Source organism: Pleurodeles waltl, chromosome 5 (assembly GCF_031143425.1).
Source record: "Pleurodeles waltl isolate 20211129_DDA chromosome 5, aPleWal1.hap1.20221129, whole genome shotgun sequence".
NCBI classification, from domain to species: Eukaryota; Metazoa; Chordata; class Amphibia; order Caudata; family Salamandridae; genus Pleurodeles; species Pleurodeles waltl.
Genome location: NC_090444.1, coordinates 1,564,964,502 through 1,565,036,590, shown reverse-complemented (window position 1 = coordinate 1,565,036,590; position 72,089 = coordinate 1,564,964,502).

Below are 72,089 nucleotides of genomic sequence, written 5' to 3'. Positions count from 1 at the left end.
GTTGAACAGGGCAAAGCACCGCTGAACAGGTCAGAGACCGCCATGGCAAAGCACCGGGAGCCTGATGCAGTCTGGGCACCATTCCCCCTCCAGAACCAGTGGACACCTGCATCCACTCCGTCTGTCCTTAACAGGATGAAGCACTCTGGGCACCAGTCGCCCTCCAGAACCAGTGGAGACTGTTATCCACTTGAGAGACTGTGGCTTTGCACTCCCCAGGATGTAACAGTGAGAAACCCACCCCCTGTAGAGACTTGAGAGACTGTGGCTTTGCACTCCCCAGGATGTAACAATGAGCAACCCACCTATTGTAGAGACTTGAGAGACTGTGGCTTTGCACTCCCCAGGATGTAACAGTGGGCAAACTACCCACTGTAGAGACTTGAGAGACTGTGGCTTTGCACTCCCCAGGATGTAACGGTGGGCAAACCACCCACTGTCGAGACTTGAGAGACTGTGGCTTTTCACTCCCCAGGATACATCAATGGGCATGGAGCCCCGTCGTGGATCTGGCGTGGTGCTGTAATCTGGCTGAGGTGCCCCCCTTCCCTTCCCCCTTCGGTGGCTGTTGTATTTCTATCTGATGCCCCTGCAGTGTTCTCTCCGTTTGTGGACAGGTATCTAGTGTGGGCCTCGCCCATGCATTTTTGGACCAGTGGTGCACGGACATTGATATGTGCATACCTGCACTACTTCTCGTAATGTATATAATTTTGATTGTGTATATATATCTGTATATATTTGGAACTGTATTTTGATACATTACAATGTTTGGACTGATTTCCATTTGTCTTTGCATTCTTGTTGTGGGTTGTTACTGTGATGTTTGGAAATGCATTTTTGTGTGTGTTGTAATGTGCAAGGGTGGGGGTGTTGCGTATGTGTCCCCCTGACTTTTGCCTCCCCCCTCCCCTATGTCGTAGGTGCAGTACTCACCGTTGTCTTCGGCGCCGCCGTTGCTGGTGTTCGTAGATGAGCAGGAAGACAAGGGCAGGGAGTATTTGTAATTCCGGCTCCATGGTGTCCTCCTTCCTCATGGAGTGTGTTGAGGTGAGCGTTTTCTCCATTGCAAAAGCTGTTTCCTCTGTGTTTTTATCCACAGTGAATCCACCCCGGAAAAGGTGGCGGATTGGCGGGTTGTGATACTGTGGGCGGTACATTGTCTTCCGCCTGTCTGTTGGCGGTGACCGCCGCGCTGCTTGTCTGTACCGCTGTGGGGGGCGGTGTGTTAAAGTGGCTGTCTATGTTGGCGGTTTCCGCCACAGTCATAATTCCCTTTTTTTGTCTGCCGGCCTGTTTGCGGTATTACCGCACCTTTAACACCGTCCGCCAGGGTTGTAATGACCCCCTAGGACTCTTACTATACCCAGCCACAATGTGTTCTCTGCTGTTATGTCCATTCTCCTTCTAATCAGCCATTCACCTGTACTCACCTGAGGGAGTCTCAACTATATAGTGTGTGGGTAGGCCAGGCAATGACATGACTGCTAAGGCCAGGAGGCACTGGGACTCTCACTACACTCAGCCACAACTGTGTGCTCTGCTACTATGATCATTTTCGCTCTAATCAGCCATTCATCTATACTCACCTGTATAGTGTGTGGGTATGACATGCAATGACAGGACTGCTAAGACCAGGAGGCACTGAGACTCTCACTACACTCAGCCCCAACTGTGTCCTCTGTTACTGTGATGATTCTCCCTCTAATCAGTCATTCAATTGCACTCACCTGACAGGAGGCCAACAATACAGGGGGTTATTACAACTTTGGAGGAGGTGTTAATCCGTCCCAAAAGTGACGGTAAAATGACAGATATACCACCAGCCGTATTACGAGTTCCATAGGATATAATGGACTCGTAATACGGCTGGTGGTTTATCCGTCACTTTACCGTCACTTTTGGGACTGATTAACACCTCCTCCAAAGTTGTAATAACCCCCACAGTGTATGGAATACAGGGAGGGAAATGGTTAGTACTCATAGTAGGATCCCTTGCTCACACTCCAAGCAAGAGTGCACAGTACACCTGCTTAAATACCTTTACCTGGAAACACACTCATGACGTGTACACACCTGGAAGAGTCAAATTGTGAAACTGCTTGTAGTCCAGGGAATCACATGACTGCCGAGGCCAGGAGGGTCTGTCTACCCAATCCAATTACCCAGTCCATTCTTCATATGGTCAAATTTCCCTATTGGTATTCCCCAAAGGATGGACAATGTGAACTGTGAGTTGTGATAAGAACAATTTCTGAATAAAGTCAAGGAGAACCAGGCCATCCAACCACAAACACCAGGCCACTGTATATATGCTATTATGCTACAGTCCCTAAACCCACAGTGAAGGTTATACACCTGGGAGGCACAAGGATACAGGTCATGGTACACCCTGTGATATGTTAACACACCCAGACCCAGATCCATCTAGACCTGAGATGAAAATAGTGTAGACAGGAAGGACATTGGGGGTAATTACAACCCTGGCGGACGGTATTAAAGCGGCGGTAAGACCGCCAACAGGCTGGCGGTCTTTTTGTCAGTATTATGACCATGGCGGTTACCGCCATGACCATCCGCCGCTTTCCCGTTCCGCCCGCTGGGCTGGAGACCTGGGTCTCCAGCCCGGCTGCCGTGACAATACCGCCGCCGGTATTGTGACCCGGCTTACCGCCGTGGATATCCAGCGGTAGGAACCGCCATGAAATCCATGGCGGTAAGCAGTATCAGTGCCAGAGAATCCCTTCCCTGGCACTGATAGGGGTCTCATACCCACCCCCACCCCCACCCCGACTCCCTCCCCTACTCCCCCCACCACCCCTGCCACCCCCCAAAGGTGGCAGGGCCCCCCTCCCCACCTCGACCCCCAACATAACATCACTGACACACACCTGACACGCACGCAGGCACCACCAACACACATACACACACCGATATACATGCCAACATCCACACACACACTCAGACACGTACACCCACATTCACACATTCACGCACACATCCATACAGACATCCATACAGACATACATACAGACATACATACAGACATACATGCACACATTTCCGAAACACGCATCACCCCCGCAAGCATACACGCACTCACACCCCCCCCCTACATACACAGATGCACAGCCCCATGCACCCACACAACACACAACACCCCCGACACCCCTCCCCTAACGGACGATCGACTTACCTGTTCCGTCGATCCTCCGGGAGGGGACGGGAGCCATGGGGGCAGCTCCGCCAACACCACACCGCCAACAGAACACCGCCGCACAGAATCACATGACGTGATTAGCTCGGCGGTGTTCTGTTGGCGTGGCGGTGGAGGTGGAGCAACCTCCACTTCCCCACCGCCCGCAAGTATGGCTGTTGGCGGCTCTCCGTCGGAAAAACGACGGAGGGCAGCCAACGGTCATAATACGCTGCGCGGCAAACCGCCACTACTGGCGGTCTTCCGCACGGCGGTCCCTCGGCGGTCTTCTTAAAAGACCGCTGAGGTTGTAATGACCACCATTGTCTTGAAAGAACTTCTTACACAGATCAAAGGCCCCAATATGTGTCTGTTGTATGGCATTAGTTGCAGTCACATCCACAATACACTGACCACAGAATGAAAACTATCACTTATCATTCAAGCTTCTGGCAATGTCTGCATGACAAACAAATAGCTTTCAAGATGACTCAAACAACATCCTGCCCAGGCCATTTCCTGCCTGCACTGCTGGTAAGACATGAGTCTGTTACCATCCCTCCAACAGCTAAGGATTCCAGACAGTCTGAAGCTAGGTCACTGGACTAGAATTTGTATGTGGCTGCAATGCCAGCTCACTACAAATGACAATTTGTGTACCTATCCTATAAGGGAAATCAGCAAATACAATATGAACATGGCCTAAGCCCAATGTCACTGTCAACTATTGGAGGTAGATGTCACAATACAACCACTAACATTGTCTATCCATAGCAATAGGTTGTGTTGCCACTGCAACTGGAACTGCAACTACCAACACCACAGAGGAGACTGCCACCACCCCCATGGACGAAGCACTCAGTGACACAAACACTCCTGGACAGCTGGACATTGAGGATGGTTCTGGCCCATCTGAGAAACTAGGCCAGATGACACTGCTAAGCCAGACTACATTGACTCCTCCCAGCCATGTAGCCTCAACATCACAGGCATCCAGTCGCACCCTAACCTGCATCCCTACAACATCTTGTGCCCGAGTAAAGTTTCCTGAGTCACAGCCTCCCAATCCTGAAAATGATGGACCTAGAACCAGTGGAGGGGGCAGGCTGCACCAAGGGTGCAGGCTCTTGGGTGTAGGGTGCTTTGGAGGGATGGTGTGGCCCATTGGCAAGATGATGTTGGTGATACCCCTGGTAAGGACACCGTCAGCCAGGTTATGGGTGCCTACCAATTTTTCCACGGTGTGATGGGCCAGGTACTGACTGAACTCTGGGAAATCAAAGCGCTAGAGAGGGATTCCCATTGTGAGAAGCAGGAACAGTGGAAGGACTGCAATTCCAACACGGCCTCCCTAACAGGGATGCTGAGGGGACATTAACAGTACCCTGAGCAGGGATAGGCAACAACATCACACCCCTTCCTTTGGCACATCAAAACCAGGCCCTTCATCGATGCCAGCCGCTGGAAGGGAGGCCCTGCCAGGGGAAGCACCCAACCTTAGACACTCCTGTCTCTGTAGTTACTGAGACCTCCGCAAGCAAGGACATCCTGTAAAGCATCCAAGAAGTGCGAGAGTCAAGACACCAACCACTGCCAGCAGGGACCACTTCCTGATATCACTTCTTTGTGTGCCACAGACTCAGACTGTTAACTGTTCCTTAAACACTTTCCACATTTCACACCAGTAGGGCACTGGACTCTGGACCCCAAATGTTGTGGCCTCTACTCTACTGATTGTATCCACATGACTTTTCCCTTTACCTAGGTATCACTATCCATTTTTGTTAAAATGTAAATAAACAACCCCCCACTAAAACACTGCCTACTACCTCTCTTTTTTATGTGTCTGTAATGTTGAAAGCTAAACACATGTAATGTACACATGCTTAAGACATTGGAAGACAATGGATTGAGGAAGATGTTTCAGGTACTGTCATGCTGAGGATGACTAGCAACACAATGCCACAGGTGTGTGGTCACGTCAAACATTTTCTTGTACTGTATTGCACATAAGGTGCAAAGAATGGCTTCATAGTCAAAGTCAATAAGGTCCCAACCATGTGGAGTCAGGCCAGATATCCTATTACTAACGTGCACCAGACCACACCTGAAAGGGCCTGTAGGTCCTTGTCCCAGGCAAAGAGTATGAGATTTTGTCTCCAGTTTGACCCTTATCACATACCAAAACCAGGCCTGCCTACTTAACATGTGCCATGACACAGATAGAGGGCACTACAACTGCCTGAGCCCAGGCCCTTCCCATAATAATGGACAAGCACCTGGTGGAATGTCACAAACCTGTTTCAGTGTTGTGGCACAGGCACGCTGGCCTGCAATGAGGAAACACATTGACAGCCACGGACAGGTCATATAGGATCAATGTTATCAGAATGTGAAGGTAGAAGGAAAGGATTGTACAGGATGACATGTTACAAGACCACATGATCACACACATGAGACCACTGGATCAACACACTTCGGCAAACAGGTCTATTGTGTAGCTTATATCCCTTCCCTCCCACTGTCCAAGCTGCCTGGGCATAGGACTCATACACCCCAAATCTGAATCAATCACTACCTGGATCAATCCATGTCTACTTCACATGTCTGACTAGCATCTGTAGAAGTGTGTATTATAATATTTCTGTGACACAGAGACCCACACTCCCTGAAGTAGCAGGTGCCTGCATCTGTATCTGCACATGTCCACACATTAACAGGCTTGACTCTCTATGTGCTCAACATGTCATTCCCTTCCTTGTGGTCCAATTGCAATGGGTCAGTCAGTAAACTGGCTGTGACCTGTAGGGACTGGATGCAGTGGGTGATATTCAAAGTTAGTGGATGTTTGTGTGCATTGTTTGCTGAGTGGTTTACTTGTCATTTGTCACTTTGTGTAATATGTTCCATAGTGTTACTGCTCAATATCATGTTGCTAGCTCATGTCCCACAAAGGTCACAGTTGGCCTACCTAGTCAGTGCAGGACCTGAGCTGGGGAGTGTGAAGGGCACCCTATTGAGGACTGTTTGCAGTCATGTCCCTGTGAATAATGACTGTGATGTGCCACAGGTGGACAGGATCGTCAAAACAGGATGCTAATAGCTTGGTGCCATGACATATATGTTACTCAGCCATTTTGTATGGGACTTGTAGACATAATATTCTGTTTTGTATTTTGCATCCATACAGGTCAACGCCCATCAGAAGAAGAGGATCTGAAGAGCCATTGCCAAGATGTTGCAGACCCTGGGGGTCCACAGCCAGCAGACTGCTAACTGTCAGGAGATGTGGGAGGACTTGAGATGCTGGGCTTGGAAGATCGTAGAGGCCCCGCTGGGGCTTTCCTCCCAACAAGGACATGATGCCAGTCGGATGATGACCCCCCATGGCCCGCATTTTGGCAGTAGCATACCTGGACTTCAATGGCGTTTGAGGGCAGCACAGCAGCCACAATGGGGTGAGTACAAGGCAAATTGATGCTTGACCCTTTGCCAGATTATTGAGTGAGGACTGACTGCTCCCCCTGACAATCTGGGATGTGTCATGTCTCACAGATATCTGGGATCCAATTTGTGTAGATGGGCCATGTGTTTCTAACTGGTGTGCTAATCCTTTTGGAACTGGCACCTAGGACTAAATTGTGGGGAACTGTCAGTTCAATCGCACAGCAGATAGCACATATGGCTGTGTTTAGTGCACAAATATTCTGTTTTACCTACTCTGGTGGGTGTTAGTGTTCACCAACAGATCATTCCTTCCACATGTCACAGTACAAAGGTAGGTAGGATGTGGCTCACTGTCACATCTGCCACCCATGGGCAGGCTTTCTCCATTGTATGATGGGTATTGGTACCTCACAGCAGTCTGTGATGCATGGCTGCCCATCATACATGTGACATAACTTAGATGGCTAAATCTTGGCAACTGTAGCAAACTACTTTCCCTTGGTAAGTGGGGAATGTGCATTGTCATGGGTGATGTGTCATCACTGTAGCCAACATTCATTGTGCTGATGTGGCTGCATGTGCTCCATTCCCACTAGGATACATATCTATCCATTTGATGTGGGAATGTGCTAGCCATGCAAATGGGATGATGTCTGGAATCTTTCACTTATATATGCATGGGGTCCTGTTGTCTTACTGGTACATCTGCAATGGTTGTCCATTTACTGTGATGCTCCAGACAGGATTGTGTCACCATCATATGTCATCTGACAGATACATTCGTGCATCACAGTATGTCATTAGCCATGTGTAACTGCAGTTGCTATGAGGGGCATGACAGGTAGGGCCAGGGTGTGGATCCACTTCATGATCATTTGTACTTTTGATGTGGAATGATGGTTGTAGATGCACAACACATGTGTGATGATTGGGGATTGTTCCCTGACTGTTGGGATGCATCATGGATTGGCTTGCAGTGATGTTCGCACCACATGTGTTTGGGGTCAGAAATGTATCCATAGACAGATACATTGCTTGCCATGTCTGAGATGTAGGTAGTGATATTGCTTCTCCTTGAACAACAAGTTGGGGTCCTTCTGTTAGTGATTGCAAGGTCTGCGTCACACCTTCCTGCACAGTCCAGTTGTCTATTACAAACACACTCAGATGTACACATGGAAATAGATGTGAGCCATTGGTGGGGGTTATCCTGGGCCTTACAGGATCATTCTTGTATGTCTTCCGGAGACATCGCTGCATAAGGTTTAGGACCTGACTTCATTATTGTTCCTTTCAACACCACATGTGGGGCACATCTGAGTGACCTTGCTACTACCTCCTTGATTCATTTTTGGCAGGTGTCACTTGTAGAGCTGTACATTGTTGGGATGTGTCTATAGTGACATGAATGTTTCCATGCCACTTACTCCAGGTATGGTACATCTGTGCCAGTGTTGTCTGCATTTCCTTAGCATCATCAGTTTTTGTTGGTGTATTATGTCAGTGCATTTCAGATGTTTGCATAGGTTTGGCTCTGTGTGATTGGTAGGGTACCTTACAATGGCATCCAATTGCTGTATGCGGAACAGATTTGGGGTGGAGTAGTCACCTAGTTGTGGTATAGTTAGTGCGATAGCTAGAATTCATCCCTGTTAATGTAGTTGTCTGAGACCAAGATTTTCTCATGTGTCACTTTTGTAATTCCAGATGGCATGCATGGTTTTGTATTGGCACACAATGGTGGCACTTTTCTGGCACTTCATGCAAGAGGCCACTTAACATGATAGTATGTTTTCATGTCCACGTTATGACCCAACTTCACTTTCTTTTGGCAGCATCAGCACCAGCAGGTAAAGGAGATGGGGCCGAGCAGAGTGGGAAAGCATCTGGTCATGGGACCTTGGGTCAAGACACCACTGACACAGAGGCACCCAGTGGCCTGAGGGCAAGGGGAGTGCCATGGGGGAGACTGGATCTGCATCATCATCCTCAGATTCCTCCTCCAGTGGCCACTCCCTAGTGGTGGCAGAGCCAAAGGGGACTCCCCCAATACCATCCTTGTATGCCACCTCCCGTTCTATCACCACACTCCCTCTTACTCCTCACCCTAGAGGGTAGCCCTCTCCTTTGCCTCAGGCACCTCGGCCCCAGACACCTCAGCCCCAGCCCCTTATGCCCCTGCTGCCCTCAGTGAGGAGGCTAGTGACCTCCTGAGGTCGATCTCTGTCGGTCAGTCCACCACTGTCAATGCCATCCAGGGACTGGCAATCCAAGTCCAGAAGAGCAACGTGTTCCTGGAGGGCATTCACAGTGCAATGGTTGGACTACAGAGAACTTTTCAGGCTCTGGCCTCCAAAATGACGGCAGCTAGTCACCCCTTGTCTTCCACCTTCCCTCTACCTTCCTCTTTCCAGTCCGAATCCCCATTTCCTGACCTACCCAAACCAGACAGACAGACTTGCATGCATCCACCTCAACAGACCAGGGTAGCACACACAAACACAAGCACCACAAGACACACCGGCACACCCACAAACAACATCCACCCACAGACACAGCAATAGTCATGACTTGCCCTGACACCCCTGACTCCAAGCATCACACACACGACATCTTGCATACCTACAGACTCCACCACAACAGTCACTGATACAGTAACCACACCCCTCCTACCCACATACACCACCCCAGCAGACCCTCAGACATCCACCCAGTCACCATACCTGCACAAACCACAAACACAGGCACACCTATGTGCGGCACACCCACCATACCTGCAGTCACCACCCCAACAGACACCTACCCACCCATCACAGCATCCCGCACCTCCTCACCCCTCAGACCAAGACACATAAACACCCTCACCCACTCACCCAACTGACACCCACCACAAACAAGCATACCTCCCACAAGCACGCTCCCAAGACATCCACTTTTGCACATCAGAAAGCCACTCCCTCAACCTCCACATCCCAACACCCTTCTGATTCCCATCCATCTAAGAAGCTTTTCCTTTGTGGGCTTGACCTTGCCCCTGTTTGCCCCCGTGACACACCCAGAAGGACCTGGACCCTCTCCAATCCAAGGCCACCCCTTCCACCTCCAAGGCTTCTCCTGCCCCCCTGCAAGTACCCATGCCCCTCCCCACACCATGAAAAAGCCTACCCTTCCCCAGAGGGATCACTCCTCCCTAGCCAAAACCCAAACCCCCCTCCGCCACCCTCCCAGAAAATCCTTGAGATACCTGCCTGCCTCATTGATGCCTCATTGGTGGAGGTTATGGCAGTCAAGAGTCAAGTAGGGGCCCAACACTCTGCCTTTTGGGCAACATGCTTGGACTGGCCATAAGGCTTTTGACTTGATTTCAAATAATACATTTCAATAAACCCAACCAGTTGTTAGTTTGTTGGGTGCACCTTTGTCCTGCATTTCCTTCCCTAACTTTCTTTTGTTCCTGACTGACATTGGCTGTGTGCCTGTAATTATGTGTGTTTGGCCTGCTTGCTGCTCCATGTGGTGATTTTTGCAGTATGTGAGTTTGTGTGCAGTGCTTTTGTCTCCCAAGGGATGGGTCTGTTGTGTGAAGGATATGTGTGTGTAGATGCAATGTTGGTGTCATGGCATTGTGTTGTGTTTGTTGTGGTATGTGTTCCTTTTGGTGTTGTGTGATGTGGGCATGTATGTGTAGGACTTATCCCCCTGATATGGCTATTGTCTACAAATGGTGTGTATGTTCTTGAGTTTTGTCAGTGCAGACATGGAGTGTGTTGAGTTGTGATAGTTTGCTTTCTCTTTGAGTGTACATGTATCCATTTAGATGTGGGACCCTTGCAGCTGGTGGTGTAGGGGTATGTCCCATGAAGTGTGAGTTATGTGTGCTTTGTTGACTTGCTCTTCCCCATTGTTTGCCTGTGTGTTACAATTGATTTTAATATTGCTTGTCCCTGAGAACCAATTAAGGCTAATTCCTGTGTGCATGTTGTTTGAGGTCCTGTTGAACATGATACGTTTCCCAGTGCAGGCTCCTTCCATGTGTGGTCCTGATGCTCCCATCCCAGCTGTGCATGTGTTGTTGTCATGGTGCACTTTGTCTCTTTTGTCCATTTGCCTCTCTGTGTATTGTGCATGGCATTGTGCTTCTATTGTGCTATGTGTGTGTGATGTGTGTGTCCATTTCAGAGTTGTTTGATGGTGGTGTTATGTGTGTTCATGGCACATGAATGTATATGTGTGTTGCATGTGTGGACAGTCCCTGGCCAGTGTTGGGTGTGAGTGTGTGGAATGTATTTGTATATTTTCAATAGCTATGTGGTTGTTGTTGTGTGTGTGTGAATGTTGTGTGGCCTTCAGAGTCCCTGAGCCTGTGCTGTGTAGCCATGTGCAAATGTGTAATGTTGCCATGCAGTGTGTGTGTAGTGGCTTAAGTGTGCGTGTTGTGAATGTGTGGGTGTCCGTGTTGCAGTATATGAGTATGTGTGTGTGGCGTATTAGAGGTATAGCTGCTGCCCATGGCGTCCCCCCTTTAATGTGTTTGCCTGTGCAGTGTGCTGTTTTTAAAGGGATGATGTTACAGGTAGGTGTGTGTACCTACGGTTGCTGTCATCCACGTCGATATTTATTTTTTGTCTTTTGGCAAGCAGGAGCAGCGGCATGACGTTTGCGAAGGGATCCATGGCAGCTCCGGATGTGTATGGCTGTCTGGAGGTGAGTGTCTCTCTTTATGCTGTCTGTTCCGGCGAGCTTGTAGGTGATGATTGGACCGCCACTGTCACATTGGCGGTGTGCAACCTTATAATTGGTCTGGCACAAACATGGTCTGAGCCGGCCTGTTTGTGCTTCCAGGAGGCCGCAGCAGTTTGTTTTGCCTGGCGGTGGCAGCGGACCGCTGGCGGTCTTCTATTTGTTCGGTCCTCAGACCGCCAAACTAGTAATCAACCTCTTATTCTTCAACATAAAAATGATCTCAGGGAATCCATTTAAAATTATTTACACATGCTGTCTTATGTATATTAACTTTGAAACAATGCTCAAGGTACAAGTTACCGGTCTGGCAGCATCTTGGCTTGCCAGTGAAACATGTAATCCCTTTGCTATTTCTTATATAGTTCTTCATCTATACTCTTCATGTGTTACCTAAGTGTATTGAAATTCAAAGTTCATGTAAAAACGTAAGCGCCATCTTTAAGCTATTAGATCCATATACTGTAAGGCTATGTTCATGGTACATCTTATATTTAATCCATGTTCTCACAAGGTTTATTTCATGTCATACCTTTTATTTGCATTATCCAAGTAATGAAATCATTATCTTATCACTAATAAAAAATTCTCAATGAAACCCTCATTTTGACTGGATCATAACATACTACAGTGTTCTTAATAAGTGCAATGTTCCAATGATGACTTTTACGGCTAACAGTTCTCATTTTCAAACATTGTCTCAAATTCTTTTTCAGATTTTTTTATTTCAAATTTAAGATATTGATACATCGCATCAAAATGGGCATCCCTCTCATAACCACACTGATTAGTGGCGCCATCTTTAGCCTTACACTACATGGTTCTGATAGCTTAAAGATGGCGCTCACGTTTTTATGTGAACTTTGAAAATCAATACACTTGTGTAACAGCTGAAGAGTGTAGATGAAGGGCTATATAAGAAATACAAACACACATCTACGGCATCCATTTTAGGACACCTTCATTCCTCACTCCTCACTCCTCATCCCTACTTCTCATCCATCATCCCTACTTCTCATCCATGATACATCATCCTTACTTTTTATCCATCATCCCAGCTTCTCTTCCATAATCTCTACTTCTCATCCATCATTCATCGTCCCTACTTCTCAACCATCATCCCTACTTCTCATCCATCATATTCCATCCCTACTTCTCTTCCATCACCCCTACTTTTCATCCCTGCATTTCATCCCTGTTTCTCATCCATCATCCTTACTTCTCATCCATCATCCCTGCTTCTCGTGAATCATACATCATCCCTACTTCTCATCCATCATCCCTACTTCTCATCCATCATCCCTGCGTCTCTTCCATCATCCCTACCTCTCATCTCTCATCTTTGCTACTTATCCCTACTTCTCTTCCATCATCCCTACTTCTCTTCCATCATTCCTACTTCTCATCCCTCATCCCTGCTTCTCATCCATACTTCTCATCCAACTTCCATCAGTCCTACTTCTTAGACTTCATCCATCATCCATGCTCCTCGTCCATCATCCATACTCCTCATTCCTCATCCTCAGTCATACCAACACATTTCCAATTTTGTTAAACACACTTTCACACTGATTGGTTGGCAACAGCCAATCAGAGTTATGAGATAGGCCTGCATTCTATTTCACTGAAATACAGCATTTTCATTGCATGTGTTGGGTGAAGGCTGAGGAGAGGAAAGGAAATGCACCTGTGTGTTTGTTTTCAATGGCTGCACAACATTTCATTTTATTTAACTTAGTGTTTTTCTGTTTGCATGGCCCTCTGCAGAAAGCTCTACTGGTTTGGGAAATACAAAGAGCCCACAGCTTGGGCTAAAAATCAGCTCTTGGAGAAAGGGTTATACAGTTCATCTACAGCTCAATGAAAACCTTGATTGCCTTTTATTCATGTTGTGTGCTTAGAATAGAATGACATATCTGAATTATGTATTTGTTTGAAATGTATTTTACTCAAGATGAGAAATATTGCACTATAATGAACATGAAAGAACAATGTTTTATATGTAAGTTATTCAGAAAAATGTTTTTACATTAATATTAGTAGTTCTTATATTAAAGAAAGTGAGAAAATATCAGTGTTTTCGAATACAGGAAACATTATGGATTGTATTTTTGCTTTGAGTTTAGGAAACAGTACATGGACCTTAGTCATGTGTGATTAATTGTATAGCAGAATCTGATAAAATAACAATAGTTTTTAATTCAGTAAACAATATATGGATTGTACTCTTTCTTTGAATCAAGGAAAACGTGCATTGATTGCAATTCTGTCTGATTCATGTTATGGCGGTAGGGCACGTGGTCACATGGAGTAGAGTAAATGAATCTTAATAATTTTTGCTCAAGGACATTGTGGTTAAGTTTGATCATCATGGACATTTTTTATTTATGTTTGTTATACACCTTTTTATGCTGGGGTTGGTGCTTATGTGTGTATTTTATTATTTTATAGGCTCTGATGAAGTTTCGTGGTAGGAACAAAACATGTTGGCTCCGTCTGCTAGAAATGGAATATAAAAAAGGAGAATGGTATGAAAATTGCAGAAGTTTTTTTTCAATGAACCAGTGTTCTTTATGTGGTGATGGTGTGTAGCAAAGTGAAATCAGATTAATATGTGATAAGTCCTGGGATCTCCTTCGCTGACTGATTCTTTGAAATTACAGTTGGCAGCACTCACAACCAGAGGACTGGGTCCATAGGTTTGGTTAACATAACAAATTTTGAACTGACCTGTGCAGCTTGTTTTGCTCACAACTGATGTTCTGAAAACATTAGATATATTTTTTACTAAACATTTTTATAAAATATTTACATGCTTAGTTTTTATATTTTGATACATACTGTAAATGGATGAACCTCATTATGTAAGTACTTTTTAATTTTCACTTTAACTTTTGTACATTTTTTTAATTTTTTGTAAGATTAAAGGGATGGCTAGATAGTTTGACCATACCAGTGAAATGGGCATGCAGATTTCAATTTTCACCAATTAGTAAACACAGGGCAGATAATATGACCCAATCTGTGTGTGGAAGTAGATACTAGCTATCAGAGCTGTGGACTCTCTACATCCCAACTGATTGTTGTTGCTATCTTCCAGTTAACATCATCGAAATGAACACTAAAATCACCCAGCACAAACAAATTAGAATAGTGCACAGCTAGCAGGGATTATATATCCGCTAGTGAGGTAGAAAAACTAGACAGCAGCTTCGGTGGACAATAGATGAGGGCTCCCAACACAACAAAGTTGTTTGAGAGGGTCAGGGAGAAAAAGACGACTTCACATCCATCAATGAGGAGGTCAGAGAGAACATTTGAGGCCTCTCTTGAAGATTATAGCAACCCCCTCTCTGTGATAGTCGATCTTGTCTGACTATAGAGTAACCTTGCAGAATGGCCTGAAGTATAACTGTGTCTACCCTGACATCCTCAATGAAGTCATGCATTTCAAACTTAGTATTGATCAGCAACCGACAATTAAGAGAAAATAATTTAAAGGGGGTCATGAACTAGTACTGCAATTCTAGTTGTAGCTGTAGTGATTGTGGGTGTAGGGACTGAAAAACTACAGTGGCCGTACACAGAGTCCAACTTTCTCAGGTTCAGAAACCCACTGCAGGATTTGAGCAGTGCAGGGCACCGGCCTGTAAAATCATCTTTGGTGTAAGCAATGGGTACTGACCTGAAATGACCAGGGGCTACATGTAAGTACATTTTGTGACTCGCTAATTGGTCCAGCACAATTTGCGTTTGTGCAAAAAGCAAAATGGTATGTTCCAATGCCATTTCGGAGTCCCAAATAGCGATGCAACTAATTACTGAATCGCAACAATTTGCGACTCGAGATTGTGACTCGTAATTAAGAAATCGCAATTTGCAAGTTGCAAACAGCATGTGCAAGGCTGTCGTAAATTGCGAATAGTTGCAAAAAGCCCGTTTTGCACACCCAGATTTGCGCTGATTCCAAACAGGTGGTAACCAGAACCAAAGTATAAAAGCAGACCCAGAAGGCATCTGGGTTTCTCAAAATGGCTGCACTCTATGTGATTGCATGGAGGAGGAGAGTCCAGGCTGCCCAGCAGAGGTGGAGGAGCCAGGGACAGGAGATGATACAGAACCAGGCAGACCATATTTCAACAAACTGAGGAGGAAATATATGACGAATGCAGACTGAGCAGCACACTTATCTTAGAGATAATTGAACTGCTGAAATATCAGCTAGAACGCCAGACCTTGCGCATCTGCTCCATCCCCACACATGTGTAAATGCTCTGCTCACTGCACCTCTTGGCCTCGGGTAGTTACCAGGGGGTGATTGTAGTTGCTGGTGGGGTGTCCCAAAGTTCCCTGTCATAATTTTTTAGACGGTTCATAGATGCCTTACTCGCACACATGTCCAGATACATATGCCTACCCAGGAATGAGGAGGAAATGCACAACACCAAATTGGACTTCTACAGAATTGCAAAATTTCCCCATGTGAATGGCTTCCAAACTTTTTTATGCTGCTCCCCCCCAGTCGAAAAATAAGAATCATTGTGCCCCCCTCATAATGTTTCACATTTATTTGATAAAGATGGCAATGTTTAAATATGTCTAGACCTATTTAAACATTGCAGTTAAGTGCTGTTACCTTTTTAAAAATGCAATAACATGCTTCTGCTTAAAACAAAGGTCTGTTATCTGTATAATGCTCCTTTTGGCTAGAGTCTGGCGACCCCCCTGGGATCAGTTGAGGCCCACCCCCCAGTTTGAAGACCTCTGTATTAGGTTGTGTGGACGGGACACATGTACCCATTTGCCCACCTGCAAATATGGAATATGAGTTCTGCAATAGGAAATGTACTCACTCACTCAACATCCAGGTGGTATGTCATGCCCATGATGTCATATCTGATATAGTGGCAACTTTTCCAGGGAGCACACATGATGAGTACATATTCAGGCACAGTGGGATACACCAACACCTAGAACGTGAGGAGTTTGGTGAAGGATATTTATTAGATATTGTGTAGTGCACACCGATGTCATGAATACATGTTACTGCATAACCATGTGAAGCCATGCTCATATCTGCTGTTTTTGTTCCACAGGTGACAGTGCATATGCTCTGAGGTCATGGATACTCACCCCATATCTAACACCTGCCAATCAGAATGAGAGGCACTACAACATTGGACATCGGCGCACCAGAACCGTCATTGAGAGGACATTTGGCATGTTAAAGTCACATTTTTGATGCCTGCACAAAAGTGGAGGGGCACTCCAGTATGCCCCAGAGACTGCATGCAAGATTGTGGCGACATGTGCCATCCTACATAACATAGCAACCAGACGTGGGCTACATCTCACTGTAGATGACACAGATTCGGAGGATCAGGAGCAAGAGCCACCACAACAAAAGCCTGGGGATGGCAGCATCGCACTGGAGGGCAGACAGAGACGGGACCACATTGCAACTCACTACTTTAGCAGGTACGTGGCAACCGTTACAGCACTCACAAATGTAAGACACACATAGCCAGGTTGTGCAACAAAAAATGTTCCTTTAATGTCAGGAGTGTAGTATTGAACTGTTGACGTTTAGGTAGCAGTAAAAATTTAAAATTTAATAGCATCTGACACATTAACATCATGTGCCTCTGGTGAATCCCAGGTAAGCAACATCACACCCTCCTGCGGCTACGCCCACCATGACCCGTTCCTGGTTGGTCCCCTGATGTCTGGCAGGCACTGCTACTCTACAGGATGTGTGCCTCTGAGGCAGAAATGCTGCTCACGCTTGAGATGTCCTCACTGTCCTGAGCGGTCTCACCAATACCCCTTGCTGCCTGAGAGGTCTGTATGAGGTCCACTGCATGACTGATGCGCCCTAGTCCCCTTGCCACATCTCTGGCAAAATGGCCGAGTTCCACCTATAGCATAACAGTGCACCTTGACAAGCAGTTAGTTGTGGTTGTGAGGCGGCCAATGGACTGACTGAGCTGGTCCAAACGGGCAGCAGTGTTGCGCTCTATGCCCCTTGCATGGGTCCGATCCGCTACCATTTCCCTACACAGGTCATTGATGGCGATGGTGAGGTTTACCATGTTGTAGTTCATGTTTGTAAATTGCGTGTCAACATTGGCAAATGCCTGTGTGAGGGTCTGTTGCAGTCTGTTCAGGTTCCGGTTCATCAACCGCATTTGTTTATTTTGCAGGCGGTGACTCCTCAGTAGGGATGCATCCAGTCCAAGGAATTGTTCACCTGTGACATTCTTCTCACCTGCAGCCTGTGTTTGACGACGCCGTCTCCGCCCAGACCCAGCTGTTCTATGTGGCCAACTCACACCCATCTGTGGCCCCGGTGTCAGGTTTCCTGTCTCAGTGTCCACATCTGTCTCTTCGGTGGTGTCACGTGCATGGTGGACAATTGATGTGGTCATGCACTCCCCTGCAGATATGCTGGCCGCCTCATCTGCTGTGATGGTGGCATCTTCATCTCCCTACACTCTGGGACATTGGTGGGTACTTGAGGGAGACCTGTGGAACACAGGCGATACACTGCCATTGCCTCTCTGATGTGTGGTGTATCAAAATAAATATTTCTCAAAAGTTGGACTAATGTACTACATTGCCCATAATGCTTTGTCCTTTAGGTTGAAATATAGGCATGGAACAAATTTGGATGATGCATACATTTGTGCACTGTGGTTGTGTACATGGTGCATTGAATGGTGTAAATAAGTGATATTTGCTACTTACTTTTGGAGGTTCCGGGTGCTGAACTGCCCAGGTCCCTAATTCCTACGACAGCGTCTGCCTCCAGTGTGGTCTCCACCATGCTTTCTATGGCTATAGGGGGTGGTACTGTGGATGGTCCGCCACCTGTTCTGTGCGCCTCCCTCATCCGCTCTGCCAACCTATCTTTGGTTCTGGACCTGAGGTCGTACCACTTTTTGTGGACCTCATCGATGGTGCGATGGCTGACTCCAATCACATTGATCTTGCTCTGAATGTCCAGTCAGATCTTCTTTGTCAGGGACAGGACACTCATTGCTGCCTTGCCAAACAGGACTTCATGGTGCAGGCAGCACTCCTCAGTCAGGACCTCCAGCTCCTTATCAGAGAATTTCGGTTTTCTCTTCCTCCCTGCAGTGGTTGTCTCCTTGGTCTGAGTTGACATGGCTGCAGTTGCTCGGTTGGGTGTGTCTCTGCTGTCTGTGCTGGGTAGACTCCTCCCAGTTCCATGCGGGGTACTTCCTGGTTCTGATGCCATCAAACAGCACCAGGAAGTGTGTTTTCCCATTTTTTTTGCACCTGTTCGCAAATTGCGACACAGTCGCAATTCACGACTACAGGCCACACCCATGTGCAATTTAGGAAATTTCAATTTGTGATTTCGCAAATTGCGATGCAACTCCACACCGGATGTCAAAATGGAATTTCGAATTGTACTTACATCCCGTTTTACGTGTTGGAAATAGTGATTTGCATTGAGTCGCTATTTCCGACTCGCAATTCTTCTGCTTCGTACATGTATCCCAGGAGTCCTGTCCCCTGGCACCATCCAGGTGCATATGGTTCCAGATGGGATTGACTACGGTACACCTTTGTGTGCCAGTGGGGTGCCCACTGAGTGTAGCCACGCCCTCTCTTTTATGGTCAGCTTTCATTAAGAATGGAACGCTGACCAAAATGGCTCTTGAAACCCCCCATTTGCTTAGCATAACACACACTACTGTCAACTTGAATACCATCCAAACAAGCCTCTGCTCTTGAGCAGAATGCCCCCAAACTGTTAATAAGGGCTCCCAATGCAGTAATCAGTGGCAAGGTTAAAAGAACACATTTTCAAAGTCGCGCTATAAGGAATTGAATGGTAAAGTTCTAAAACGGTAATTAAACATTTTTAAAACAGTAGCATCAATGAATTTTAGCAGCAGTCCTGTCTAAAGTGCTCAAGTGCAGCAATTGTTCTGTGACAGCAGTCCTGTACCAACCGTGCAGCTCTGGTACTTTTATGGCAAGCTTTCATAAAGACAAACGCTGACCAAAATGGTGATTGAAACCCCTTGGTCTTGTGGCTTAACACACACCACTGCCAACCTGAATCCCATTCCCAGCAAGCTTGTGCTGTTCAGAGGAATGTACCCAAACAGTTAGTAAACCCTCCCAATGCAGTAAACAGTGGCAAGGTTAAAATAACCTGTCTTTGGAGTTGCACTAACAGGGGATCTCACAAATGTTAACATTCTAAAATGGTAAGTAAAACATTTTAAAATAGTGGCAGTGTTAGAAATGGGGTCTTTGGTTGGCAGTCAGGTTACCCCCTTTCCAAGCAAGGACCCTCACTCTAGTCAGGGTAAAAGAGAATCACCCTCAGCTAACCCCCGCTCACTCCCTTGGTAGCTTGGCATGAGCAGGAAGGCTCAACTTCAGAGTGCTAGGTGAAAAGTATTTGTACCAACACACACAGTAACTCAATGAAAACACTACAAAATGACACAACACAGGTTTAGAGAAATAGAAACTATTGATCTAAACAAAATAAGACCAAAACAACAAAAATCCACCATACACAAGTCAAGTTATCAATTAAAATGCAAAAAGAGTCTTTAGGTTCTTTTGAACACAACGCTAACTCTTTTAGTGTGAAAATGTACCTGGGTTGCATCAAAATAACCCCAAAGGTGTGTGTGTCAAAAAACTTAAGCGGTGCATTGATTTCTCACCCGCAAATGAGGTACTGCGTTGTTTCTCCTTCTCTGGTCCGATCGGCATGTGTTGTTTCTTTCCCCGCAGCAGAGAAATGCGTCGATCCAGACAAAGCACCTCGGGTCCAGACAGGCTTGCGTTGTTTTTCCGCGCCCAGCGATGTTCTGCCATTGCAGCCTCCGTCAGTGATGCAGAACGTCGTTTCTCCAGCTGCGTGCACCAATTTTGCAGCTGTGCTGCAAGTGCTGCTTCAATTTCAGCCACGGAGCCGGTGGCATGTCCTTTCTTTAGCCTCTCTCTGAGGTTGCGTCGGACATTTTCCTGCACAACGATCTATGCATGGATTTCCAACCTTAGCCCAGCAGCTTCACCTGTCAAGGCCCCAGGAACTGGATAGACACCACTTGGCAGGGCAGGAGTCTCAGCAGAGGCTTCTGGTACTGGCAGAGATAAGTTTTTGCTGTTCCTGAGACTGCAACAATAGGAGGCAAGCTCAGTTTTAAGCCCGTGGAGAGTTCTTCACAAGCAGGAAGGCACACAAAGTCCAATCTTTGTCCTCTTGCACAGGCAAAAGCAGCAACTGCAGGATAGCTCCACAAAGCACAGTCACAGGCAGGGCAGCTCTTCTTCCTCAGCTCTCCAGCTCTTCTCCAGGCAGAGGTTCCTCTTAGTTTCCAGAAGTGATCTAAAGTCTGTGATTTTGGGTGCCCTTCTTATACCCATTTTTCCCTTTGAAGTAGGTTTACTTCAAAGAAAAGTCTCTTTTGTTTGTGAAATCCTGCCTTGATCACTCCCCAGACACACACCAGGTGGGTGGAGACTGGATTGTGTGAGGGCAGGCACAGCCCTTTCAGGTGTGAGTGACCACTCCTCCCCTCCCTCAAAGCACAGATGGCTCATCAGTACATGCAGGCTACACCCCAGCTCCCTTTGTGTCACTGTCTAGAGAGAGGTGCAAACAGCCCAACTGTCAAAACTAACCCAGACAGGGAATCCACAAACAGGCAAAGTCCCAGAAATGGTTTAAGCAAGAAAATGCTCACTTTCTAAAAGGGGCATTTTCAAGCACACATTCTCAAAATCAACTTTACTAAAATATGTATTCGTAAATTGTGAGCTCAGAGACCCCAAACTCCACATGTCTATCCGCTCCCAAAGGGAATCTACACTTTAATCATATTTAAAGGCAGCCCCCATGTTAACCTATGAGAGGGATAGGCCTTGCAACAGTAAAAACAGAATTTAGCAGTAGTTCACTGTTAGGACATATAAAACACATTAATATATGTCCTACCTTAAACATACACTGCACCCTGCCCATGGGGCTACCTAGGGCCTACCTTAGGAGTCTCTTACATGTAAGAAAAGTGAAGGTTTAGGCCTGGCAAGTGGGTACACTTGCCAAGTCGAATTGGCAGTTTAAAACTGCACACACAGACACTTCAGTGTCAGGTCTGAGCCATGTTTACAGAGCTACTAAAGTGGGTGGCACAACCAATGCTGCAGGCCCACTAGTAGCATTTGATTTACAAGACCTGGGCACCTCTAGTGCACTGTACTAGGGACTTACCAGTAAACCAAAAATGCCAATGATGTATGAACCAATTATATACACATTTTGTATAGGAGCACTTGCACTTTAGCACTGGATAGAAAGTGCCCAGAGTAACAAAAACAGCAAAAAAACAATACACATCAACAACCTGGGAAACAGAGGCAAATAGTTAAGGGAGACCACACCAAGGATGAAAAGTCTAACAAGCAGCAATTTTAGAAGCATTCCTGTCTAAGGTGCCCAAGTGCAGCAAATTTACTTTGGCAGCAGTCCTGTACTGGCCAGGCAGCACCTTCACTTTTATAGCCAGCATCCAGAAGGACTGGAATGCTGACTAAAATGGTGCTTGAAACCCCCTGGTCGCGTGGCATAACACACACCATTGCCAACCTAAATGCCACTCAAAGCGAAGCCTCCACTCTTCAGAGACATGCCCCCAAACAGTTAGTGAGCCCTCCCAATGCAGTACAAAGTGGGGATGTTAAACAAACCTGTTTTCAGAGACGCGATAACGGGTGATCTCAGAAACGGTAACTTTTTAGGATGGTAACCTTTTTAAAACATTAACAACAATCCTACCTAAAGTGTTCAAGGGCTGCAATTTTACAGTGCCAGCAGTCCTTTTAAAAAACAAATATGTATTTATGACTGATTAGTAAAAATATTATTTACAAAAAATGTATTTATTGGAAATGTTCTAAATTATGCTGTGTTGTGTCACGTAGATTTGTAGAGCACTCTATCACCCAGGAAGGTATCCTGGTACTGAGCAGGTGTGAGTCTAGGCAAACATATGGCATAGTGGGACTACTCAGATTCTTCTAGATTTCAAGAAGTGAGGAAGAGGCTCACCTAGCACAGGTTGCTCCGTGCTTTAGGAGCTATGTAAGAGAAGGCTCAACTGACAGTTATGGTTTACTGCATGTGTGGGATATGTGCAAGTAGGAATCCACATAAATGAACAAGTCTGGATGGTTTGTGAAAGAAGATCTAATTACTGAGGTATGCAGGCCATAGTACATCTTGCTTGTGAGAAGAGCTTAAATTATGGGTTTCCGGGTGCTGATTGGGAACCATTTGAAAATCTTCCCCAACATCTTCAGGTTATATAAGCATGAGGTGGCAGCTCTGACCTGGTACATCATGTCCAGTCCTTGACATGGGTGATTTGGTTGGGTATCGATCCGTGCTCAGTTGGCCACCAGGTGCAGTCCCATGATGAAGTGCTCTTTCTGAAGATCATAATTCTGGGCTTGTTGGTGTTCACCTTCAGACGGTTGACTTTTATCAGATGGGTGATTTCAGTCATGCAGGTACTGGACTTGATCCAGGTATTGGCCCCTTTTCCATGAGGAAGAGAATGAGCTGTCATCCGCGTAGGGAAGGACAATGTTGTAAAGGCAGATGATGCTGGCTAGATGGATGACAAATGCATTGAAAAGGATCCGACTCAGTGAGGATCCTTGAGGAACTCTACAGATGAGGCCGCCTGCCTTATCTGTGGTGCCAAGCTAACTGGCTGGCAAGAAGGACCAGATCCATTGGAGTATGTGTCCTTGGATTCTGATGTCATATAGGCATGGGTTGAGGACAAAGTCAAACTTGGTGGAGAAGTCTAGAAGGATGAGGCCCACCTTGACTCCTTGGTCTTGAGTCATGTGGATGACATTTGTGGCAGTGATGATAAGAAGTTTCTGTGCTGCGGTTAGGTCTGAAACTAGACTGAGTGGTGTCAAGGAGTTGGTGATTATTGAAGTAGTCAGTGAAGCATATGTTGATGATTTTCTTTAAGACCTTGGAAGGTAATGGTTGCAGGGAGAGAAGTGTACAGTAGCCCGGTGTGGAGGGGTGCAGGGTTTCTTTAGTGATAGGAGGACAGTTGCATGTTTTCAAGCATTTGGGATGGTCACAAAAGTGGTGGAGGCATTTAGAATGGAATTAAACATGGCGTTGATAGGTTGCAGTCCTCTGAAATAGACGTGGTCCAATGGGGCCCCTGAGTGGATTGAATTCATGGTCAGCTGTTTCTTCTGGGGTAGTGATGGGCCATGTGGTAAACATTGGTTCTTTGGGTAAGATCAGGAGGAGTTTGGCAATATCTTTCAGCTGGTTTTCATTTGGTGGTCTGAATCATTTTGTGATAGCTTCTCAAGGCAGATTTGAAAGTGCTCCTGTCTGTATTACCCTGGCTCATTCTCCATTTGGATCCAGTTGTTTGCATTGGTGTTTCATTAGTCTGAGTTTCTCAGTGTAGCAACTGGACTGGTGTGTAGATCTTGTTGTATTGCTAAGTTTGAAGGAGGTCAGGGAGTGTGTGCAGGAGGTGATACAGTTGCTAAAATTCTTGATGGCTTTGGGAAGGCTGTTGCTGTGTTAAAGTTGGTAGCTATTTAGAGCAGTATTGCAGTCCTTGTCAATGATGCTGCTCCAGTTTCTGTGAGCTGCTCTGGAAGTGGTGCATTTGCATTGGACCAGGACAGGGATGCTAAACTTGATGAGGATGATTGGTGTCCTCTCTTTGATTTTGAAGTTGCAGAAGGTAGTGAAAATGGGGTCGAGCAGATAGGTCCCATGCCGAGGCCCAGGGTACCAAGGTCTTCAATGAGTGCTTCTGAGGCAGGGTCAATGTGGTCTTCCAGGTGGAGTTTCAACTTGGAATTTTTGTTTGTGTTTGAATATTTCTTTTTTTTTATTTCTAGAGTAATGGTTGCTATGGATTCAAAATATGGGAGGCAATGGAAACTAGCAAATAATTGTACTTTACGGTGTAGCATTTCAGACATTTCTTTGGTTTGATACTTTAGGTTTTAGCTGGTTTATAGATTTGTTTATTCTAAATTGTTTGTAGTTTTGTTCTTTCTTTTAATATTTCTAGGAATTAGTAGAGTGTAGGGAGTTAGATTGCACTGTACATTACCTTTATAGGTCAGTACAAAGATGAACCTGCAAAAAAGTAGGTTGTGATGAAAACAGGCATCCAGTTAAGATGTTTTCACATTACAAATATATTTTCTTAGAGAATCTTATAACTTTGAAGAGGTTTAAAGACGGTTTCTGTATATATATCTTGGATAATCTTAGTCCTTTTTTAGTCAAGGGGTTTGTTTTATTCCCCCACTTTCACTACAGCTTGAAGTTGTGAGGTTAGCAGGGTCTCAGATGACCCATTTGATGAATTCTGATTTCTGAAAGGGATGAATGTCTTCCTGTATATAACCTGAGGTGGTACCTCTCAGACTGGTGGGATTATTCACTGGTGAAAAGATAAACTGAATAGTCTCTACAAAGATCAGGATTTAACACTTCTTTCAAGCATTGGTCTGCAAAAATGGCATTAAAGGCAGATCTAGCCGAAAGGATAGGCCTATTGGTACATTGATGTAGCTGCAACACTTTGTAGGTGTAGAGAAAGTGTATTTTTTTTTTTTTGTCGACTCAAGTATGGTCCGGTAAATCTGATGATTTAGTCACCAGGTATGGTCAGTACATGGTGGCTGAAGATTATGGTCATCATTTTCAGAAAATATCTTAAATTAAATTGAGTTTGTCTGGATGTGTACTGTTTAATAATGACAAGTGTATAATGTGCAGGGAGTAGAATTACTTCTGACAATTCAACATTTGCATTCAGCAAAACAAAATGTGGCATGTGGCCATGCTGGAAAGACAATCCATTGGATTATGACTGTACCTCCTGATCATTTGTTTGAATCCTAATTGGGTATAATCACTTGCTTTTTTATTCAAAATAAGCAAACACAGTAATAGTTTTCAATAGCAATGCATTTTTCTATTTCTTTTTGGGCAGAGCAACATCAGCATGAGTTAGTGAAAGTAAAGGGGACAAGAAAGGCTCAAGTTCCCATAGGGTTGAGGTATGCTAGCCCATCCTTATGTAGTGCTTTGAAAGTGAGGGTGAGTAGTTTGAATTGTACTTATTTGTCTGAGAAGCCAGTGGAGCTCCTTCTGGTGTGAGTTGAGTGACCCAGTCACTGGCAGAATGCTGTACAACTTGCTGATCTAAGGGATGTAACAGAAAAGGGGCAGAGAAGGAGCTTATTTGGGGCAGCTTTTTCAAATGGTTGCATCTTAACTTAGCTCCCAACAAAACACATGAACAATAATGCATATGTTTCTTTAATGTAAAATACTTAAAGTCACATGATTTGTGTCAATGTATTTGCATTAAGAAATAATTTGTCATGTATCCTTATACTGTAAAAGGGCAGTGAAGCTGATTAATAACTGTAAAGGTTATTTTCCATTCAATATGTTTTTCAAGCCATTGTCACAGTTTTTCAGTGGTTCACATGGTTTTCTGAAAATGTAAGATATAATCTAGGACTTCTCCTCTTTCATGAGCAGTCATTCAAGCCGATTGTATATGTGGTGGCATATGATATGGGGGTCAATTAGCATTCCCTTTGTCATTTTGCTTCTGATAGGGGCCCTCTGTTGGTAAAATCTTAGTATCAAAATTCAAGAATCAAAGTGAAAATACAGAAACACAGGGGGAAAGGATGTAGAGACAAAAAACACTCTGTAAGCTTCTTGATCCACTGACCTCAGAAGCACAGACTGGTCTGCAGTAGACTGACTGGTAACCCCGGTAAACTAATATAACAAGGTACCATTAATCTGTATATACTTGCCTATAAAATGATACAATGTCTTGTGTGTATCAATAAAATGGCTTACCATGGCATGTAAGTGGAGATGCTGTGACTAATACCCAAACAACCAGGATACACTCAGGGATCCGAATCAAAAGATTCACCTCCATTAGAAGAGACACCAGGAGCTAGGATGATTTCAGGAGAATTCTGGAATGGCAACAAGCAAACCTGAGAGTCTGTGGAAAGAAGAGTTAACCTAAGCTACTCGACCACCTGAGGAAACTAAAGGGGATGTAAACAAAAAAGGTGTAAGAACACAAATGGTACAAACTATGGACCAGAGTAGAGAACCCATCAACCACTTTTGCCAGGCAAGGTGTAATGTTGTGACTGATGCCTAAATCTTTCTAGCTCTTTCTGATCTGCAAATGTCTGGGACTTTCCAGCTCATTGCAGAATTTTCCAATTTTCCCAGAACATTCTGGCTCTTCCCGAATGCTATGGCTCTTTCCAGTTTGCCCTGAAGTGCTGATCTTTGTGAACCTGTGATTCTACACTCCTTTGATGTCCTAGCCACCACTAAGGCTCCATCAGTCTCCAAGAGCAGCCCTTATCAAGGTTGTATTGTTGAGTCTAAGAAATGTGACTGAGTCCTTACAACAATGGACACGACCCCCAAAGAGCACAAATTCTAGAATTCCTGACAATTAGGGTCTCATTACGGTGGAAACAATGCTATGAGATATCACTCAGCTCCCTCAAAGATGCTAAGTGCTATATCGTAGCATAGAGGGGGCTGGCCAGCACCCTCATAATGCGCACTCTCTGCAAAGCAGACAGTGCCCATTCCGAGGGTGCAGGGCAGGAGGTCTCTGCACTTGATCTGCACCAGCATTTTCATGGTGGGGAAACCGCCATGCAAAGCCTGGCAGAGAACAAGGTTGTAATTAGCAGGTCAGCACAAGGTGCAGCACTGCCCTGGCTGATTATAACCAAGGCTGCTGTTACCACATTGGGATCAGTGATCCTGGCGGGGACAGTGGTTTTTAGGCAGGTCTGCACACCTAACTTGTAATGTGGCACTCGGACTGCCACAGTCACAGAGGTCCAACTGCCACCACAAGGCTGGTGGTCCTAGGACCGCCAGCCTTGTAATGAGGCTGTTCCTGTGATGTTTTGCCAATCAATGAAATGTTCACCTGGGAAGATGATGTAAAAGGTTATTGGTACTGCCACATTTTGGGCCTGATTTAGAGTTTAACGAATGCAGAACATCCACCAAAAAGCATTGACTGTCCTTTCTGCCATATTCAGAGCAGCTTGTCGTCTGTGCATTCTAAACTGGGTGAACTTTCATTGCATCTATTTTTGACAGATTTCCCACATTTTCCAGACTCTAAATTATACACTTAACGTCTGTATTAATGCTCATTTTCCATCTTCTGTTTTACAATGGAATAGTGGCAGCAATAATTTCCCAAAATTTGGGATAAGCACCAATTTTAAATTATTTCAGTTTTGTCTTTGCTGTAGGCTTGGGGAGATAGCTATTTTCATCTGTCTTATTTAAAGAAAGAACATGGTTTCGACACTTGATTAAATAAATTAAACCATCTTGAAAAATAATAACATTTGTATTCTCGTTGGTTAGCTTGTTGAGCTTGCCAGGGTAGAAGTGCATATTGATTTTATAATTAACAAAGAAACATTACAGCACTGCCGTAAGAAATAATGTACATCATTCTCAGCAACCAGTGTAAGTAAAAAGATTAACCTCTTATAGAAATATTATAATTCAACTAAATTGAATAAGTAATTCACAAGTTGTATTCAAAAGAAAATATTAGTGACAAACATTCATTGAAAACGTAATAGCAATAAAAAATTAAAGAAAATTCAAAATAATTAAAGTGGTCTCAAGCAAAAATATAGGTTAAAATCTATTTCATCAAGAGGCAAGGGGAAATCAGACATGATCACAAATATTACTAATGAGAAGCATAAATACCCAACATTGAAAACTATGAGTAATAATGAAAGTAATTGTTACCTGTGTTTTCAGCTGGAAGTGATCCTAAGGGGGTGTGGTTAAGGTACCCTCCAACAGAGTGAAGGGGAGGTCCATATTGAACCAGACAGGTACCAAAATAGTGGGGAAGCGGGGGATGTTTCCATACCTCTTTCGAGGATAGGTAGAGAAGTTCTGGTGGGTATTGTCCTGGGGTATCCAATTTCCAAACTTGGTTCAAGAACCCAGCCACTGGTGGGGGCTCTACAGCAGTGGCCCATGTGTCCATAGGTGGAATGTAGTCTTCTGGGACAGGTGGTAGAACATATTCTAGTCTTTCATAGTTGAGAGATAGATTCAGAGAGTAGACTTGTGATCTCTAAGGGTGGGAGTTGCTACTTCCTTCTGGTCAAGGTGAAAGGGGTCCCAGTCATAGCTCTGAGGGACACAGGGGCCTTCCAGAGCATGGTAGTGGAAAGACTGGTTTTCCCAGAGAAGTACGCCGGCTAGGTGTTTAATGGAACTCAGGCCCAGGTGCAGGAATGTTTCTGCCCACCGCCCTGCTATCCCTGAAGTGGGATGGGGAGGCGACCCAGAGAAGGGGCCCGGTGAGTCCCCAGGTAACCCTAAAAGCTCAACATTCTGTGGGTACAACTCCCAAATGGAGGGTACACAGACCCAGTTGGAGGGGTAGGAGATAGGAGTCCACAGTGGGAGGACCAGTAGGACAGAGCTTGGCAGTTCTGAGAGCAGCTGACCCCAAGACCGACCCTGGTGAGGTAACTTTGGTCCAGAAGGTGCTCCCTGAACTGTCACAAAAGCAGGGAACTGGAGAATTGCATTAGGCAGACCCCTGCATGACACAGACAGTGTGCCCCCTTTGGGGGGGTCCCCTCCTAGAAGTCCTGGCTCACAAGGCACCTGTGCAACCTCACATAAGTTGAGTCATCAGTCTCAGGCTACCAACCCTGGACTGATGGGAAGGAGAGTGGAAAAACGGTAAACTAAACAGAGAGAACAACCCACATCCAGTCAGGATTCCAAAAATGGAATCCCTTCAAAATATCTAGCTAAGCGTCAAGCATTAGTATTGTAAATACAAAAACAATTATATAGATTAATTATTTTCATTTGTTCAAATTCAAAATTATTTTAAATGTCATCGTACATCATATTTCCTAAATAGTAGGACCTGTGAACATACTCCCTACAAATACCACTCACACTAATATTCTCAAATCAAACACACTGAAATAAAACTATAAATAAATCCTGTCCCGCCCCTTTAACAATATTTTTCTTTGTTTGGGAGTGGAAAAAGGGTGTCTAAAACCTGTGGCTGTTCCTCCTATACTCTGAGAAAACTCAGAGTTCAGAGATCCCTGGAAGGCCTTGAGCCTGGCTGTTAACAATGACAGCTGTTAGTGCTTTGGTTGGTTGCTGCCATGTGGGCAGAGTTTTTCTTGGGTTGGGGGACAGAAATCTGATCCAAGGGTGGCATGAGCCACTTCACTTTGTTGGCCATGGTGGTACTTTCTGCCCACTTTGATGCATCTGTGAGCGAGTTAAAGGTAGGTGCTGCCCAGATGGGCTCCACAAAGGAGAAGGAGGGGTCCCCATGGGTCAATTCAGGGGCTCAGGAAAGTGTAGACAGAGGGATCCCACTTAGTTCAGAAGGGCATAGAACTGACAAGCAGCTTTGCAGTAGAGGGCATTTGTCATTCTATCACCTGAGCAGGGGAACCTCTAAAGGTATTGATTAGGCTACCCTGGTTTCTGGCTGGAGGGGTGTCATGGTGGGCTAGAGACTCACCCTCTTGTTTTCTGAAACAGTTTAAGACTCTGCACACTTTATCACTGGTAACCTGTGCTAAAGTGTTTGTGCTCTCTTTAAACATGGTAGAATTGGCTTACACCCAATTGGCACTTTTAATGCACTTGTACGCCCATAGTAAAATTTAACTACATGTACCTGGGGCCCGTAAATTAAATGCTACCAGTACATCTGCAGCACTGATTGTGTCACACACTGAAGTAGCCATTGCAGTCTGTGGGTGCACTTTTAAACTGCCATGTTGACTCGGTTTTTTAATATATGTAGGTAGGCCCTGGATAGCATAGAGGACAGGGTTCAGTGCATTTTAAAACGTTGTACACATACATTTAACTTTTACATATTCTGGTAGAAAAAAACTGTTATATTCTTTTTTCAGTACTGCAAGGCCTACCTTCCCCATAGGATAACATTGAGTTTCCTTATTACATTAAACAGGTGATAACTTTCAATTGGGGGTGGGATTAAAGGAGAAGTTTGGTATCTAAAAATGTAATTAAAACCTTCTTGAATGATAAAGTCTGATTTTAAGTCACAATTTTGAAAATGCCAGTGAAAGTTGGCATTTTCTTGTCCTAACCATTTGGTGTGTCTAGCCTGCCTCCTGTGTCGCATGACTAAGTGTAGCTAGTCCTTGTGTGTTGCTACCAACCAGTGAGACAAAGGGAAGATAGGTGTATTCAGGTTAGGCCATTCTGACTTGTGAAGGAGGGCTGAGCTGTCACCTACTGCACGTGCACATCACAAAGGCCCTGCCTGAACCCACATAAAGGATTTGTCACTAGTCTTTTGTGTTGCCAGATAAGCTGGGGCCAGGACAGGGAGGAAGGGGATGCCTGACACCTCATAGGGGTGGAAACATCCATTACCTTCTCCTGCTTTGAAGTGGGCACCAGGTATAAATAATGGACCGTCAGAGCCAAATCTTGAGCACACATCTGACCCTGTGGAAGATTCAGAAGGGCGCATGTGCTGCTTTGCTGCAAGAAAGACCGCCACTCTGCTGCCTTGCTAATCTACTGCCCTCCTGCTTGACTGAGAAGCATTGGATCTGCATCTTGAACCCAGTACCACCAGAGTGACTCCAAGGGCTAGTTGGTTGGCCTCCAGATCGGAGCCTCAGTGACAGAACAGGCTCCAACAAAATTGAACCCAGCATGTGGACTCTGACAACCGTGAGTCATGCCCTTCCAAGTGGTGCCACCCCAGTCCTGAACACGCATAAGTGGGCCTGAATTTGTTCTGGAGGCCCAGCTGAACTGACGCATCATCTCCGAAAACTCTGCATCGGAGCCACAGCACAATGCATAGCCTCACTGAACTCTGTATTTGAACCACTGCTTGATGTATCCCAGATGTAGGAATGCACATTGCATCCTGAAGCTACCTGGGAACCACCGCTGTGCAACGCATCTTTGACTCATGCCTTCGTGTCGCAAGCTTCTTCTTGACAGCATCCTTGACTCTACATTGTAGGCTCCACAATTTATTCAGAACCAGGATGCATCTTTGACACAAGACCTCGCATCACAAGCCCCTAGTTTATGGCATTCATGTCTACAATGCAGGACCTCGCATCACAAGCCCCACAACTTCTTTGGTACTAGCCAGTGCACAACATATCTTTGATGCAGGACAGCACAAGTCAATCAATCAATCAATTAATCATGTAATTTATAAAGCGCACTACTCACCCGTCAGGGTCTCAATGCGCTTGGGGGGGGGAGCTACTGGTCGAATAGCCATGTCTTGAGGCATTTCCTGAAAGTCAGGAGGTCCTGGGTCTGGCGTAGGTGGAGCGGGAGGGAGTTCCAGGTCTTGGTGGCGAGGTGAGGGAATGATCTTCCTCCGGTGGTGGTGCGCGAATGCGGGGGTTGGAGGCGAGGGCGAGGCTGGTGGAGCAGAGCTGGCAGACGCGAGTGTGGAAGGTGAGTCTGTCATTGAGGTAGGCCGGACCTGTGTTGTGGGGGGCTTTGTGTGCGTGGATGAGTAGTTTGAAGGTAATCCTCTTCATTACGGGTACCCAGTGTAGGTCTCTGAAGTGGGGAGAGATGTGGTCGCGGCGTGGGACGTTGAGGATGAGTTGGGCGGAAGTGTTTTGGATACGTTGCATTTTCATTTGTAGTTTGCCCATGGTTCCTGCATAGAATGCGTTGACGTAGTACAGTCGGCTGCTGACCAGGGCGTGGGTGACTGTCTTTCTGGTTTCTACAGGAATCCCCTTGAAAATCTTGCGGAGCATGCGAAGGGTGTTGTAACAGGAAAAGGAGACTGCGTTGACCTGCTGAGCCGTGCTGAGTCCAGGATGATTCGCAGGTTCCGTACTTGGGTGGTGTGAGTGGGTGGCGCTCCTAGGCAGGTAGGCCACCAGGTGTCGTTCCAGGTGGAGGGGTTGCTGCCGAAGGTGAGGATCTCTGTTTTGTCTGTGTTTAGCTTGAGGTGGCTTGATTCCATCCAGTTGGCGATGGCGTGAAGTTCATTGTGGAGGTTGTTTCTTGCGGTTGTGGGGTCTTTCGTGAGGGAGATGATCAGCTGGGTGTCGTCTGCGTAGGATACTATGTTGATGTGGTGGGATCGTGCGATGTTGGCGAGAGGAGCCATGTAAATATTGAAAAGTGTTGGGCTGATGTAGGATTCCTGGGGGACGCCACAGATGGTTTTGGAGGAATCGGACAGGTAAGGCGGAAGGTGGACACTCTGGGTTCTGCCGGAGAGGAATGAAGAGATCCAGTCGAGGGCCTTGCCGCGGATCCCGGCGTTGTGGAGGTGTGTTCAAAGGGTGTGGTGACAAATGGTGTCGAAGGCTGCGGAGAGGTCCAGAAGGATGAGTGCTGCGGTTTCGCCTTCGTCGAGCATGGTCCTGATGCCATCTGTGGCAGCAATGAGTGCGGTCTCCGTGCTGCGGTCCTTGCGAAATCCGGATTGGGAGGTATTGAGCGCTTTGCTGTCTTCCAGGAAGCGGGATAGTTGGCTGTTCATGTTTTTCTCAATGACCTTCACTGGGAAGGGGAGGAGGGAGATGGGCCGGTAGTTTTTGGGGTCATCTGGGTCTGCTTTGGGTTTCTTCAACAGGGCATTGACATCGGCGTGTTTCCAGCTCTCCAGGAAGGTGGCTGTCTCAAAGGAGTTGTTGATGATGGCGCGGAGGTGGGGGGCGATGATGTTGCTGGCTTTGTTGAAGATCTGGTGCGGGCAGGAGTCCGAGGGGGAGCCAGAGTGGATGGAGGCCATGGTGTTGATGGTGTCTTCATTGTTGACGTGGGTCCAGGAGTATAGAGGGTTGGTGTTGCTTGGTGCGTTGGGTTCGTGGCTGTATGTGGTTGGATGGTGGGTCTGAGTTTTGAAGCTGTTGTGGATGTCTTTGATCTTTCGACGGAAGTAAGTGGCGAGGGAGTTGCAGAGCTCCTGTGATGGTGGGGGTTTGTAGGAGCAGGGCCTGGGGTTGGAGAGTTCTTGGATGATGCCGAAGAGCTCTTTGTTGTTGTGAGCGTTGGTGTCTATTCAGCTTTTGTAGTAGGTTCTTTTGGTGGTGCGGATCAGCTGGTGATGTTTGCGGATGGCAGTCTTGAGGGCGATGTGGTTGGATTTGGTGGGGGCAAGGCGCCAGGTCTTCTCCATTCTTTGGCATTCCTGTTTGGAGGCCTGCAGGTCGGGGTGAACCAGCTGGCCTTGGGTCTGTGGTGGATGTCTGAGGTTTGTTTGAGTGGTGGAGGGTGTTGGGGCAGTCGTCTATCCATTGATGCAGGTTGATGGCGGCTGTGTTGGGGTCCCGGGTCCTTGGAGGAGGTGCCTGGGCAAGGGTGGATTTCGGTGGGGTGGCTGAAGGAGACGTGGTTGCTGGCTGAGAAGATGGGGTTGAGTGTATGTCCTGCGGTGTGGCTGGGTGATGTGACAAGTTGCTTGAGGCCGAGGTTGGGGAGGTTGTCGAGTAGGTTGGTGGTGTTGATATCGTTGTTGTTTTCTAGGTGGAAGTTCAGGTCACAGAGGAAGATGTAGTCCATTGAGGCGAGGGCTTGGGCGCTGATGGTGTCGCCGATGTTGACGCAGAAGTGACGTCGGGGGCTTGGGGGTCTGAAGACCAGTGTTCCTCTGAGGGTGGTGTTGGCATTGACGTGGATTTTGAAATGGAGGAGCTTGGCGGAGATGATGGTGTCGTGGGAGCTGGTGGAGACTCTGATGGTGCTTTTGTGGACTATGGTGATTCCTCCTCCTGGTTTGTTACTGCGGTTTCTTCTAGTGATCTTGTAGCCTTCAGGCATGGCTATGGCTATTTCTGGTTCCGACGCCGAATTCATCCAGGTTTCGGTGAGAAATGCGACGTCAGGTGATGATCAGGTCAATAGGTCCCAGAGTTTGATTGCGTGCTTGTGGCTGGAGCCGGTGTTGAGCAGAATGCAGCTGAGGTGGTTGTCTGTAGTTTTGTGTCAGAGCTTGGTGGTTAGGGTGCAGGTGAAGTTGCAGGCTCTGCAGGAGAAGGGTCCTTTGGTGTGCTTCGAAGTGGACTACAAGCAGATGGAGGAGCGTCCTGGATTGAGGGCATGGAGGTCATTTGCTGTGCAGCAGTGACTGGTGGTGCCGGGGGTGCGTGGGTCAGGAGGACTGGCGCTGGGCGCGGCCAGGGCGGGGACAGGCACAGACGGGCTTGCCTTTGGCGTGCCTTCGGCTGCCATAAGAGGGGAGATGGGAGGGAGTGGCAGCTGGGAGGAGGGAGGGGAACAGCAAATGGGAGAGCAGGGGGGCGGGCCACAGGGACTCAGCGGCGGGAAAAGGAGATCAGAAGTGGAGGGAGGGAGGTGGGGCCGATGTGACGCAGCGGCTTGGGCAGAGGTGGAGCCGAACAAAAAAACAAAGGGAGAAGGAAGTAGAGACATGGGCACCTGGAGCAGAGGCGGCGGTGTAGGGAGTGACCTGCCTGAAGCAGGGTCAAGGGTCCCTAATGGACGGCATCCTCTGACAATGCAACACCTCGCAAAGTAACCTAACAGCTCCTCAGACCTGCTGCTGTGTGACACATACTCAACAAGTGATCTTGCAACAATCTGAAATGAGGATTTAAGGTACTCTTGTCCAGCAGGCCTAACTTGGTTGCTGTATCCAGTCCATTCTCCATGGGAGATGGCCTGAACTTGTCTTTGTCCAGGTCCAACTCGATCTGATAAGACCAAGACAGAAGAGGGTCCCTGATGTGGATGCAGTAGCTCAACCAGGGAAATAGAAGCTAAAGCTGCAAGAAAGACTAAGAGCTACTCTCAAATGCCACTATATTAGTTGAAGTGAAGGCTATGATATTGATGTTGCCCTGGACTGGACATATAGCCATTAAATAACTGTTGACATACATTATAAGGTGAATTTATTTATGTCTTGATTTTTTACTGTATATGTATCTATATAGTGGCATTTGAGAGTAGCTCTTAATCTTTCTTGCAGCTTTTGCTCATATTTCCCTGGTTGAGCTACTACATTCGCATCAGGGACCCTCTTCTGTCTTGGTCTTATAGGTTAGACACTTTGTCAAGAGGGATTTTGATTTATTTGTATGTATGTCATATATTGTTATACATCCCTTTGTGGCCCTTGAAATGTGTGGAGTACCTTGGGTTTGAGCACATTATTAGATGAGCTATTTGCATGTATGTGTGTGCACGTTTTGGGTGATTTATGCTGCCGGTATTGCTCTTGGAATAGGAGTGAACCTTGAGTCCACATTTCCCCCATCGGTGTTCTCTCTCCCTTTTCTTCTATATGAGACTATAGGATCATCGTTCAATGGATAGTATTAAAACATTTGGTTTCAGTGAGGATGATTTGTCCAGACTTCCTGAACAGCCTAGCATGGGAGGTAGGAGGGCCTTGGGTTTCAGTCAACTCAAAGAAGGATGGTACAAATTAATGGAATTAAAGAAAAAAGCCAAACAAACTAACCTACATGCTGATTTCATTTTAGAATACCTGAGAGCAGGGGTTATTCCAGCAGGCCTTAGAGTAAGGAATATTTCAGGTTTATTCTCTGAAATCATACAATTCCTAGTAAAATGATCACTGATATCCAATCGATGCTCCCAGGATTGGATGATTCTTATTGTAGAGACAGCCAGAGAGCTAATGTAAATACTAACAAAAGAAATTCAAATGCTAGAAGATGAATTAAAAGCACAGGATTCGCTTCAGGAAGCAAAAAGACAACTATAAGCAATCAGTCAGGAGCTAGACTCTTTCAATCTATATCTGATCAAAAGGAAGACAGATAAGCTGAGAAAAGATATTAGGTGGTTCTCTAAGGAGTGAGCTTACCCATACCTGTCAGAGAAATATTATCAAAATCAACAACAGAATGGTCCAGAACAGGATCGCCAGTTCTTGACCAGTAAAAAGATTGTTACCTTCTCCGATACCTCAGAATCAGATGAAGAAGGTAACTCTAATCAGTTTGATCAATATTGTGACAGGACAGGTCATAACGAGGGGTCTAATCGCACCAACCACTTTTTATCCAGAAGAGGAGCACACAGGACCAGATTCAGGAACTTTCAGAGAGGGAGGAATCACAATACAGACAACTCACAACATGTACTACAAACACGAAGACAACAATACAGGAGGGACTGAACAACATACCAGTTTTTAATCTCAATTCTATCCCGATAGACAAAGGTACTGATACTCTACTCAAGAAAGGACTGTCTTTTGTTCCTAGTGTTCCCATCAATCACTTTGGATAAATCTCACATCTTTTCGCCTTTTTTAGGTGCATCAGGTTGAAGAGATTTTCTTGAAGGGAGAAATATCAATATGGAGACCAATACATAGGGTTTCAAACCTGTATCAACCTTTATACCAAATCTGGATATGGTGGGACTGGAAATTACGATTTTTGAGAATATTGTCTTAGAAAAAATTAAAGTTATGCTTAGATTTACACCAAGTTCCCACCATAACCTCACTAAATGTAAACAACAGGCTCTTGTGAGACTACAACAGGATAAACAGACTATGGTTAAACCCCATGACAAAGAGGGTGGTATAGTCTTGATGGACACGGAAAAATACAAGCAAAAGATGCAGCTTATGTTGAACAACCCTGAACATTATACAAAGGGTAAGAACAAATGGCAAACATATATTAAACAGGAAATACAGAAAATTAGTGATGAGGCATGCAGTAAGGGTATTATCTGCAAACAAGAATATCAAGATCTGAATCCGCAAACTACCAGGACCCCAGTTCTCTATGGGGTACCAAAGATACGTGAGGATGAGGATGACCCCCTCCTTCGTCTGATTGTATCCACAGTTGGTTCACTTACTGAACCTTTATCAAAATATGTGGAAAAATTCTTAAAACAAAGTGTGGTTTGTCTTCCTGCGTATATGAGAGACACTGGACACCTCATCCCCAAATTAGAAGGCACTCCCTACAATCCGACATCTCAGATTTTGGTAAATATGGACAGTTAAGCCCTGTATACTAACATCCTACAGAGGGAAGCATGGCAGGCTGTGGCCTGCCTGTGTGAAAGACAAGGGATGACCGATCATCTGAGATTTGTCCTTCAGTGTCTACATATTGTTCTCCAAGAAAATTTCTTTGAGTTTGATGGAACTATATACCAACAAATGAAAGGAGTCAGCATGGGGCAGCCTGTGCCCCAAGTGTAGCGAACATCTATGTGGGCAATTTTGAGGAAGCTCATATCTACAATGAATTGGCCCCTTTCTTTGAGAATGTCCAATCCTAGTCTCGCTACATAGACAAAAATGTTTTCATCTGGATGGAGCTTGAGGAATTACTCAATGAATTTTGCAAATGAATCAATGCCTGTGATCCCAATCTTAGGTTTACCATCCATAAAAGTAGGGACAAGGTTGAGTTCCTAGACATTTGGATAGGACATAATAATCTCCATCTAGAGATGTCCTTATACACGAAACCCAATGCCAAAAACACCATAATTCATTTTGATAGCTTCCACCCAAGAAGCCAAAAGCAGGAAATACTTTTTAGTCAGTTTCTATGCATTCGTTGGAACTGTACTAACATGCAGGATTACAACTACCATGCGGATATTTTACAGCAAAAACTCCTACTACGAGGGTACCCTAAAAGAGTAATAAGGGAGTCCTACAAACGAGCCAAATACTATAACAGAGAGAGTATGTTTGAAAGGCGTAACAAAGCCTAAAAATCTCAAATGGTGTGTGTTATACAACATTCCAACTTGAATGAAAGAATTAGAAAAATAATTCTGAATAATTGGCATATACTCAACAGTGATCAAGATCTACCCCCCTTGAACCTCTTCTACTTGCTTTTAGGAAAAATCAGAATATCTGTAATAAACTGGTTAGATCTAATACACCTAGAGATGGAGGCTTCTGTCAAAAATCGATAAGGAGACAACAACCGATCAAAGGTAACCACAAATGTGGAACATGTAAGGCCTGCCCTGGAGCAATTATAGGTGACATATTGCAGTGGAATCGGAAAGAATTCAGACTTACTGACATGACAAATTGTAGAACAGCCAACTGTGTCTATTTGATCTTTTGTCCCTGTTCTTTGGGATTTGTTGGCCAGACAGGACGAGAGGTAAAAGTGAGGATTTTGGAACATATGTCCAATATACGTAACAAGAGGGAGGGAGCTCCCTTGGTCCAACACTAGAAAGATTTGGGACATAAAATAGAAGACTTGTCATGGATAATCTTAGAAAAGGTGAGCAAACAGGGTGGAATTGAAGAGAATAAAGTCAGGAAAAAACTAAAAGTATATTGGATTTTTACTCTACATATCTGCAAAAATGGGCTCAATGAATATATTCCATGGGAAAATATAATTGTTTAAACTCACGTACATCTAGAGAGTACCCCATGTTAAATATACTTGAGACGGTAATGCTGTGTGGTAGGAGTAAATTTAAAACTCTTGTGAGTTTTTAAATTCTTCCCATACGAATATTCATCAGCCTGTTGGGCTTCTGTATATCTTTCTCTGTTTACCTTTGGTCCCCGAGATACCTACTTTTATTCTAGGTTTTCCATTTTTAATCGAATTGTTCCGCTTCGTTGGTGAACAAGATGTCAGGAACCTCATGTTGGTGCAGCCTGTTTATTTTTTGTGTGTATCGTTATTTTCTGAGGTTTCCATTCACCTCCGTTACCCTTAACTTATCAGTGACACTGCTCTGTAAATCTTTATATTTTACATTTTTAGTAAATACATATATACATATTTCTTATGTAGTTTCGATTTTTATGTTTATTATTTTTCTATTCTTCAATCCTAGTTTCGTTTTGTTTCATCTTTGTTGTTTGTTTCCCAATCACACCTTTGATTATGTTAACATGAGCGACACCAGCAAATATATTATAGAATAAGTTACCCCACTTCACTATGGCAACCATTTTTGAATGCATATAATTGATGAACATCGGGTCGGAATACGTTTTAGTAATCCTTAAACAATTCAGAGTCACGTGATCAGGAGGCTAAACCAAATGGACTGCAACGGGCGTGTTCACTAGGAAGATATGTGAACACACATCTTGTTTCCAGGTATGTTGCTTGGCGGTGGCAGTCAACCTGTCAGCATAATATATCATTAATTAAATAGCTGCAGTAAATGCATGTTTGATAAAAGCGAGTCAGGAAATTCCTTATCCTTTTCTCTTAGATTAAAACGGGGGACGCGCTTGCTGTAGTGATGGTTATAAACTATAAAACCATCGGTTTAAAAAAGTTTCACCTCTCAATAAGCCATCAATCAGTATATGTGGAAAGAGGTAAAATGAATGTAACAGGACTTTGTTCCCGAAGACAGGTTTATAATATCTTTGGTACCTATTCCTTTAGCTACAGTTTGGTCTTGCCTTATAGGGAACCCAATATTACAAACTCTGACGTAGTCAACATGGTGTGTGGAAAGCAGTTCTACTCCCTCCCCTTGGAAAACCATTGATCCTTTATGAAAATATGTATTTAGTCGATCTTTTATGAAAATAAGTATTTAGAGATTCCTACAGGTAAATATATGTTTAAAACAACATTATGGGATTAACTGGACACAGATCCCATAGGCTCATCCTGGTGGAATAAAACTGTAGTGTCACATGGTTTGATATGGATCTGTAGATACCACGGGTGACTATTAAGGTCTAAGTGCATGCTGTGGCTTATAGAAATGGGCATGAGGCGGTATCTATCTCTTCTTATATTTTGGTGCACCCTCTACTTATGGGCCCTACTAACATATGTATTTGCATGCTTTACTCTACCAGTGTTAGTTTGAATTGTTTCATGGTTCTTATTCTGTGTGTGGTTTGTGCTAATATATATTTTAGAGTTTGGAATAAGGACTCCGCTATTTCAAGGGTGCATTTTATGTGTTCTTTGTACCAGATATCTCCTCCTGATGTGGCAAATATCAAGAAATTGTCATATCGTTTAATACATATGTCCTTTCTATGGCGTTTGCATCCATACTTGAACACATGGTTCGGAACTGCCCTGATGAAGGTGGCCTCCCAATGAGAAGATTACCAAAACGCAAGTAAGCTTTAGGTTCCTACTATGTTTTTGTAGTACTGTACTAGAATACTGTGATATCAGATGTTAGGCTTCACAGCTCTATATATGTGTATATATATGTTAATATTATATCACATTACTATATATATATATATATATATATATATATATATTTATTTTTTATTTTTTTATTGTCTTCCTGTATATTGATGTATATATTATTGTTGTGTGAATGTGGTGTGACCGACTCGATGTATTGTCCTTGCATTTGCTATCTTGTAATAAAATACTGTTGAAATCATTCTATGACTCTATGAAATGAGATTTGTTGAAGTGAAGGCTGTGAGATTGATGTAACCCTGGATTGGACATATAGCCATTAAATAACTGTTGACATACATTATAAGGTGAATTTATTTATATCTTGATTTTTTACTGTATATGTATCTATATAGTGGCATTTGAGAGTAGCTCTTAGTCTTTCTTGCAGCTCCAACTCGATCTGATAACCACAGTTAGAGTTTTGTCCTTCTAGGCACTATTTTCATTTAAATCTTTAAAATTACATATCTCTGGTTCTACTGATTGTGTTTTTGGCATTTTGATCTTAAATAATTTACTGTATTGTACTCCATTTTTCTAAATTGGTGTGGGATTTTTCCTGTGTTTGCCATTTTATTGTTGTCTGAATTGACAAATGAATACTTTAAACATTGCCTCTAAGTTAAGACTGACTGCTCTGTACTAAGCTACCAGAGGGTTGAGCACAGGTTAATTTGGGGTTGCTAATGAATTCACCCTGAGAAGGATTGGGGTTGCTCTTTGAGTAGGACTTCACCCTTCTTAACCAGTAACCCAGTTTCCTATAATGGCCTAGTAACAAATTGTCAGTTCTAAGGGGCTAACACATAAAGAACTGTGCGCTCATTGGGAATTAGCATGCATTGCAAGCTGCGGGTGATTTTCACTTCAACCCCTGTATGTGGTCTCTTTGTCAATTTTTTCACTGAAGAAGGTTGAAATGTTTTTATGCCACGGTAGCATAATCAGCGGAGAGGCAAATCCCTTTAGGGAGATTGTACCCTCTGCCCGTATCCTATAAAATTGACTTCTAGCTCTGGCATGCCCACTCATTCAAGCTGTGTCCTTAAATTTGCATAATTAATTCCATCTAACAAGTTTCACTTGAGGTCTGTGTTAGTGCAAAAAAAAATACTACTTGTGTACTCATTGCTTATTATTTTTTCTGTAGAAAATTAATCCTTTCTTCTTTTTCTCTATTGATGCATGAATACTTTACACATAGCCTCTAAATTAAAACTGACTGCTCTGTACTAAGCTACCAGAGGGGTGAGCACAGGTTAATTTGGGGTTGCTAATGACTTCACCCTGAGAAGGATTGAGGTTGCTGTTTGAGTAGGACTTCACCCTTTTCAACCAGTAACCCAGTTTCCTATAATGGTCTAATAACAAATTGTCAGTTCTTAAGGGGATAACACATAAAGAACTGTGCGCTCATTGGGAATTAGCGTGCGTATCAAGCTGCGGGTGATTTTCACTACAAGCCCTGTATGTGGTCTCTTTGTCAATTTTCTCACTGAAGAGGGTTGAAATGTTGTTTTTATGCCATGGTAGCATAATCAGCGGAGAGGCAAATCCCTTTAAGGAGAGTGTACCCTCTTCCCCTATCCTATAAAATTGACTTCTAGCTCTGACATGCCCACTCATTCAAGCTGTCTCCTTAAATTTGCACAAATAATTTCATCTAACACGTTTCCCTTGAGGTCTGTGTCAGCGCAAAAAAATTGTACTGGTGTACTCATTGCTTATTATTGTTTCTGTAGAAAATTCATCCTTTCTTCTTTTTCTCCATTATTTTCAACTTTTTTCGTGTTCATTTGATGTCTAAGATCTGTGAAATCACTATTGAGATTCAGAGAATGAACTCTGGCAATAACAGTTTAAAATTGGCCATAAGCATTTGGCTTAAGTTGAACGTAAGTCCACAGTCGTTTGTCACAGTCAAACATAAAGGTTAAATGTCAAATGTGTCCTAAAATGTGCATTCAAACTTCATATGTATGCCTGTATCCAACTGCCTTGGTGACTACCACTTTGGACTTAGCAGCTACAGTCTAAAACACTGCAGTTACAGGTCTCAAAAATAAACTGTTCTGGCATGCAGAAAAACGTTTATAGATTCGCTAAGTGAACCATCAATATTCCTTGTAGTTCTCAAGGGTAGGTTTTTAATGAATAAAAGTGGGACAGCTTAAGAATTATATATGTGTATATATATATATATATATATATATATATATATATATATATATTACTTTCAAACAAGATTAATATATATATATATATATATATATATATATATAATTATTGTTTGAAAGTAATAGCTGCTTTTTACAAATGCTAGGAGATTCATTTAAAGTGTTTTCAGAATTCCATAAAGTATCTAGATCAAAGATGAACATGTTTTTTTTTTAAACTGAAAAAGTAATTAATTTTGTAACATGACGACTTTTGTTGCTGGGAAGCCTAACAGTAATAAAATAGTTCAACTGTTTTTTTTAATTCCGTCAGTGTTATAATTTGGCAGCTACTCTAATGAGGCATGAAAAGGTCTTCCTACCAGAGGACAAATAGCCCTCCCCCTCAACAGGAAGGCTAAGAGATATAGGCCCTCATTACGACCCTGGCGGTCAGCACTAATTTGGGGAAAGGTACTGTCAACAGGCTGGCGGTACCTTTCGCCAAATTATGACATTGGTGGTTTGGACCCGCCAGGGTGGTAACGGCCGCTGGGCTGGAGACTTCGGTCTCCAGCCAGGCGGACATCACAATCCCACCCTCAGGATTATGAACCTGCCTACCGCCATGGTTTTCGTGCCATTCGTAATGCCACAAAAACCATGGTGGTAGGCACTATCAGTGTCAGGGAAATCATTCCCTGTCACTGATAGGGGTCTCTCCCACCTCCCTCCCCCTCTCCAGAGTCCCCCCACCATCCCCCTCCTTCTCTTGCCCAGACCCACATATTCACATCCACACGCACACACACATACACACGCATGCACACATACATACACACACACTGCAACACACACCAACATACTCTGCCCACACACATACATTCACAACACACAACATACACTCACATTCAGGCATTCATGCACTCATTCAGTGCGACTCACACCTGCATGAACGCAGTCCTGAACAGCCACCCCCCTCTCCTATTGGAGCACCCAACTTACCTGGTTGCAGGGGGTCCTCTGGCTGGAGACGGGACGCAGCACTGCTGTCAGCAGCAGTGTCTGCCAGCTAAACACCGCCAGGCCGTATCATTGCTCATGATACAGTAGGCGGTGTTTTGCTGGCGTGGAGCTGCTGTTAACAGCATCGCCACCTGACCGCCGTCAGCCACCAAGACCGTCGGCGGTATGCCGCTAGTCTTATGGCGAAATTCCAGCGAGGGTCATAATGCGGGTGGGCGGCTGGTAGCCATGGTGATGGGAAGTTGACGGCCAACGCCGTGGCGGTAGGTGGCAGTTGCCTCCAATGTCTTAAAGAGGACCATAATAATTAGCCACTAATGGCCAGATTTATCAATGGCTTCTTTTTGCCTCTGTCATGCAAGATGGCGCAAGAGCAATGCAAGCCCTTCGGTGAGATTGACTATGCCATGCAGAGCCAACGTGTGTGGCTTTGCATGGCATAGAGAATCTGGAGTCATACAAGGTAGCACCAGTAACTTCCTTGCATTACTCTGCCCTAGTAATGCGTTCCATGGGTGGAGCGTGAATGCTGACACGTATCCACTCATGGTTTTTGGCCCACTGCCAGATGTACTCATACTAGTAAATGTACGAATGATTCAAAATGGTATGCCTTTCTAGCAGAGATGTAATGAGGAGAAATATGTTCATTTCTCCTTTTTTTTCCTCTATGTGTGCTGCATTTTGCAGCACACATAGAAAGAGGAAAAAGCATCCAAAGATTGTTTTTGTTCAGGAAGGTTTCCCTTCTTGCACTAAAACAATCCTGTTCATAATATAAGTACCCTTTGCACCATTGTGCACGGGTGCCTTCCTTTGCACTTGGCAGTCACAATCATGCCAACACAGAGGGAGAGCAACGATCTTAGAATATATTGCGTATTACTGCCCTCTCCATTTGATGCAGTACAGTGCAGCAAGTTGTCTTGCTGCATTGCATTGCACCAAATATTACTAAATCTGCCTCCTAATGTGAGATGGAGGATTGTAGGTTCTGCAGGGACATACCAGTATCATATAACTCCTATGCTGAGGCCTAGTTTTGGCATGTGTAGGAAGAAGGAGCCTAAGTGTGGTAGAGGAACTTGGGAGCTCGAGCTCTGGACCATGAACCAAGGTTCTGACATCTTGAACAAAACCTGCTGTGATAGTTTGTAGTGCTTAGGATACCTTGGCTTTAAAAATTATTTTAGGATATTTAGGTTTGTTTTATTTGTGTGTATTTGTACAGCACCACAAGCATTCTCAAGGAACCTCTTAGGACCACCTAAGGGACGTTGCCTAAAAAACACCTTTGAAGAAGGAGCAAAATAACAATTTGGTCAACTATTGCATAGCCAGAGAGACTAGGCATGTTAACCTTTTGCTGAACCTAACAGTAGGCTGTAAGTGAATGGCTAGAGGGGCGCTGTTCTACAGCTCCACGGCCTAGACCCTGATACCCTCTTTAACTGGGAAATGAAAGGAGCTATCATTGTAAATTTATTTCAAGATGCATATGCAATAAAAACAGGATTTATGAACATCTGTAATATGGGAGGTGAAATTCAAATTCAGAGATTCTGAACAGCTGAACAGGCATGGGGCCATTACTTGCAGCCCGGATCACACCAGATCCAAAGCCTTAACGTTTACTGTCTCTGAAAATCTCTAATTTAGAGGGATTTAGGGGCATGTTAAGGAGCCCCTAGTGCCACCTGAGCACCACCACAGCACCATTTTTTTATGTTATGGGGGTGTTAAAGTGACTTTTCTGTCACCCTATATTTACAAAGTGGCACAATGCATGCATTGCACACATGGTAACCCTTTACACCACATTATGCCTGCACCAGGCATAATTTATCATGGGGGTTATTCCAGTGCTAGAAAGCCTGCACAAATGGCACAGTAACATTTAAAAGATTTCACTCTGCCATTTTTGGCATCATTTTTAACATCTGCTCAGAACAGGTGTTAAAATGATGCTCCCACAGTAACCTATAAGCCTCTTTGCAGTTTGCTGTACTAGCATACATTTTTAGATTCTAGTGTAGCAAAGCGTCAGATTAATGTCAAATTTTGATGCTATGTGCTAATGACTGACCTGGTGTGCCATAATATAAATGTGGCACAACCATGGTGTTGCTCAGGGCTGGTAGGTGGCGCAATAAAAGTGGCGAATCAAGCTGATGACCCACTTCTTAAATATGGGCCTTTGTTTGAAAATATTCCCGATCATTCAACCAACTATGTACTTCAGAGTGCTGGATGGCCTATAATTTGCAGCAGTCTAGTTTGATTTGACGTTGGCTATAAGTTGTGTGTGTTCTGCATATTAGAAGTGCTTATGTGAATCGTGCATTAACACCACTTAAAATATAAAGTAAAAGATTAATTGGATATGTGCAAGGAAAACCCCATAGGTAGCTCGACCTCAAATTCTTTGGTTCGGAGCTGAAAGTCCTATTTGAGGAAAGGCGAACATGATCTATGGCTGAAAGCTGTGCCACTTACTTTGGTCTCTGATAACCTGTGAACCATAATTTTATAGTTCAAAGAAGCAAAAGTGACTGACCCCTATAATAGGACTATAGCCCCTGAAACATCTTCATCTAGCACCCTCCTTAAAACATCTGTTAACGAGGCTACCTCTGGTCCTAAACTGAGAGTCTGAGCCTCTTTCACAATGTTATATCATTCTATATGCTGACAGTTAAGCTATGACAACTTTCTCAAAGAGCACTCCAAATCAGGGTAAAAAAGAATATGCCTGAAAATCAGTGGTCTTCTTACCATAGTCATGCTTCTTCAGTAATCTGCAGATAGTCGCTCTTGTCAATTCTTTAGGGACTTAGGGGGTCATTATGAACACAGCGGAAACAACCGCCATGTTCATGCTGGTGGTCAAAACACTGACTGCCAGCGACCCTGGAACCCCACCAGCCAGATTATGAACATTTCTGAGAGCCGGTGGGTGAAAACCTTGTTTCTACCCGCCGGCTCTCAGAAAGGCTTGGCCGGGACACATGTGGAGCCGCCGTCAATGCCTCTGTGTGGCAGTTGCAGTTGCACCCGTTGCACAGATCACTGCCTGAAAATCGGGCAGTGATCTGCGCGACGGGGATCTGCACCAGGGCCCCTGCACTGCCCATGCAAAGTGCCCAGGGGCACCCCCTCCACCAGCCTTTTCGTGGCGGGATATCCTGCCAGGAAAAGGCTGGTGGAAAATGAAACATTATCCGCAGGGTAGCACCGCTACCCTGGCGGATGGTGTTTCATCTTGCCGCCAGGCTGCCTGACGGCGGGAGCCTGGTGGTGGGTGATGGTTGCCGCTGGCGACTGTCACCATCTTTATTACATGGCGGTTCGGCCTGCCATGCCGGCTGGTGGCTTCAGCCGGCATGGTGGGCCGAACGGCCATGTTCATAATGAGGGCCAAAGTCTGTGTTTAGTGAATTGTTAAAATGTACAGTAGTAACCTGTCTGAGGAAGCACGCGGAGCAACATGGTGTTGGTGTAGGGGTGAGACCTACAAGCCACACCCACCGGAAACCAAGCGCTGTGACTCCTACCGCCGCTGCCACGGCCGCTGCCACGGCCGCTGCCGCTTCTCTTACCACAGCGGGCAGTGTAGAGGGAGCCCGCCCGAGGACCAACGCGGCGGCGGCCGCTGCCGCTTCTCTTGTCACGGTGGGCAGCGTAGAGGGAGCCTGAGGACCAACACCGCGGAGGCATAGTTGTACGGCCGCCTCGCGCTGTGACTCCTACCACCGCTGCCGCTTCTCTTGTCACGGCGGGCAGCGCAGAGGGAGCCCAAGGACCAACACTGCAGAGGCATAGTTGTACTGCCTCCTCTCCTGCACGACGGTCGGCGATAAAAGTTGATATCGGGCGCTGGGTGACAACCCGTCTCTGCAACTCGCAATCCCCCGCACCTCGCACGGAAGACTCCCCCCGGAGAAAATCCAGCTGTGCAACTATTACGAGGACCCCCTCCCCCCACGGCAGAGAACGGCGACCCAGGCAGCATTGGAAATACGACGCTGAATACTCACGCTGGTAAGGGGGGGGGTGTACAACAATCAAAAAGCAAGAAAAGCTCTGGCAGAGTATAAGGGCTTGCTCTGAACCGGTGAATTAAAGACTTGTGGCTATTCAAGAAAGCAGGACAATAAAACTCACTCTGACTTTTTTTGAGGAGGAGGAACTGAGGAACCTGGAGTACCCTTGATTACGCATAGAAGTGCATTAAGCATATGGAAGCTGAGAGATACTTCAAATGCAGAGAAAACGTTATTGACTAGCAGTCTCTGAATGTGCTAGTTTATCTGCTCTTCCCTTTTTCCTTTTATCATCATAGAATAGAGGAGAGGGGCTAAAAAAAAGTGTTGAAGGAAAAGAAAGGGAATTTTTTTTTCTTCACCTGTAGGCGGGGGGGGAAGAGGAACCCCGGGAGGCGTCAGTGCTCCCTGTTGTGTATAGTAATACATCTTGGCATCTACCCACTCTCCCATGGCCACCGAGGAGTGTGATTGAACAAACAATATTGGATGTACTGGCTGTAGCGGCAGGTTTAATAAGATTTATCTGACTGTTACCTCATACAATAAGTATGGCACCCAAAACTAACAGGAATTATGGAGATAAAAGCGAGGGTGCTAGAACAACACGTATTGGTCGGGATAAAGGAGAGACAGCCGGGTTAAGTAAGCGCCTTGCGTCAACAACCGGTAAAGCAGTTGGGAAGAACACGTCAGGACTGTTGAAAGATGCCAAGACGAGTGACAATACCACCCCCCCACTGGAAATGAATATGAAAAGCAAAAGCCCATCTACTATCACAGCTTTTCTTTAAGGTGGGGGGCAAGACAGCTCTTCTACACACCTAACCCCCTCCCCTGAAAGTAATGTGCCAGGAAAAGAAACCACTCCTCTATATATTAGCGATAAAGAGCTATGTACTGAAAATAAAGATCTCCCTGCTAAATCTACACAATACATAGAGAACCCGTTAGACACTCAAGATATTAACAGGGTAGTAAGAGAGAAGGCGTATGGCCCCCCGGAAATGGGCAGCTTCAAATTCAACAATTAGATCGAAGCAAGCATTGGGGTGATCAAAGTGAAGAAGAAACCATAAGCATAACAGGACCTGCAGTAAAAAACGACGGCTCTACCAATCCTATAGAGAGCCCCAAAAAACAGGATAACATTTCTTTGCTTACGGACTCGGGCAAAGATAACAGTGATAAGTTTTACTCCTTGACTGAAGAGTCCGACCTCAGCAGCGCCGATCGCAGCCTTAGTGAGTCTGATGAGAGTGAGTCATATGAGGCTGGCAACAAATCTCTAAATTGTGAATTTACAGTACGGCAGATCCGGCAACGGAGATCTGCTAAACCACCCTCCGACTCCCAAGAATGTCATGAAAATGCGGCATCAATGAGTGGCAAGACCCTAAGGTGGGATTACTCTGGCATCAGCTTAGCAGATACCCCAACCGCGGGCAACCAGGGCTCCGTTAACGACAGGAATGAAAGTGATATGGGAGCCTCTGCTGGAGATTTCGGTAATTTGGTTAATACCCATGTGAATGGTACTGAAGCAGGGATCCTGCAGTCAATATACAACTCTATTAAAGAACTACAAACTGAAACCAGGATAGAAAGCCGGCGCGCAAGGATTGCTACAAAGAAACTCCAAGGGTCGGTTCGTAAAGTAGCTAACTCATGTATGGAAATCGAAGCTAAGCTAAGCTCTATGGAAGATCCGATAGTGGCAGTCGAGGAGGATATGGATACTCTTAAAGAGCAGAGTGCGGCAAGAGATGGGCAAATGACAGATGTGATGTGGAAGATGGAAGATTTGGAAAATAGACGAAGAAGGAACAATTTACCATTTCTGGGTATACCAGAAGGACTAGAAGGAAACAATATACAGGCATATATGGTTAACCTTTTGCGTGGGGCCTTTCCAGAACTGGGGGACCGGGATTGGGGTAATGAGCTGCAGCGGGTCCATCGGTTCCCGACAATTCGACGGGAGGGGGGTCAACGGGCAAACGCTAAATACCCAAGAGCGATTCTGGTATATTTTGGGAACTATTTATTAAGACAGGAAATATCGGACAAAACTCCCCCTAATACCCCACGTTCTTTTGACGGGGTTACTTTTTTTACCCGCCCCGATTTTTGTCACGCCACAGTGGAGCGGAGGTGGCGGCTCCGACAGCTTATCAAGCCATTTTCGGAGAAAGGAGGGGAAGCTTATTTATTGGCTCCTGCCAGGCTTAAAACAATAATGAACGGAAAAGTAAAAGTTTTTACCTCAGAAATCAAGGCCAAAGAATATTTGATGGGGGTCTAACAATAGAGTATAGAAGTATAGGGAATCACAGTAGGGTGACGCTTGGTGTACCGGTGGGTGGGCAGGCTGATGCATACACGACACCAACATACAGGCCACTAGGGGTCTGATTGCTCAACAGGCTGGGGGGCCAGTCTCAGGAGGGGAGGGAGGGGTTCAGGGAGGGGTGAAGGGGAGACTGGTCCTGGGTGGGGTAAGGGGGGGTGGGCAGGGGCAAGGAGGAGGGGGCAGGGGCAAGGAGGAGGGGGTAGGGGGGAAGGACAGGGGCAAATCATGGGGAGAAAATGGAAAGGAAACGACTAATGGAGGTGAGAGATATGGGTCGAAGAGGTGGAAAAGGAAGGAAAGAAAATTCAAGAGACAATGCAGTTAAATATGTTAAACTGAGGGATCCCAAAGAGAAAAGATTGGAAATTTCAATAAGAACGGGCTATGGCTAGACTTAGAATTGTGTCAATCAATATATGTGGACTGAATGATCCCCGTAAAAGAAGTATGGTGGCCGTAGAATTAAAAACTTTCAAGGCAGATATTTTTTGCCTACAAGAAACACATGTGGAATATAAAAATTCTGGGATCCTCGGTTCACTTGGTATGAAGGTAGTTGTTTGGTCGAAACAAGAAACTAGAACTAAAGGAGTGGCAATTCTAGATCGGACTAATAAGTTAAAATTTACTCGGCAGAAGGCAGATACAGGTGGAAGATGGGTAATAGTAGAATGTAGTTACGGTCATAACAGCTTTACATTATGTTCCATATATGGGGTAGTCACGGATGACCCTATAGTTCTTGATACTCTCGCTATCGAGTTAACAGGTTGGGCCCCTCCCTATATTATATGTGGTGATTTTAACTTTAATGGATCGTGGGAGGGACTACAGGATCTATTAACATCCATGACTAAGAAGTATCAGGGGCGCAAACCTCGGGTATATAAGGCAATGGGCGCTATTCAGCAAGAGTTAGGGCTAGTGGATGCCTGGGTAAAATTGCGTAAGCCCGACCCCGGATATACTTGTTATTAGGCTCCTCATGCGAAATTAGCACAACTTGATTATTTTTTTATCTCTCCTATATTTCAAAAACAAGCCAGGATCGAGTTATATTCACGGATGGTGTCAGATCATAATCCTATAGTCCTGGATGTGGAGCTGGATGGGTTAGAATCAAAAGTTAGTAGATGGACATTTGAAAGGGGACTTCTAAAAGACCCAGAATACTGTGAGCATATGAGCAAGTGGATAACTGAGTTTTTGGGGTTTAATCAGGGGTCAGCCTCAGCAGAGATAGTTTGGGACACTCTCAAAGCAGGTATTCGTGGAGAAACACTAAGTTTTAGTATTAAAAGGCAGAAGGATGCTCGAGGGAGAATAATAGAGTCCCAAGCAAAGGTGCGGTTTGCAGAAAGACAACTGGCTATAGCTATAGAAACTGGAGTGGATATAAGGAAAGCGCAGGAAGAAGTCGCCACAGTAAAAGCGGCAGTCAATGAGGTTACAGCCCAAAGAATAGCAGAGAAATATTTAACACAGTGTGCACAAGGGTTTGAGTATGGAGAAAAAGTTGGGCGGCTGCTAGCGATACGGACAACCCAGAAAATAGCGGCTGGGGTTATTCGGGAGATTACCGATCGGCAAGGACAGATAGTATCAGAAGTGGGGGGAATCAGGAAAGTGTTTCATGGATATTATCAGGAACTTTATGATGAAACATCAGTTTGTTCGGATAAAGATATTTCTGAATTTTTATATCCCATTAAGATGGAGAAACTAGATAAGAGTGACAGGTCATGCCTGGGAAAGCAGATAGATATTTCAGAAATAGAAACGGCAATGAGTAATCTGCCCACAGGGAAAGCTACTGGCCCTGATGCGATCCCTTTAGAATTTTATAAAACTTTTAAACTATTGTTACTTCCGCTCATGTTGGAGCTGTATATTCAGGTACAGAATGGAGGGAAAATCCCCCCATCTTGGGATCTGGCTAATATAGTTGTGTTTCAGAAGAAAGGAAAATCCCCGTTAAACCCAGCCTCATATCGCCCGATCACATTAATAAATAATGACGCTAAAATATACTCAAAGATCTTGGCAGTTCGATTATCGCTGGTGATTAAGAAGCTGGTCTCTACGTGGCAGCATGGTTTGTTCCAGGAAGAGATACAACTAATCATATCCAGAGAGTTTTAGCACTTTTTGACTCTACGGAAGTAGCAAAAGAACCAATGGCGGCTGCTTTTTTGGATGCAGAGAAGGCATTCGATCGGGTGAACTGGAAGTATCTGTGGTACGTCATGGAGCATTATGGGCTAGGGAAGAAATGTATTATAGTAGTAAGGGCTCTATATAGATCCCCGGCTGTGAGAATACAACTAATGGGAGGACAATCCGAGAGCATTTCAATTAGGAGAGGTACTAGGCAGGGATGCCCATGCTCCCCCCTCCTTTTTGCTGTGTATAGAGATCCTCTGCTGAGACAGCTGGAGGGAAACAGTAAGATTCCACCAATCCATAGGCAGGGATGGGATACTAAAGTCTTAGCATATGCAGATGATATAGCTATACTAACCCCCTCTCCTGATTCAGCACTAAGAGAGATCGAAGTAGTGACGAAAAAATTTGGAAGGTTTTCTGGATACCTGTTAAATGGAGCCAAAACACAGCTGTCGGCGAATCAATACACAAATACTAAAGACACACGGAGGGTGGACCATGCAGTATATTTAGGTATTAATATTGCACCAAAGGTAGATGAAGTTGTCAATTTAAATATAGATCCTATACTTGCAAAAGTTAGAGAAGATATGTACAGATGGAACAACCTGCATTTAACTATTGTAGGACGATGTAATATGGTAAAGATGATTTTCCTACAAAAGCTGTTGTATCTATTTCGTGCTATACCACTGAACTTTACTAATTTAAAATTTAAAGAGATCGATAGAGCAATCATGAGATTTATATGGGCATATGGTAAGTTTAGGAGATCAAGTAAATTTATGTCTCTTCCTCGGGAAAGGGGTGGGTTGTCCTTACCAAATATAAAATTATATCAAATGGCAGCAGCATTCCAGTGCATGCGCCCTTTATGGGGGTCTAATAAAGAAGGAGTTATGAAAGCGGACGTCCCCAATATATATGAGTTGCAGATAGGAGCAGCAGCCAATGGGTGCTTGGTAACGTATCACGAGCCTGGATATTACAAGAAAACTAAGTAGAAGGTTTTGGGTGCGGCTCATAAATGTTGGCGATTATGGTACAAGAAGAAAGGATTTGGTATATACAATTACTATACCATGATCAAGAAGAATTCATTGCTCCCCGAAATATTTCATGATAAACATATGGCAAAGTGGTCCACCTTAGGTATAACCAGGTTAGGCAATTTTTTTGATAACTCAGGGGTCAAGTCGTTTCGAGATCTTCAGGATTAATACGGTCTAGAGAAAAGGGACTTCTTCAAATATTTACAGATAAGGGATTTTTTAGGGAAAAAAAACAGGGGGGACCCAGGGATTCAAAAGTAATCAACTGATGAATGATATTTTGGCTAATCCCAGTATAACTATTAGGTAAATTTATCCCTTTTTATTGGAAGAACAATTAGATGATCTAGAAAAGAATAAGGATAGGTGGAGCAAGAAGTTGGCAGATGGGAGTAATAACTTCATGAGGTCACTGCAATTGGGATGCACTATTCAATTATCATCTTCCCTGCAAGCGCAACACTACAAGACTATGGGGGTCATTCTGACCCCGGCGGTCTAAGATCGCCGGGGCCAGGGTCGGCGGGAGCACCGCCGACAGGCCGGCGGTGCTCCCAAGGGCATTCCGACCGCGGCGGTAAAGCCGCGGTCGGACCGGCAACACTGGCGGTCTCCCGCCAGTGTACCGTCGCCCTTTGGAATCCTCCGACCCCCCCTACCGCCATCCAGTTCCCGGCGGTCCGCCCGCCGGGAACTGGATGGTGGTGGGGGGGTCGCGGGGCCCCTGGGGGCCCCTGCAGTGCCCATGCCACTGGCATGGGCACTGCAGGGGCCCCCGTAAGAGGGCCCCTACAAGTATTTCACTGTCTGCTTGGCAGACAGTGAAATACGCGACGGGTGCAACAGCACCCGTCGCACCTTCCCACTCCGCCGGCTCGATTACGAGCCGGCATCCTCGTGGGAAGGGAGTTTTTCCCTGGGCTGGCGGGCGGTCTTTTGGCGACCGCCCGCCAGCCCAGGGAAAAACTTAGAATACTCTCCGCGGTCTACTGACCGCGGTGCGGTATTTCGGAGGGGGGAACTCTGGCGGGCGGCCTCCGCCGCCCGCCAGAGTTAGAATGACCCCCTATGTTTGATCTGTATCATACACCAGCCCACCTCGCAAAATGGGGATGTGTGTCAGGAATAAACTGTCCAAGATGTGGGATGTATGGGACAGACATTATACATATGATGGCTATATGCGGGGAACTAAAGGCCTCAAGGGAAGGTATTCAATCGGTTTTGAAGGAGGTTTTGGGATATGATTTTGTTCTTACACCTGAGATCATTGTCTTTGGAACTGACGGCGAAATAGCTGAATCACATAGAGCATTTATTTTTTTAGCCATAGCAGTGTTTCGAATTTGTATATCAACATCATGGTTGGATTTACGACCACCGCCCTGGCAACAATGGTTGGCTAGGCTGCTGTCTGTATACCACTTGGAGATGGCATTGTATGAACGAAAGGGGAAACAGGCTAGGAGGAAAGGGAAGGCAATATGGGGTCCATTCCAGGCTTGGATACAGGTCCATAATGCTCGGGGTCACCCCCTTCCGAACTAATGGGTTCTATCTCTAGATAAGATTGGAGGGGTGGTCAGGCTTTGTATCATGTACGAGTTAACTGGGTGATGTCTTCCTTTTGTCTTCTCCACCCTATGTTCTGTTTTGGAAAAAGTATTTCAAGTATCCATTGTAAAATGACTCAAGAATATAAGTGTTATATGTTTCCTTCCAATAATAAAAAAATAAAAAATAAAATAAAAAGTAACCTGTCTGGATCCTTTATCAAAACAAGGGGCAGCTGTTAATAGTAAATAGGAAGGATGACTTTGGTTCATCAAAGCTTTGCATGCTTTCAAAGAGATACTTGCAAGCTCACAGAGAATTCGGGCCCTAACTTTTGAGTAATTTAGGGCCTCATTACAAGTTTGGTGGTGTGGACCACCATGTTGGCATTGGCGGTCTGATCACTGTCTGATTGGCGGTCAGACCACCATATTATGAGTCATGCTGGCCTATGGATCAAAGACAGCTACGATCCTGCTGTCACTGCCAAGCAGAGCAGACCGCCATGGTCACAAGGCTTCCAAAACAGGCCGGCGGAGCCTGTTTCCGCCGGACACATTATCAGGTTGCACACTGCCAATGTGACTGTGGTGGTCCAATGTCTCAGCAGGTGGAAACGGGGACTATAAACGATGACACTCACCTGTAGACAGCCTTACATGTCTGGTGCCACCATAGAGACCATTGCACACGTCCTGCCGCTGATCGTCAAAGGTGCACAAATTTCATGGTGCTGTGAACTCAACTGACTGTGTACACACCTACCTGTGTCATTATTCACAGCAATAGATTGTTGCGCCATCAGCCTCATCTTATGGGGGTGACGCTAAGGGCACCAAGTACCCTTGTCATTGTGTCTGGGGTCAGAATTGGACACAAATAAGGACACATTCAATCACAATAAGCCCACATTGGGCAGATCATTCACACTGCACCACAACACTACACAAAAACTCACATCTAGTCATCTCAGGGACAGTACTGTGTATACAACATTGTCTCACACAACACCAACACAGCAACATCACATCTACAAATACAACTCACACACTCACCTTGCACACACATGCCATGGGTTGTCGCCACAGTAAACACACATGTATGGATGTGGCATTAAACATAAACACCACTAACATTAAACAGCCCTGTAATGGACACACACATCACACACATTGCAACACAATGGAATGCACAATAGAAAGACACATATAAGAAGATCACTATGCAAACAATACCTACACAATAGGGATGGGAGGCATCAAGAGCAATCTGGGAAGGAGGCAGCACTGGCACACATATATATTTGCACATGCCCCAAAATAACATTTGCATAGGAACTGGCCTTACGTGTTTTTTGAGGACAAATAATACTAGGCCCAAATGACGTGCCTATCTGCACAATGTGGAAGTGCAAGTCAACAAAGCACCTACAACTCCAACTGCATGGGACATACATCTACATTAAGTAATTGCAAGTTACACACAGCTAAATTGACACTTGCACAGTCAAATGCAAACACAGGTAGCACAATTGAACACATTCCATGTCTGCACAAACAAAATTCAAGCTGCCACACATTAGATGAATCCAGATCGGGGGGGGGGGCATGTCTAATACCATACATGAGAATTAAGAAACTGGGGGCCAGATGTACGTAACTTTTTGCATGGCTCAAACAGCGAATTTTGCTGTTTGTGACATGCAAAAAGCACATTGCAATGCTCATTCCCATTTTGCGAGTCAGTAACCTGGTTACCGACTCACAAAATGGGAATGCGAGTAGCAAATAGGAAGGGGTGTTCCCCTTCTTATTTGATATTCACATCGCAAAGCAATTCGCAGTTACCACCAGTGTCACACTGGTGGTAACCCATTTGCAAAAGGGAAGGGGTCCCCATGGGACACCTTCCCCTTTGTGAATGGCCCTGAAAATATTTTTTCAGAGACTGCCTGCTCTGAAAAAATGAAACATAAATGTTGAATTTTTTCGTTTGTATTGCAACTCGTTTTCCTTTACCTGTTCTGTACCTTGGACGAGATGATCTCGTCCAAGGCTACAGTTCCCCTGTGCCTTGGACGAGATAATCTCGTCCAAGGCACAGGGGAACTTGGGGGAGCGCTAGCGTGCCCCCCGTGCACCCCCCTCGCCCCCCAAGGCGGGGATGGAAGGGAAAGACCTTCCCCTTCCACCCCCGACCACCCCCCCTGTGACGTCAGCGCGCGAGAGCGCGCTGATTAGTCACAGGGGACTCCCCCATCGCGCTGGAGATTGAAAGAGAAAGGGGGAGTCTCTCCGAGGGTTTCAAAAGCCGGATTGCTTGCAATCCGGCTTTTGAAACCCCACTAGACACCAGGGATTTTTTTTTTTTGGTGATATTGTCATAAGGGAGCGACCCCTTGGGCAAGGGTCGCTCCCAGGGGGGACATGTTTTCGGGAAGGCCTTTTCTGCCCCCCCTTAGGTGGGGAGCGACCCCTTAGGCAAGGGAAAATTATATTTAGGCCATTTCTGCCCCCCTTGGGAGCAGATTGGCCTATTTTGATGAGGCCAATCTGCCCCCAAGGGGGGTAGAAACCACTAGACACCAGGGAGCGACCCCTTAGGCAAGGGTTGCTCCCTGGGGGGGGGGCAATTTATTTTAGGCCCCCTGGGGGCAGAAACCTCTAGGCGCCAGGGCAATTTTTTTTAATGTTTTTTTTTTTGTTTGTTTGTTTTTTTAGAGATGGGGAGCAACCCATCAGGCAAGGGTCGCTCCCCTGGGGGGCAAATTGTATTTAGACCATTTCTGCCCCCTTGGGAGCAGATTGGCTGATTTTAGGTCAATCTGCCCCCAAGGGGGCAGAAACCACTAGGCACCGGGGATTTGTTTTTTGGTGCCAATGTCACGCAGGGGGAGCGACCCCGTAGGCAAGGGTCGTTCCCGGGCAGGGTGGGTTTGGGGTGGGTCAAATTTATTTTAGGGCATTTCTGCCCCCCCCCCCTCCCGGGGCCGGCTGAGCTAGAGGCCAAACTCCACAGGTAGGCACTTTGCAAAAAACACCTCTGTTTTCTGTGAAAAAATATGTTGTGTCCACGTTGTGTTTTGGGCCATTTCCTTTCGTGGGCACTAGGCCTACCCACAGAAGTGAGGTACCATTTTTATCGAGAGACTTAGGGGAACGCTGGGTGGAAGGACATTTGTGGCTCCTCTCAGATTCAAGAACTTTCTGCCACAGAAATGTGAGGAACATGTGTTTTTTTAGCCACATTTTGAGGTTTGCAAAGGATTCTGGGTAACAGAACCTGGTCCGAGCCCCGCAAGTCACCCCTCCTTGGTTTCCCCTAGGACTCTAGTTTTCAGAAATGCACAGGGTTGGTAGGTTTCCCTAGGTGCCGGCTGAGCTAGAGGCCAAAATCTACAGGTAGGCACTTCACAAAAAACACCTCTGTTTTCTTTCAAAAATTTGGATGTGTCCACGTTGCGCTTTGGGGCGTTTCCTGTCGCGGGCGCTAGGCCTACCCACACAAGTGAGGTATAATTTTTATCGGGAGACTTGGGGGAACGCTGGTTGAAAGGAAATTTGTGGCTTCTCTCAGATTCCAGAACTTTCTGCCACAGAAATGTGAGGAACATGTGTTTTTTTAGCCAAATTTTGAGGTTTGCAAAGGATTCTGGGTAACAGAACCTGGTCCGAGCCCCGTAAGTCACCCCTCCTTGGATTCCCCTAGGTCTCTAGTTTTCAGAAATGCACAGGTTTGGTAGGTTTCCCTAGGTGCCGGCTGAGCTAGATGCCAAAATCTACAGGTAGGCACTTCGCAAAAAACACCTCCTGTTTTCTTTCAAAAATTTGGAAGTGTCCACGTTGCGCTTTGGGGCGTTTCCTGTCGCGGGCGCTAGGCCTACCCACACAAGTGAGGTATCATTTTTATCGGGAGACTTGGGGGAACGCTGGTGGAAGGAAATTTGTGGCTCCTCTCAGATTCCAGAACTTTCTGCCACAGAAATGTGAGGAACATGTGTTTTTTTAGCCAAAGTTTGAGGTTTGCAAAGGATTCTGGGTAACAGAACCTGGTCCGAGCCCCGCAAGTCACCCCTCCTTATATTCCCCTAGGTCTCTAGTTTTCAGAAATGCACAGGTTTGGTAGGTTTCCTTAGGTGCCGGCTGAGCTAGAGGCCAAAATCTACAGGTAGGCACTTCGCAAAAAACACCTCCTGTTTTCTTTCAAAAATTTGGATGTGTCCACGTTGCGCTTTGGGGCGTTTCCTGTCGCGGGCGCTAGGCCTACCTACACAAGTGGAGTATCATTTTTATCGGGAGACTTGGGGGAACGCTGGGTGGAAGGAAATTTGTGGCTCCTCTCAGATTCAAGAACTTTCTGCCACAGAAATGTGAGGAACATTTGTTTTTTTAGCCAAATTTTGAGGTTTGCCAAGGTTTCTGGGTAACAGAACCTGGTCCGAGCCCCGCAAGTCACCCCTCCTTGGATTCCCCTAGGTCTCTAGTTTTCAGAGATGCTCAGGTTTGGTAGGTTTCCCTAGGTGCTGGCTGAGCTAGAGGCCAAAATCTACAGGTAGGCACTTCGCAAAAAACACCTCTGTTTTCTTCAAAAAATTTGGATGTGTCCACGTTGCGCTTTGGGGCGTTTCCTGTCGCGGGCGCTAGGCCTACCCACACAAGTGAGGTATCATTTTTATCGGGAGACTTGGGGGAACGCTGGGTGGAAGGAAATTTGTGGCTCCTCTCAGATTCAAGAACTTTCTGCCACAGAAATGTGAGGAACATGTGTTTTTTTAGCCACATTTTGAGGTTTGCAAAGGATTCTGGGTAACAGAACCTGGTCCGAGCCCCGCAAGTCACCCCTCCTTGGATTCCCCTAGGTCTCTAGTTTTCAGAGATGCACAGGTGTGGTAGGTTTCCCTAGGTGCCGGCTGAGCTAGAGGCCAAAATCTACAGGTTGGCACTTCGCAAAAAACTCCTCTGTTTTCATTCAAAAATTTGGATGTGTCCACGTTGCGCTTTGGGGCGTTTCCTGTCGCGGGCGCTAGGCCTACCCACACAAGTTTGGTATCATTTTTATCGGGAGACTTGGGGGAACGCTGGGTGGAAGGAAATTTGTGGCTCCTCTCAGATTCAAGAACTTTCTGCCACAGAAATGTGAGGAACATGTGTTTTTTTAGCCAAATTTTGAGGTTTGCCAAGGTTTCTGGGTAACAGAACCTGGTCCGAGCCCCGCAAGTCACCCCTCCATGGATTCCCCTAGGTCTCTAGTTTTCAGAAATGCACAGGTTTAGTAGGTTTCCCTAGGTGCCGGCTAAGCTAGAGGCCAAAATCTACAGGTAGGCACTTCCCAAAAAACACCTCCTGTTTTCTTTCAAAAATTTGGATGTGTCCACGTTGCGCTTTGGGGCGTTTCCTGTCGCGGGTGCTAGGCGTACCCACACAAGTGAGGTATCATTTTTATCGGGAGACTTGGGGGAACATAGATTAGCAAAACAAATGTTATTGCCCCTTGTCTTTCGCTACATTTTTTCCTTCCAAATATAGGAGTGTGTGTAAAAAAGACATCTATTTCAGAAATGCCCTGTAATTCACATGCTAGTATGGTCACCCCGGAATTCAGAGATGTGCAAATAACCACTGCTCCTCAACACCTTATCTTGTGCCCTTTTTGGAAATACAAAGGTTTTCTTGATAGCAATTTTTTACTCTTTATATTTCAGCAAATGAATTGCTGTATACCCGGTACAGAATGAAAACGCACTGCAGGATGCAGCTCATTTATTGGCTCTGGGTTCCTCGGGTTCTTGATGAACCTACAAGCCCTATATATCCCCGCAACCAGAGGAGTCCAGCAGACGTAACGGTATATTGCTTTCGATAATCTGACATTGCAGAGAAAAGTTACAGAGTAAAACGTAGAGAAAAAGTTATGTTTTTTTCACCTCAATTTCAATATTTTTCTTTTTCAGTTGTTATTTTCTGTAGGAAACCCTTGTAGGATCTACACAATGACCCTTTGCTGAATTCAGAATTTTGTCTACTTTTCAGAAATATTTAGGTTTCTGGGATCCAGCATTGGTTTCATGCCCATTTCTGTCACTGACTGGAAGGAGGCTGAAAGCACAAAAAATTGCAAAAATGGGGTATGTCCCAGTAAAATACCAAAATTGTGTTGAAAAATTGGGTTTTCTGAAAGCTGGGAAGCTGCTGAGTTTAGCACTGCAAGCCCTTTGTTGATGCCATTTTTAGGGAAAAAAACACAAGCCTTCTTCTGCAGTCACTTTTTCCAATTTTTTTGAAAAAAACTAAATTTTCACTGTATTTTGGCCAATTTCTTGGCCTCCTTCAGGGGAACCCACAAAGTCTGGGTACCTCTAGAATCCCTAGGATGTTGGAAAAAAAGGACGCAAATTTGGCTTGGTTAGCTTATGTGGACAAAAAGTTATGAGGGCCTAAGCGCGAACTGCCCCAAATAGGCAAAAAAAGGCCTGGCACAGGAGGGGGAAAAGGCCTGGCAGCGAAGGGGTTAAGGAAAACATGCTGCAATACAAAGAAAAAAAAGCTTTATTTAAAAGCAGTCACAGACATGGTGGTCTGCTGTCTCCAGCAGGCCACCATCCCTGTGAGTGCTGCGAATCGCAATGGGGTCGCAAATTGCGACCCACCTCATTAATATTAATGAGGTGGGTCTTTGCGACCCCCTTGCGATTTGCAGATGGTGTCAGGGACACCATCCTGCATCCGGGTTTGCGACTCGCAAATTGCGACTCGCAAATTCGGATTTTGCTACATCTGGCCCTGGGCTCCTATGGTCCAACTCTCTCATCCTTTAAAATGCCCGTTGTAAGTTGATTGTGGGGTATCACATGGGATATGAACCAATTTGCCCTATTTAAAATCTTGAGATTGAGGAAAAATTTAAAATCCACAATATATCCACATACAAGATTCCAAACTCGCAGGCCAATAGTAATATATATCATGTAAAGTCCAGATGGTAGGTTTAAGGAAGTGTTATTGTAGTTTTCAATGGGAAATCATAGATATGTGAACAGAAAGCTTTATTGTAGTTTTGAACAGGAGATCGTAGATATGTGAACAGAAAGCTGACACATATTTTGTCCCCTATGGTAGGTTTGCCAAGGGCTTTTTCAAGGCTGTAAAGTATACATAATGGTTAGGTTGATTTTGAGTGTGGCTATGGAAAGCTAGCATGTAGTAACTTAGGTACGATGAGGAAAGAGAAAAGTACCATGATACATCCAAGAGTATTCAGTGCACTGTGATCAAAACAGAAGGTAGAGGTAGCACCCTATGTGAGGAAGGATGTGTGAAGGGCTCTAGGTAAGTAGATACTGCTCATGTTCCCAAGTAAGATTATATGGAGGTCATACATTAGGTAGTATATAGTCAGATAGCGGTGAAATATAGTCATGCTCAGTAGGGTGTGTGGTGATTATAAGGTCAAGTGCTGGCAAAGTTAGTTTAGTAACATCACTTATTTGATATTCAGGCTCACTAGGAAGTATATAATAGATTATTGTGGCATCAAGACTATGGCTGGCGGAAAAAAACAACACATACCTAGTAATAAATTATCTGGAAAAATCCAGTATTGTGGAAAACATTTTAGGCCAGTCAGTATATTCATTCTGTGTGGGAAAGTATTTTCACATAGCATATCCGTCAGTTAACAATGATCCAGCAATACCGAAATATATCATTATAAGGATGACCGTGTCTACAGAGATTTATGTAGTTGTGATTGCTAAGATTAAACCAAACATATGTCCGATAATATCTATCCTGTTATCCCCCCACACAATCTTGGTAAATAATGGATACTTTCATCCATTTGTCAGATCCCAGAGCGTTATGGTCTAATCCAATTTCTGAAAAAGAAAGCCTATCGGTGCTGATTTCAATTAGCAACCCATTTGTCTAATCCTATGTCCCACAATTTAAAGTTAAACTGGGCATTAAGTAAATCAATAAATCAATAGTGTGAGCTTTATCTGAGCTTATTGTCACATATCGTATTTTAAATATGCAGTCATCAGAGTTCCCTCAAGGATAATGAATAGCAATTGGTAAGTTCATGAACTTCAGATATTTAGTCAAATCCACTTGTCAAGAAGCAGAACCAGGTCACTTACCAGTCTATGAGGTGTGTAGGGAGACCTCTGATGATATAAAGTATTTCAGGGTGAATCCCGTTTTGTGAGTATGGTGTGCCGGTACAGCGCCATGTTAAATATCTCCTACTTCTATTGTCATGGCCCTGTAAGATAGCATTCTGGGTGTATTTTAACGGCAGCCATATTGGATTGGTTTGCGTGTGTGGAACGGAATGACCTGTAATCCCTGATGTAAAGAGAATATTTCTTCCTATGGTTTCGAAAAAGAAAAAGTAAGGTAAAACAATACAAAACAAGCTGGGGGTCGAGAAGTAGAACCCAATGTACAATGACCTGTAATCCCTGATGTAAAGAGAATGTATCTTCCTATGAATGCTAAAGAGGAAAAGTAAAGTAATACAATGTAGAATGGAACCCAGTGTATGAATCAAATGAATGTATTAACAATCGGCAAAGTAAAATAGTTATTTAATACATATGGTTAGCTCAGAGGAATCAAACATCATCACAGGTCAGCACCTAAGTTATAAGGTTATGCTGCCAAGCTTGGTTTCAGAAAGAGGGCCAAAAAAGGGTCAGAAAATGTGTAAATATATGTCTATTGGTTGTGGTCCCAAGTGTGGGGGAGCATGATACTACTTGCAAAGGCATGCGTCCAAAGCTGGGTATAATAAGTCCCTTAGGTCTCTGGACAAATGGGAAGGAAGAGGGAGTAGCAGATCTCATATAGGTGTAGTGGAGTCATGATATGAGATGACAGCTGTATTGGGTGGAAAGATATCTTTCTTACCCGGATTAACTAAATGGTAGAAATGTTTGTGTAAGTACTAACTAGTTAGGGTAAGAACCTGGGTAGTGATTCTCATATGTAACATGAGTGGTGAAAGAGTAGCATGTCTGTGTGCTGGTCATATTAGGATATCTATATCAGTAAATGAGTATGCAAAACCTGAAAGGAAGAAAAGGAAGAAAAACAATAATATCAGGAGAGTCGGTTGTAACATATAAATGTCTTTCTCAGTTTGTTAAAGAAGCCAAGAGTGCCATTCTGCATCTTTGTTAAGACCTTGTCGAACTGTATCAAAACAAATAATAAAACTACTTTCACATTGTCGTAGTATTAGTTCAAGGCCTCCTCCTCGAGGGTGTTGTTTTAGTTTTTGAAGACCGCAGAATTTGAAGGTTCATGTGATGGGATGGGATTTGACGAAGTGTTCAATCAGTGGAAATTGCGGTCATCTTTTTGTGTACTGCGGTAATGTTCTTAGATTCTCAGGTTCATTGCTCAAGTTGTACTTCTTATTTAGGCCTTATCGCAAGGGCAGATGATAAGGTAAATTACGTTGGTACGCTCACAGTTGATGAAATTGCGTGTTGACAAATGTTGGGCATTGATTACTATCTCTTTTGATTTGGAGAGATCCAGTTTAAAGAGGTCGCAGGCTTTTCCTTTCCTTTGATGACTTTCTGAGCATTTCTGCAGCACGATCACATAACAATCATGCTGCAGAAATGCCCACTAGACACCAGGGGCTTTGTTTACAATATGTAAACACATGAGGGGAACAGCCCCTTGTGCAAGGGCCTCTCTCCAAGGGGAGCAAATTTATTTTGGGCCATTTTTGCCCTGGCCTATTTTATTAGGCCAATCTGTCCCCAAGGGGGGCATAAACCACTAGACACCAGGGATTTTTTTTTTGGCACCAATTTCACACAAGGAGAGCGACCCCTTAGGCCAGGGTCGCTCCCCTAGGAGTCAATTTTATTCAGGCCATATCTGCTCCCCTTGGGGGCAGATGGGCATACTTTTTTTAGGCCAATATGCCCCCAAGGGGGGCAGAAACCACTTGACACAAGGGATTTTCTTAATTCTATTTTATACAGAATAAAAGGGTCGCTCTTCTGTGGGGCAAATCTATTTTAGGCCATTTCTGCCCCCCTATGGGTCAAATTGGCCTATTTCAATTAGGCCCATTTGCCCGTAACAGGGACAGAAACCACTTAGGCACCAGGGATTGGTGTGTGTGTGTTTTGTTTAGGAGGCAGCACCTTGGACAAGGGTCACTCCCTATAGGGGCAAATTACTGTTGGCCATTTCTGCCCCGCAGTGGAAGATCGGGCTATTTTTGTAAGGAGACAGAAAGCCAACTAGACACCAGGGAAGAATTTCCTTCAAAAAAAGAGGTTGGGGGTATGGCCATATCCCCACCCCAAATAAATGGGGACAAAGTTGTTCTGCCCATCGGTGGGCAGATGGGGCAATTACCCACAATCCACTCCCCGGGGTGCATAAAGCCTACTAGATGCCTACTAGAAAGCCTGCTAAAAAGAATAGTGGGGTGGTGGTTACCAACCAGTAAGGGCATGGTTATGCCCCCACCCCAACTGAAGGGGGTAACAGTCTTTCAGCCCCCCCCATGCACAATGACAGATCTTATCCCAATGGCGAGCAAGGGGACATTTGATTATTATGGGTTTTGGTTTTACATTTGGGCCATGAGAGCTTGACTAACTCTCAAAATTGTCTCACTTGTAATGGTGAGGGCTGCACTTTTTTGGACTTTGGGACATAATCTACGAGACCTAGATACATCTGATAACTAAACATCTTAGTTCCAGGGTGGTGTGATTCACATGCATCCCACATCATTTGTGTACCTACAATGCCCTACAAACCTCTAACTTTGCTTGAAATCACACATTTTCCCCAAATTTGTGTGACAGAACTTTCTAGTGTCTGCAGGAATCCACAAAATTCCAACCACCCAGCATTGTCGCATCTATTCTGATAACGTTTCTACCCCACTTGTCAGCCTAAAGACTTTCTTTATCAAACTGCCCTTTTGGACACATGTTGGTTCCCTCTACGTTTTAACATGTTTTTGGCTTTTACCTGTCACAGGCACTTGGCCCACTTACAAAAGTGAGGTATATTTTTATTGGGAGACTGATGAAAATGTTGTCTGGCAGGAAATTTGTGCCTGTGTGGTGATCCCACAAAGAAATTCAGGGAAAATATGTTTTGTTAGCTAAATTTGAGGTTTGCAGAGGATTCTGGGAAAGAAAACATTAGGGGATCTATGCAAGTCACACCTCCCTAGACTCCCTAAGGTGTCTAGTTTTCAAAAATGTCTGGTTTTAGTAGGTTTCCCTAGATTGATGCTGAGCCCAGGTCCAAAAATGCAGGTGCCTCCCCCTGCAAAAACAGGTAGTTTTGCAATTGAAAATTTTGATGTGTCCACATAGTATTTTGGGGCATTTCGTGTCGAGGACACTAGGCCTACCCACACAAGTGAGGTACCACTTTTATCAAGAGATGTGGCAGAATGCTAAGTAGATGAAATTTGTGGCTCCCCCAAGATTCCAGAACTTTGCAGCACTGAAATATAAGAAAAAAGTTTTTTTTTGCCAAATATTGAGGTTTGCTAAGGGTTCTGGGTAACAGAGCCTGGTGAGAGAACCACAAGTTACCCCATCCTCAGTTCCCCTAGATGTCTAATTTTCATAAATGTCCAGGTTTGCTAGGTTTTCCTAGGTGTCGGATGAGCTAGAGGCCAAAATCCACAGCTAGGCACTTTGCAAAAAAAAAAGTCAGTTTTCATAACAAATATTTGATGTGTCCACGTTGTGTTTTGGGGCATTTCCTGTCACAGGAACTAGGCCTACCCAAACAAGTAAGGTACAATTTTTATCAGGAGACTTGGGGAAATACTGGGTAGAAGGAAATGTGTGGCTGCCCTTCCAGAACTTTCTATCACCGAAATGTGAGGAAAAAGATTTTTATTGCCAAATTTTGAGGTTTGCAAAGGATTCTGGGTAACAGAACCTGGAGTGAGCACCACAAATTACCTCATCTTGGGTTCCCCTAGGTGTCTAGTTTTTAAAAAACTGCACAGAGTTGGTAGGTATTCCTAGGTATTAGCTGAGCTGGAGACCAAAAGGCTGGGTGGAAGAGAATGTGTGGCTCCTCTCAGATTCAAGAACTTTCTATCACCGAAATGTGAGGAAAAAGTGCTTTTTATGCCAAGTTATGAGGTTTGCAAAGGATTCTGGATAACAGGACCTGGTGACAGCCCCACAAGTCACCCCATTCTGAATTTTCCTAGGTGTCTAGTTTTAAAAAATGTATAGGTTTCCTATGTTTCCCTAGGTGCTGGCTGATCTAGAGGCCAAATCCACAGCTAGGCACTTTTCTTTAGGAAAATGTGATGTGCCCATGTTGTGTTTTGGGGCATCTCCTGATGCGGGTACTAGGCCTACCCACACAAGTGAGGTACCATGTTTACTGGGAGACTTGGGGGAATGGTGGGTTAAAGAAAGTTTGTGGCTCCTTTCAGACTCCAGAACTTTGCAGCACCGAAATATGAGGGAGAAGTGATTTATTTGCTGAATTTTGAGGTTTGCAAAGGATTCTGGGCAATAGAACCTGGTGAGAACCCCACAAGTCATCCTAGATTCCCCTAGGTGGCTAGTTTTTAAAAATGCAGAGGTTTGGTAGGTTTTCCTAGGTGCCGGCTGAGCTAGAGGCCATAATCCACAGCTAGGCACTTTGCAAAAAACATGTCAGATTTCAGTGTAAAAATGTGATGTCCATGTTGCGTTTCCTGTCACGGGCACTAGGCCTGCCCACACATGTGAGGTACCATTTATATCGGGAGCCTTGGGGAAACACAGAATAAATGAACAAGTGTTATTGCCCCTTGCCTTTCTCTATATTTTTTTCCTTTCAAATGTAAGACAGTGTGTAAGAAAGAAGTCTATTTGAGAAATGCCTTGTAATTCACATGCTAGTATGGGGATCCCGGAATTCAGCGATGGACAAATAACCACTGCTACTCAACACCTTATCTTGTGCCAATTTTGGAAATACAAAGGTTTCCTTGATACCTGTTTTTCACTCTTTATATTTCACCAAATGAATTGTTGTGTACCCGCTATACAATGAAAACCCATTGCAAGGTACAGCTCATTTATTGTCTCTGGATACCTAGGGTTCTTGATGAACCTGCAATCCCTATATATCCCTGCAACCAGAAGAGTCCAGCAGATGTAAGGGTATATTGCTTTCAAAAATCTTCCATGGCTGGAAAAAGTTATAGAAGAAAATGTGGACAGAAATTGATCTTTTTTACCTCAATTTCAATATTGTTTTATTTTATCTGGTATTTTCTGTAGTAAAATCTTGAAGGATCTACACAAATCACCCCTTGCTGAATTCAGAATTTTGTCTACCTTTCAGAAAAGTTTGACTGTCTGGGTTTCAGCATTAGTTTTACACTCATTTCTGTCACTGACTGGAAGGAGGTTGATAGCACAAAAATAGTAAAAATGGGGTAGGTAACGTAAAATGCCAAAATTGTGTTGAAAAATGTGGTTTTGTGATTCATGTCTGCCTGTTCCTAAAAGCTGGGAAGATGGTGATTTTAGCACTGCAAGCCCTTTGTTGATGCCATTTATTTTCAGGAAAACAAACACATGCTTTCTTCTGCAACACTTTTTTCCCATTTTTTAAAAATAAATAAAATTTTAGCTGTATTTTGGCTAATTTCTTGGTCTGTTCCAGGGGAACTCACAAACTCTGGGTACCTCTAGAATCCCTGGATGTTGTAAAAAAAGGATGCATATTTGGCATGGGTAGCTAATGTGGACAAAAAGTTATGAGGGCTGAAGTGCAAAATACCCAAATAGGCAAAAAAAGGCTCAGCACCTGAGGGGGAAAAGGCCGGGCTGCGAAGGGGTTAGTCTCCCAACTTTAATAGTCCAAGGCCATTGGCCAGTCCAATCTGTAATGTCCAGGAACATCACTGTGCTGTCACTTGAGTCCTAACTGCCAGGGAACCCCCATAGGAAGGGGAATCAATCAGGCACCTCAGGGATCATCTTCAAGTGGACAGATTTGGGAAAAGTGGTTTTAGGTTTGGACAGGTGGACTGCTTCTTAGGAGGGGTGGGTTTCTTCTTTGGGGGCAGGTGTGATAGGGGAGGACTTGGAAGTAGAAAGGATGGGCTGGGAGGTGGGAGGGGCCTCTTGGGTTTGGGATGGGATGGAGGGAACAGGGAATAGGTCAAACAAAACTTTCTTAGGAGCATATGGATGGTCAGCAGAAGTGGCTGGGGATTTGACCGTCGAGGGACTGGTTGTCTGCTTTGTGAGTGTGTGCTTGTAGGAGGTATGCTTGTGTGTGGGTGGTGTCTTGCTTGGGTGAGTGTGGGCATTTATGTCTTGGGGCTTGGAGATGAAGGTGCTGGGTGGCATGGGAGTGGCGGATGTGTGTGTCTATTGAGGTGCTGTCTGTGGGTATGCTGGTAGTGGTGGATGCCTGTCTGTTGGGATGGTGTCTGAGGATTTGGTGCTTGTGATGGATGTCTGTGTGTCTGTTTGGGTGGTGTCTGTGGTTATGCTGGGTGTAGTGGTTGTGTCACTGACTGTTGTGGTGGTGCCTGTAGGTGTGCTGTATGTTGTGTGTGTTACAGTGGGGGTGAAGGGGTATCTGGGAACTTGGTGACTGGTGTGTGTGTCTGCTTGCATTCTGGTGTGTTGTTTTGCTTGTGTCTGTGTGCTGCTCTTGTGTGTTGAGATGGGTGCATGTGGACCGGTCTGTGTGTCTGGGGTTGGTAGGGGAAAAGGGGATTTGGAGTGGGAAGAGGGAAGAGGGAACTGGAGGGGGGACAGATGGTGGGGGTGACTGGCTGCCATCATTGTGAAGGCCAGAGCCTAAAAAGTTCTCTGTAGGCAAGATATTGCATTATGAATGCCTTCCAGGAATGCATTAGTCTGCTGCAGTTGGGTTGCCAATCCCTGGGTGGTATTCACAATGGCTTTCTGATCCACAGAGATATACCTCAGGAGGTCAATAGTGTTTCACTGAGGGCAGCAGGGAAAACAGGAGTTGGGACAGAGGTGCCTGTAGCAAAGGAGACATCCACCCTCTTGGGTGAGAGGGCAAGGCCAACTGTGTGGGGAGCAACAGGGAGGGTTGTGATAGAAAGGTGAGAGGCAGACAAAAATGGTACAGGGGTACACCCCTATTTGTCCACCACCACTAGGGAGTGTTCACTGGAGAAAGAATAAGATGATAAAGATTATGTTGCTTTGGTCTCCTCCGTGACATTCCCCCCGCCCTCTGGGCCACTGGGTCCCTCGCTGCCAGTGGTGTCGTGACCAAAGGTCCTGTGGCCAGATGCGTCCACGCTCGGTTGTGTCCTGTCTCTTTTGCTTCTATGGGCTGATACTGCAAATACAAAAAGAAATAGGGTCATCACATGTCCATGCTCACACATGAACAACAGTTCTGATTAGCAGACTGTGCCATGAGGTTTAGTAGGCCCCAGCAGCAAACTCCATCTAAGTGGCACATACGTGTGCCAAACCATATGCATGCATGCCATCTGAAATGTCAACCGTTGCCAAAAGGAAAATCAGGATCTTAGACAACTAAAATTGCATGTCTGAGGTTGTGCAATCACAATAACCATTGAACTAGTAAGGGACCTCATTACCATCAATGCTTTTTCCCATGGAGCATACATCACTTACCTGTTATCATACAATAGTAGGGCAATGCCATCTGCATTTTCACAGATCCCACACAAGGTCATGCACATGTCTATTTGTCAAATACATAGTGACCCAACAATAAGAACAGATGCTCCAAACTCCTGCCATGTTGCTGACCAAAGTGCAATAGACTGGATTAGGAGATATGGAAATACTCATGTCACACTGGAAGCAGTTCCACAATACACACTTCACCAAGTGATATTAGTCCTAATGGAGTCATGGAAGTAGTACTATTGTTGTTCAGATAGGCCACACATTTGGCATGGAAAGCACACTGTAGACATCATGTGCAATATGTCAGGGAGGGATGTCTCTAAACTCCAGCACACAATGAACCAGCAAGCCCAAGGGAAATCACCACTAATGTCTGTCACCCCTTACAATGACATACTCTGAGTGCATCTGTAGACACCATTAGCCCCTTGGATGTTGGAGAGGCCCAGAGATTTGCAAGTACTTGTTGAAGGCCCTCAGCATGTTGATCAATTCAAAGCTACACCATTGTCTCCATTATGGTCATGCAAACCCAAATGTCTGTGGATGAATGCTTGCACCCAAACCCAAAAGTTGCAACATAACTGCAAGTCACTCCATGATGCATGCAAACAGTCAAGTTACACATCTTACCCATTTCACATTTGCAAAGCATGTTGCTGCGTGATTCTTTATCAATAGCATAGAAATGCACTTCATGGATAAAAACTCTGGGGCTGGCTGTCATGTCCACCATTGCTACTGCAGTAGTACATGCCAAATGATATGTTATGATACATGAGAGTATGTGTCAGCCAATAAACAATGGCGACACACTCCTATATGTGGCACAATGTGAAATTAACCACCACTGTAAATATCTTATTCCACACACAGGTTGCCATGAACATATTTATGAGGGAATACATACCTCAACCCATCAACACAAGTAGACCATGCATGAAACAACAGCTCACAAATGTTTTGCTAAAGAAAAAGGGACACATGCTGGCATGTAGGCACAAGGAAAGTTGGCAGGAGTGATGGCACATAAATCATGTCAATAGACCCTCCCCACTTACCAAGAGAAAATCTGTGGCTGCACCAAAATAACAATGTAGGTTCTGCCACATGTATGATGACTATGCTCACATTACAGCTGTAGCGCGGCACCAGCTCCCGTCATACATTGAAGACTACTAGACTCCTGGTGGCAGATACCAATATATTCATTTAACCAGACACATGGTTGAGGACAGTGACCCATTACTTCCTTTCCTTTAGTCTTTAGCACTGAAGAGTAGTGGTCTGTTCCATATCATTTACAACCACTACAACAACAAACAATACTTGATTGATCC